Source organism: Coffea eugenioides, chromosome 3 (assembly GCF_003713205.1).
Source record: "Coffea eugenioides isolate CCC68of chromosome 3, Ceug_1.0, whole genome shotgun sequence".
In the NCBI taxonomy this organism is placed as follows: Eukaryota; Viridiplantae; Streptophyta; class Magnoliopsida; order Gentianales; family Rubiaceae; genus Coffea; species Coffea eugenioides.
The window spans coordinates 31,333,153-31,405,241 of record NC_040037.1 but is presented as its reverse complement, the minus strand read 5'-3'; the positions used below and the strand labels follow the sequence as shown (position 1 = coordinate 31,405,241).

Here is a 72,089-nt window from a genome sequence, read left to right as displayed (position 1 = left end):
ATCAAAGTTTAATCGAGTTAGGTCAAGTGCGATAAAGTACACACTTGCCTATGAGACAATAAAACAAGTACCTAGCAACTTCTAGCAACAATGAGCATGTAATACGCAGTTGGAACACTCACCAATCAATTGCAATCCTTCACTTTAACCCTAGTTTGTCCTCTTGAACTCTCTCGAATCCTGTGGTCACATACTATAGTAAATGACTAGCAATACAAAACCAAAATATATGAAGAAATTGAGGTTCCAATACTTAATTTAGAACATGCATCAATTTACAAGTTTTATACCCGTATAACCTATCAAAATATAATATTTGCTTGTTCCAATCGAGGAGTAAACCTCATGTACTTACTAATCAACGTTGCAAAAGTCATTTAGAGTACAAGAGTATCACTTATAGTCAAACGTTTGGAGAAATCAGAAAAGACATTCAAAATATAGAGTTAAAAATTGTCCGACCTAAAATGATTTGAAGAAACTCATTTCCTTTCATTTAACCCTCAATTCCACTCATAAAACCAAGCTCCAAATGGTGTAACAACTCTAACTTAAAGTTGGAAATGAAAGTAAGAACAGTTCTAGGAGAACAGAAATTTTCCAGTTTTGCACGATACTATTTGAAAAATCATATCTCAAGTTTCTTAAGTCCAAAATTTATAAACTTTATACCGTTGGAAAATAGACTCAAAGGGTTACAATTTCTCAGGAGATACCATTGTAAGATTCTGACTTTTCTACATCAAGATATAATAGAGTTTCCAAAACTACTCAAGGTTCCTGCAGAAAATTTTCAACAGCACTTCCCCTTGTTTTCTTTATTTTCCATCCTAAAATCAACACCCAATCTCATCTCAATTTAACCTCAATCACAACCACAAGTGATAGGCCATCTATACACTTATTTAAGGCCACAATACCATCCAAATATAGCACATGTCTCAAACACCAACCACCATAAAGCTGAAAATTGGAAACCCTAAGTTAAAAGTTATGATCACAAGCTATAAATTTCTAGTATGAGGCCAAAGAAGCATATAAAAGCTGGAAAATCACATGGCAAAGCTACCAAAACATGGACAAGCTCAAGCATCATATGAGGGCAGAAATTTCACCATAAAAGCTGGATTTTTCCATACCATCACTTCAAACCATAATATTTCTCATAAAACTACCAAAATTGAAACCCTAAACCACTAGTTGGCAAATATATGAAGTAGAGGAAAGTTTCTTGCCAAAGTTACCTTGTACCTCCAAGAAAGATGGAAGCTTAGGGTTTCTTCCTCCAAAATCACTCCACCAACACCTTTAATCTTCCTTAGTTAGCACTTTGTATGGAGTAGTTTGCAAAGTTGTTGGCTAAAACTCAAGATTCAAGCTAGAAATTGAAGTTGAAGATGGAGTTCTCTCTCTTGTTTTTCCTCTCAAAATTTTCTGCCAAGACAAGATGCTAATGGAAGGAATTTTGGTCAAATTTTGTGTTTAGTAAAGGTAAGAAAGGTGTGATCAAAGTCCAACTTCTAACGGTTTCGTGACAAATGGCGCCTTAGGGTTTTGTTCTCATCTTCTTGTCTTCCAAAGCTAATCTATCTAGTTAACCTCTAATTATTTCTTAGTACCTTATAAAATAATATCCCTTTATGCCAAACTCCACCTAGTCGTCAAAATTATCACACTTACCACACTAGCGGGTCCCACTTCCATAATGCACTTCAAACTCAACATGTACTAACTTACACCAAGAAAATGATTTGAAAACCTAGACTCACTTATAAAAATATTGAGGAAATTAAGGGAATAATTTAAAGTAAAGAAAATGCATTCAAAGAAATAAAATAAAATATAAGAAAATTTCCGGGTCCTCACACAATCACCATTTCAAACTCGACTCTCTAAGAATTAAAAACAACATTTTTGTGGATTAAAAATCACAAATTGCTCAACATAGTAAGCCAATCACAAATTATCTTCCAAGTCAATCCAAAGCCAGTATCAGTAGACATAGAACAATTTACAACTTCTAAAAGGTCCAATTAAGCATTAAATACTCAAATACTTCATCCAGGCATTTTTAAAAATACTTAATGCAATTTTGAAGTTACAACATTTTCAACTATATTGCAGATGTCAACACCCTTCACGACTCTCAAGTTTCCCAACTTTCTACAACAAAAACAAGAAAAGATATATTTGTAAACTGATTTGTAATACACAAAAACCAAATAAGAAAAGAAATCGGATTGACCTTACTCAAATACATCACCATAACTTGAGAACTTTAGAAAAATCACCCAAATCTTCTTCAAGTAACTCTAAATAAACATAGAGAAAGAAATCAAATTGGCCTTTCTCAACCAAACGGACTTCTAACATGGATTTAAAGAGAAAAAACAAAAAAGAAAAAAATCAGATTATACAAACTTAAACTTTATGAACTTATTTCTCTTCTTTGTAACAGTAATGAATCACCAATTGTTATTAAAATTTCGACTGCATCTTGAAGCAAAGAAGCATGAGTCTCATCAATTACCCTTCAATGCTAAATGACAATTCCAATGCCACAATAGTAGCTGGAATTGTAAGAATATCATGAGCCATCTTGCTAAGAACAGGCGTTTTAGGCTATTCGCCTTCCACCAACCTAGTTTGTCAAAATCTTCTTTTGTCCAAGTATGATTGCAATTTAGATTTTTGGTAGGCAAGAATAGTAGAAGAACAAGATTGCTCATACCATTTGTCAAAATCAGACAACTTATCATCATCATTTTCTACATCCACATTTTTATTACTGAAAGTCCGCTCTTATATTATCTCCAACATAACTCAAAGAAGGAACAATGTCACCTCCATATTCAACAAACAATCAACAATACCATTACGTACCCTATCCACATATGTTTGATCACTTTCTTTATAAAGATCGTTATAACAATACTCTACCAAAGCCAACTTAAATCTAGGGTAAAACACCATAGTAATAGTCAACACCAAACAACATTCATCCAAACATATCTCAATTTTAACTCTCACTGGAACAGCCATATCTAGAATAAAATCATGCTCACTATGATCCCATTGCCTCATCTTAAGATGAAGTTTACAAATATTAGGGAAAAAATTTTGGTATTGGAAAATTACTACCACTAAAATGACATGTGGATTCATAAAATTTTTCAAGCAACCATAAACAACACTAACAACTTTCCAATCATTTTCTAAAGGATTTAGCTTATAATTTCTATTCATTTGTTCTAAAGACAAAAAGTTTCATTCAAGGGCAAAACTGTCTCAAGCATCAAGAAAGTAAAATTCCATCTATTTGATACATCCACACCTACCCTTTTTTTTCATCTTAGATTGATTAATTGCATTCTCAAACTTATGATAAGAAAAAGTAGGGCTCCGTTTGGATTAGCTATTTTTGGGATATTTTTCAAAAACAGCACTGTAGCATTTCGTTTTTGAAATACAAGTCCGTTTGGATTAGTTGTTTTTTAGGTTGTTTTTCAAAAACTATATGAAAAACTTTTACTATAGATGTTTTTTGGATTATTTTTAGAGGTATTTTTAAAACATATTTTTGGGTATTTTTATAATTTTATTTTTACATACATTTATGCATTTATAATACATTTATAAATATTTATAAATAAATATATTTATATATTCGCTAAAAAATATATAAATGTATTATAAATGTATATATATATATAATACATAATATAAATATATTTATAAATGTATAAGTGTATATTATTATAAATGTATAAATTATAAATGAATATTATATAAATGTATAAATTATAAATTATAAATTATAAATTTTATATTTTTATATAAATATACATTTATGGATTTATAATACATTTATAAATATTTATAAATAAATATATTTATATAAAAATATAAAAATATATTATAAATTTATTATATTATATATAATACATAATATAAATATATTTATAAATGTATAAGTGTATATTATTGTAAATTTATAAATTATAAATGAATATTACATAAATGTATAAATGTATAAATTATAAATTATAAATTATATATTTTTATATAAATATACATTTATAAATAAATATATTTATGTATTTATATAAAAATATATAAATGTATTATATTACATATAATACATATTATAAATATATTTATAAATGTAAAAGTGTATATTATTATAAATGTATAAATTACAAATGAATATTATATAAATGTATAAATTATAATTTTATTAATATATATTAATATTATGTATAAATGTATTAATATAATTAATATAAATGTACAAATGTATTAATATTATGTATAAATGTAAAATTAATATTATGTATATTAATATAAATGTATTATATTATGTATAATACATAATATAAATGTATATTATAAATATACATTAATATATATATTATGTATAAATGTACATTTATATAAATGTAAAATATATATTATATTATATATAATTTATATAATATATAATATTCATATAAATATATTATAAATATGTAAAAATATTTTTTAAGTAAAATAAAATATTTATAATATGTAAAAATAAATATATAAATATTTAATATATATAATATACATTAATATTAATTATAAATATTATAATATTATAAATATGGTGTTTATATAATATTTCAATTTGTAATATTTATTGTATATTTCATTATATAAATATTCATATAATATATAATATATAAATATATAATATATAATTTTCAATTTGTATAATATACATAATATTGTATATATATAATATAATATATTATACATAATATACATTATTACATTATTACATATTATGTATATTATATATTATACCTAACATTATTAGACATTATTATACACAATAATGTACATAATAATATTATACATTAATAATGTATATATTATAATATAATGTACATAATATATTATGTATAAATATTTACACATTTATGTATACAATATTACATATTATGTATATTATATTATGTATATTATAATATATTATGTATAATATTAATGTATATAAATATTTATATAATATATAATATATATAATTTTCAATTTGTATATTTCAATTTATATTAATATAATATATATAATATACATAATTGAAATATACATATGTAGTTGTTTTTTATATAATATTTGGATATGGTGTTTTTGGAGTTGTTTTGGAAATACACATTTACTATAGCATTTGGAATGTGAAAAACAGTTTTTCAAAAACAGCCCCAAAAACAATGGATCCAAACATCCTACAAACAAATAGGACCATAACCAATAAAAATATTGAACGTATGGACAATCATGAAGAGTACTTAGAAGAATAAGTTGGGACAATCATGACAATCAGAATTCAATTTAGAAGAATACATTTGGACAACAGGAACCTATACATATATTAATGAAAAAATATTGGAGCTTTAATGACCAATACATGGATCTCTAACCTTGGAAAACTAGTGAGAACTGATAAGGTGGCAGATTAAACGCAAATTCTCTCTCTCTAGTTAGTTTTGATTGACCACTAATTGGTGCCTATGAAGAACTAATCACATTCATTCAATTGAAATCTAGCTTTCAGTTCTGCATCGACCTTCAATATTCTCAAAATTAAACAAGTCACAAGCAAAGTAATTAATTAAAAACTAGTATCTATTAAATGCTCAGCCTTATTTCAATGTCAAGCTTACGGTTCTGCACCTATATAAATGCATATGTACATAATGCTTGTGATAAGCTTACGGTCATCTTATTGCCCCATTTTATAAAACCTTTTGGTATGTGTGGGGACCCAAACCATCGCCTAGGCTTCCAATACATCCCGAGACTACCTACGACGTCAATAGGAACCCTGCATACTTGAGTTACATCTCTAGGCAAAATGTGGCTGACGTGATGTCCTGCTCTGTGATGTGAGGGCAGTTAGAAACCACTTGCAGAAGGGCAGACCTAAAGCTCCTTCTATGGCAATTAATGCTCCCTGATTTCCTGCAATTCGTACTAGTTTCTTGGGTCATAAATGGATCCATCTGAAATCTAGTACTGAGAGACATACTAGACATGTTGTATTCATCATTGTTCAATGTGGGAGTGACACCTCAACAACGGATACTTGTAATGATGGATGAATGTAAGTGTTCTGCCTTGGGTCATGACCGGTTGTTGTAGATGCATAACCGGCAACATGCTTATTAAAAAAATGAGAGAAGTGGGGCCTGACTCAAAGAATCAAAAGAGCATATTCTTGTATTTTTACTGTACACATCATGAAAATTTATGGTCTTCCCAACGAAATTGTATCAAACAAAATTCAATTTTTTTTTGACAAAATTCAATCTAGCTGTACCATAATTGGATTGTCCGAGGATTGGTTCCAAATTTTGTTGTGCAAGTTGCATTCAATGCTTTCACCAACAGCAGCTATAGCGTTTGGAAATAAGTTATAAAAAATTCAACGAATTGAAAAGATTGTTGGAAATAATAAATGGTATTACTTTAAATCTATAATACAAATTCTTCAAGAACGCCTGGAAAGGATCCACCACAATGCATATGGAAGAAAAGTAGCAGAAAATCAACGAAGAAAACCTCCCAAAGTTGAAAAGAAGGTAAGTAATATTTATTAAATTTTGATAAAGACCATGTTTATATTTTTTAAATAATTAGATAAATCACTAATGTTAGAGGAAAATTTTGTCTCCAGGTCTTGCATTATATGGCGGGATATGCACCTCTTTGTTCGATTAATTTTTACGAACTACAAAAAGGTCACTTTTTATGCAACTAATTTTCTGTTTAATTATTTTCACTAAGTTTTGGGTCACTATTTGACTATTTGTTCAGTTAAGGACGTGGATTTGACATCATAATAATAATTTAAAAATATTAATATAAGAATGTGACGGACAATAAAAACTTTATAAGGACATAATTTTCATTTATGTAAATTTGGAAGAAAGAATAGGAAGAAATTATAAGGGAGAAAGCATTGGAAGAAAGAATAGGAAGAAATTATAAGGGAGAAAGCATTGGAAGAAATTAACTAACCAAATTGTGTATGAGTTTGTGTCCAGAACTCCAGATGAAATAGTAAACTGTTTTGTCCACTTATCTCTTTTATTGCAAGCACGGTAGCCGGAGAAAATGATGGATAATTAACATAGAGGCCTTTTTTCAGACTTTTAAATCCTATTACTGATTCCGAAACCGGGCTCAATTCAATGTTTTTTCCTGCTACTCCATTCTTTTTCTTTGGTAGGACTAAGTTTAAAGATTTAATTTAATTGTATTATTTTTTAAAGGGAAAAAAAGGAATGACATGTATTACATTTTTGAATAATTAATTTAATTATGAATTTTGTGGAAGAAGCGAAGTTTAAAAGTGGCGTGTTTATATTATTGAATTCGTTTATCAAGTGAAGTCGAAGTACTAGTCTTACTACACGGAAATGAAATCTAATAAAAGGGATGTGAATATTGAATACAAATTTTGGCAGGACATGAATGGTATGTAATAATGTGAATCTTTTGTTTTGCATAACAAAAATGGAAGATAGTGGAGGCATGTATGGAAGACTATCAATGTTGAATTTAAATGAATATCCAAAAGACCCATATGTATATGTGGAAGAAAATGGCAATAGAAAGGTTGTGGGCGGAGAAAATGAGCCATCACCAAATTATGGCCTTATTTGATGGAGTATTATTTTAAATAATTATTGTAGCCTTTTTGTGATGTAATGTATGTAAAATAAAAAAATAATTAAAAATATAAAAATATGAATTAAAAAAATGTTTATGCTGTAAGCGAATTTTTTTTTAAAAAAAATTTACTATTCAAACATAGCCATGATTTTGCAACTGGCAACATAAATAACTCAAGCCAAAAGTTCTTTGGTTTCCGTTTTGACCCTCAAGATCAGCAAGCGAAAGTAGGCAAGCGAACGAATGATGGCAACAGTCTAACGCATGGACTTTGACTATAGGAATGGTGGCACTACCATTGGAAAGGAATAAACGCCGAGCACAAGCCTACAGGAGATTAATTGATGTTTCAAAATTTGGGATCCCACCGCACATTGGCATTTGGCGGGAAGTGAAAGTGCGTTAACTGTGAAATTTATTCCTAGTTTGAACTTTGAAGTAGAGAACAAGCCCATGCATTTGCAAAAAAATTTTCCCCTAGTAAATTGTACACGTTTCGATTCCGTCCATTTCATTAATTTGTACCCCTTATATTACTTTTGTTACAATCTACAAACTTTAATGCAATATCTTCTATATAATAATTTATTCAAACAACTATATAAACTATGTTAACTACATATTAATAAAATAATTGAATTTTGGCTTTATTTGCTATAACTAATAAAAAAATAAGTTTTGGACTAATCTAAGTTAGTCATATACCATGATTTTGGACTGATATCGTGATACAATTAACATTTTACCAGTGACTATAAATGACTTGTTATAACTACTCATTTATATTGTTAATGACTATTTTATTCTTATTTTAACAAATAAAATAATAACCACTTATTATTTTTCTCGAGCTCAACTGGGCTTGAATTCGAGATCGATGTTGAACTCAAATTTTAAAATGAAAGCTCGTGGAGTTCGGGATCGTGCTGGAAGTCAAGAAAATTGAGTTGATTCAACTCGTTTTGCAATCCTATAAATGATAACCTTTTCATTAAATCTATATGTTTATTGTAAATTTAATATTAATATATGTAATCGAAAAGTGATTGGAAAAAAAAATAAGTTTTTGACTAATCTAAGTTAATCATATACCTTGATTTTGGACCGATATGGTCATACAATTAGCAAAGCTAAATTTTTTATCTATTTACCCATGTTAAAGAAATAAATAACATTTTCTCTAAAACCCACTCCTGCGGATACAAAATTTATGTGTTGGAATACTTTGGCCATGGCCATTAAAATTTACTTTTTTGGACTAATTTACCCCTATTATTGATAGAATTAAAAGTAGATATGCATAAAACCAATTTTGGTCTATAAGTAAGTAAGTTCATCTCATCCTATTCGTAACGAAACACAAGGAACCTAGTTTTTTTTTGTTAAACTAAACATCTAACATAAAATCAACCAAACGTTTGACAACAGGATTACTCATCCAAAGATAAGTAACCACCTCTCATTTCATGAAGAGTTCATTTGGTCCATCGGATCATATGATAATTTGGAGTTATTTACTTCTATTACTATAATGACATTTTATTCTAACAAATGCATCAAGTCTACTATTTCCCTATCATAATCTAATTTGTGAACTAATTTCGCCATAACTATAAATGACTATCAAGCTAAAGTTGATGTTATTTTTTAAAACTTCCTAGATAACATAAAACATTCAATACTTGAAGTTATAAATGAATATATTTTAACAAATTGATGTTATAAATGACGATTTTATTCTTATTTTATAAATGACTATTCATTTATGTCGTAAATGACTATTTTATTCTGATTTTAACAAATAAAATAATAACTAATTGTTATTATTTCTCTCAAGCTCAACTACGCTCGAACTCGAGATCGATGTTGAACTCTAGTTTTACAATGAAAACTCGTGGAGCTCGGGATCGCGCTAGAAGTCGAGAAAATTGAGGCGATTCAACTCGTTTTGCAACCCTATAAATGATAACCTTTTCATTAAATCTATATGTTTTTTGTAAATTTAATATTAATATATGTAATCAAAAAATGAATGAAAAAAATTAAGTTTTGGATTAATCTATGTTAATCATATACCATGGTTTTGGACCGATGTGGTCATACAACTAACAAAACTAAACTTTTTATGCGTTTACCCATATTAAAGAAATAAATAATGTTTTCTCTGAAACCCACTCCTACGAATACAAAATTTATGTGTTGGAATACTTTGGCCATGACAATTAAACTTTACTTTTGTGGACCCCTATTATTGATAGAATTAATAGTAGATCTGCCAAAAAGCAATTTTGGTCAATAAGTAAGTAAATGCATCTCATCCTACTATTGACGAAACATAAGAAACTTGGCTTTTTTGTTAAACTAAACATCTAATGTAAAACTAACCAAACGCTTGACAACAAGATTACTCATCCGAAAATAAATAACCGCCACTAATTTTTGAAGAGTTCGTTTGGTCCATTAGATCATATGATAATTTGGGGTTCTTTACTTCTATTACTATAATGGCATTTTATTTTAACAACTACATCGACTCTCTATTATTTTTCTATAATATAATCTAATTTGCGAACTAATTTGACCATGACCATAAATGAATATCAAGTTAAAGTTTATGTTATTTTCTAAAACTTCCTAGGTTACATAAAACATTCGAAACTCGAAGTTATAAATGAATATATTTTAAAAATTGATGTTATAAATGACTATTTTATTCTTATTTTATAACTGACTATAATTGACTATTTTACCAATGACTTGTTATAAATGACTATTCATTTATGTTATGAATGACTATTTTATTATTATTTTAATAAATAAAATAATAATCATTTTTTTTTCTCGACCTCAATTAGGCTCGAGCTTGAAATTGATATTAAATTGGAGTTTTACAATAAAAGATCGTGAAGCTTAGGATCATGCTGGAAGTCAGAGAAAATTGAGTCAATTCATCTCGTTGCTCATTCTTAATAAGCCCACACGGAATTTACTCAGGTGAAGTCTCGGAATGTGTTAAGAAGAATCCCTCAATTGCATCTCAGGTGCTTTTGATGTCCCTGAGGTACATCGTATTATATTCAACAACTAGTACTCTTCTTTACTGACCAGCCGGTGGCCTATTACTGAGTTTTGGCTGTATTAGTTGACAAGTTTTGCTCTGACTTTGTCTTCTATATTTTATGAATTCCCACACCACTTGTACAATTTTGATACTAGACTATAGAGGCGTCCGTCATAAATATCAGCCCACTTTCACACCTAGAGCTAATTAACTACTCTCTCTCGTAAACTTCCAAACTTCGCCATTTCGGCCGCTATCTTAACATCGGAATCAACCCAAGGATTAAGCCCCGATCCTGTGCCTTTCTATCTCGTAGAGCTAGCAGGTAAGCAGTTTAGCTTTGATAGCTTGGCTTAGCCAACTAATTGCCCTCATAGCATCCTTAAGTCAAAGAGTTATAAGAGTTGTAGTTCTTACCAAGTAGTGCCCATTTCTTGTTAGAAAAAATGGTATCAATAAATTTTTTTTTGTCATCGCTACTTTATTTATATTGTCCTAATATGAGAGAAGATCCAATTGAATATATGGGGATCGATAGAAACTAAATCATCATCTAATAAAACGAGTGCACTAAACATTTGTATAAATTTTATAGAGAAACCACATACACACACGTACATAGGCTTATCATTTGTTGCACCTTTTTATCCTTGGTTTTTCTTCTCAAACTTAATGCTCAATCCCCTTTCTATAGCTCGAGAGATACAATAATTGTGTTTGGATACACAAATTATTTTAAATATATTTTTTTAATTATTTTTTTATCTTATATACATCATATTACAAAAATATTATAGTAATCATTCAAAATAATATTTTAAATAATACACTATTCGCTAGTACTACTTTTTATATGGCCCCAAGTTAATTTAAAATCGAATACTTTCGTTGCACCCAAGACATCATGCATTGGATTTAAACGATGACGTACTAGTAACTTTAAAGCAATCAAGTTGGGAAAGCGGCCTTCTGATGGTCGGTTGGTGGTCAATTCCAGCTATTCCCACGACCATTGCCAAATGCCAATTTACTGAATCGAGTTAAAGACAACCCAATTATCATATGCAATTGCCGGACCCGTTGCTACCAGGAATATTTTAGACCGACAATGTACACTTTATTTGCTCTTTCTTGCGTTAAAAGAGGGGGCAAAAAACCTTTAAGATTCAGTTTAGAGCAAGGTTTTTCTTATACTTTCAACATAATTTGCTTTTTATTTTATTTTTATTTTTTAGGGCTAAACATTTCAAGCAACAGAAAGCAGTCCCCAAAAATGAGCCAAAAAAGGTTTGCAAAAAGCTATAGGGTGGTTGTTTGGAGTACCACAAATAATTTGGGGGAATATGCCACATAGTGCGCACATAAGGATGACACACACAAACAGAAATGGCCCAAGATGATACACACAAACCAAGAAATGGTCCAAAGGTCAAAACCAGAGAGGTGGTGTTGCAAGTTGTGACCTAGAATGTCGCAATGGATCGGTGGAAGGCCTGGAGGTAGGTCTGCTGTCGAGTCGAACTCGAGTAGTGCAGGTAAAATAACTAAACTCGAGCTCGAGGTTTTAAAATTCGAGCTCGAGTTTAATTAAATGTAATAAATTCAAATCAAGCTCAATCGAGTTTATTCGAGTTCAATCAAGCCTAATCAAGTTCAAGTAATAACAATTAATATTTTATATATAATTTTAAATAAAGGATATTATTGACATTTTATAATAATAAAAATTAAAATATATATTATAAAAAACTCGATAGAGTTTGTCGAGCTCTCGAGTATCATATATCTAAGATCGAGTTCGACTCGATAGCTCTAACGAGCAGTTTGAGCTCGAGATCGAGCTTGGTCAACCGACCTCGATCTCGAGCAGCTCGCGAGCTCGAGTCGAGCTACTTGGTTCAGCTCCACCCCTACCTGGAGGTGATGATGAGGGGAGCACCTGCCTAGATCTAAGAATTTTAGGAGACGATTTCTGATTTATTAAAGCCTTGTAAATAGTTTAAATAGATACAAATTCAACAACTTTGAAAGAGTGTTGTTCGTCACTTCCTCAGCTCTTATGAGGGTCAATTTCTTCACATAGTGGCAACGTAAAAGTTCATGTGAAGGGCAGCCAGATTAACTTAATCACCAGAGGAAGGAGTAAAAGAACTAGGACCGTTAATAGGATTGGCCAGCTCAAACTCAATCCACAAAAAGTTCACTGAAACTTTATTTGGGTTGGATAGAAATTGGATTTAAATATTAAATTCAAATTAAATGTGAGTCGAGATTGAACCATACTGACTCAAAACCGATAAAAACCTGACACATATATGAGTGTAATTATATATGTAAAAAATATATAATAATATCTATAATTTATAATTATGTATACTATATATAAAGGGAAAGGAGGGGGTTTGGCTAAACAAAAATCTGTCACTTAATATACTTCGTAAACTATGAGGGAACTTTTAGTATAAGTTTATCTTTGATAACAATCCATTACTAATATGATTTTTTTACCAAGTATTAATATGTATTTCTTCATATTCTATTTTTCAACTTATTAAGTAAATCTTAATTTCAATTAGCAACTACCAATTATGGTTATGAATAACAATCAAATACCTACTTTTTATACCTTTTATTTTGATGAATTTTTTACATATGTATTTTCAAAAAATAAAACCAATTTTCTTGAAAATAATTTCAATAAATATACTCAAAGTATTTTACAAATATTTTTTCTATTAGTTACACATACATTAGTGTGTGCCTTGAATATTAATACATACTACGACATAAAAAGTTAATAATTTATATGTAAATTTGTATTAATTCATAATTATAAAATATATATTATATATAATTATGTATTTAATTATGAGTTTTGGCCAATCCCCATTTGAGTTCGAAACTCATATAATAGTGTGAGATGAAGTTGAATCTTTTTCATTTAAGTCCAAAGCTCGAAAGTCTGAAACCCAAAAATCTATATAACTTATGAGTTGAGTTTAAACATGTTAAAAACTGGTTCAAAAAGCTCGATTGACACCCCTAAAAAGAACAAAAAAGTAATAAACAGAAGCCCCGTACAGACTACATTATCAAGTATCAAGACACGGAAGAGAAATTACAATCGACAATCTTTTAGCTTTTGTAATTGGGCCCTTATTACCAACGTTCTATCTCAATAAGATGACGTGATAAGCTCCTCGTCTGCTACCAGTCTCATGGATCAGCAATAGAACATATACGTACTGTCCGCCAAATGGGAAGAAAAGACTTCAAACATGGATGAAGTGCTACATAGACAATCTTGAAAAGCTCCCTAAAAAATTTTAATTGCTGACTGGAGCCTGCTTGGACTGTGATTCTAATGTTACAACAATTATTGTACAGCTAGAGTTTGACACCTTCTTCAGCAACCACTCCATGCGTTTTCTGGCAAAGCCAAACTCAATGGCATCTCTGAGGAACCCCTTAAAGCTCATCCTGCGAGCAGCAAAGAGGAGAACGGTTCAAGTCAACAAAAACATGCAGTCAGGGAGATCAAGTTTTGACTGAGATTGCTCAAATGTTGAGTTAATTAAGTTTTGACAATGGTAATGTTAGACATAGCAATTCAATGAACAACAAAAGATGGATGGCTATTGAAGAAATAAAACCAAGCACAAGCTGATAAAGGCTGTAGCTCATGTCAGATCAATGAAAGCAGGCCTGGCAGTGCAATATGATGTTTATGTAATTCACATCCAGCGCAATCAAATTTAATCAGCAAAGCGGTGGCAACGATCTTTTCAATCTGAAACTTAATAAAGAGCCAGAAATCTTGGTAATTTGATTGCATTAGCTCACTAGCTGAAGAATTTGGTTTGGTCTCTAGTGTTATTGCTATTTAAAGTTGATTACGAGTAACTATTGAAAGATCTGTTGATTATAATTAACTACCTGGAGTATTTGTTTTCGAAGCTTGGAAAAGTCAATAGCTATTTTAAGAGCACGTATTGGTAGCTTATCAAAATCAAGTTCGTAAAGCCTGAATATGCTAAATACAAAAATCAGAGCAAAGGACAACACCTGAAAAGAGATTTAACTACCATATCCTAGATCCTATCTTTCTTTATTATATATAAAGTTATCCTCAGCCTGAGAACGAGGCCTAAGCCATGTTGTTCATGTATTAAAATTTTCTTTAAAGAAGAGTAGAGAGAGTTAACACAGATCATATTAAAAGCTGCTGCAATCACCTTTTTTTTTGTGGGGGGGGGGAGGGGTTGCAAAATTTTCAGTCAAGAGAGTATTTTAGAATTTTAGAGTGAGAGAGGGGGAGAGAGGATATTGGAAGCTTACATGGTAGTCGTAATCGAAGTATTCATCGGGATCATGCTGCAAAGATACATACCAGAAGTTAAAATTTATAAATATTACAAGCTTTAGAACAAATCCTACAGTAATAAAGCACAATTTAAAGCAAAACAAGAGATTTGCAACAAATAAGTGATCTTCACAAGCTATATTACCAAATGACTTCCTCCACCCCCTTTCTCAACATCAACCAAGAAAAAAGAAAAAGAACATAATGAAACAACAAAGAAGAAAACTAGATTTTAAAAACTGTATAAGAGATTCAAACAAAATAAACTATCCATTCAAGACTGAACCATTATGGTGACATGAAATGTAAGATGAGCTTCCAAATTTTTCTAAGATGGGAGTCAATATTCTCAGAAAGGACCCAAGACAACAGGCTAATAGATGCTGCGAATCAAGCTAATCAAGCTCTAGATTGAGGGCCATTTCATTTGTGATTCCGTCTTCGTACACACTAGCTAAATGCCTTGCAGATATCCATACTGTTCCTTTCTGTAGATGTTGGCATGAACATCTTGTAACTATTTAGCACCAATTATGAGGCCACCTTCTTCATAGATTTGCTAATTCGACCTATTAACAGCCATTATTGTGTAAAATTTGTAAAAGTTACCCATGTTTGATAATCCATGAACCCAGAAGGAAACCCATTTTGTTGAGAGATAAAGGGAGAAGCTCTCACAGCATGTCTCCCCATTTTTTTTTAAAATAGTCTTCAGGCCTGTTAATTTTGCTGGGTGAATATATGCTATCCCAATTGATTACTTAGCAGCATCTCAATGAATTATAAACGTTAGAATGCTTAAACACATGCTATAAACTGTATGTTACTCTTTCGACCAAAAAAAAAACTGTGTTACTCAAGTTGCTGCACACTAATTAACAATTCCTACATGTCCATATTCTCTTTCTCTTGAAGCCTTGACATCCTTATCAATTGAGGCTATTCACATCCAGGACTACCTAATACACACACACTACTAGATTTGCAGCCCAATATTAATGGCACTGAGGCATATTCTAATACAAACTATAGTAATCCAGGTGTCGCACCAAACAGAAATTACTTACTGGACGCTAAGTACTAACACAAAATACTTAAAGACTATTAATTTTCCTAGTTACTATGCACGAATCAACAGTTCCTACGTATTCAATATGAAATCCAACGAGCCAGGATTGAAGGTAGGCACACCCTCAAAGAAGACAGAAATTTTAGAGCCCTAGTAAACCCAAGATGTATTGAAACTTTCAAGGTACTTGTGTTAAAGATGGGCATCAGAAGTTTCTCTTTTATAGTTGCCTGGCACTCTCATAAGTTAAGACGAACCCACCAAGCTATAACAGCTGATTTATATTCCATTAGGCAGATTGTAACAGCATAAAATTAATGGGCTTCCAAACTCTGAGATCAAAACTTTTATAAAATTTTGTAATGCCAACAAAGCTACACTGAACTAAACTTCACCCCTACTAGGCTAGACAGAGACATGATTAAAAAAGACAATCAAGAAAACAATGATTGGAAAGACGACAAGTAAATGGATGTCCAAATTTCATCAGTGCTATTCCTGCCCTCAAATTGAACCTCCTAGTAAAGCATAATGTGTTAGGAAAGACATGCAAAACTTATAGTATAGACTCAGGGAAAATGTTAACTGAACTGGGGAAGATGCTGGTCATATGCGTTGGAGGGTAAATTAGAAGGTTGAATATGACCTTTTACATACTGTTTCTGAGTTTTAAAGCATTTCATTGTTGGACAGTCGTCACTGTAGGAATGAATTAAATTAATTTATTGGGCAACCAATTGAACAGAGGAGAGATTTTCCATTGATATTGCTTGTGTCTTCACTAATAATGCTCCTAGCCAGCTGTCAGTCATATGCCAGTACATGAAGACACGAACTTCTCTCTCTCTCTGACTCTCTCTAGATTGCAAGCTATAGCACTTTGAAAGTAAAGATACAGGACACATCGTTTGCAGCAGAAAACAAGTTAATTTCTGATGTGAAGTAATTATATGAAGTGACATAAAACCAAAAGCAAATAGGTAATTACCCTTCTGTGGTCCCTCCTGCCTCTGCTTTTCTTCTTTCCACCATCTTTGTCTGCTCTTTTAGCGTCCTACAGATATAATATACAAGGCACTAATATTATCCTGAGACAAGGAAAATCAGCATATTCACCCATAAGGTGCTTGAATGGTTAGGATTTACCTCCTCTTCTCGCGCTATTCGGATTTTCTCAGCCTCCTCAAACGCCTCCTTCTCAGCCTAATTGCAGAGAATTAGATGATGTGGAATACACATTTCAACTAAATCTATAGATTGTAGCAAGAATACTACTCACCACTCGATTTTTTCCCCATATTTCTTCCACAACTTCTTTTGCATATTGAGGATCATCACAGATTAAAATATTGTCATACACTGAGCCCGCTTTGACCTACAGATTTTTTTAAAAATGTTAAAAGAGTCAAATCTCTATAAAATTTGTTATAAAATATAACTCAAAAACTCAAAGATGAAATAAAAATGGCATATTTCGTGAAACACAAATACTTGGAAGGAACCTAAAATCTTCTCTGAAGTCCCAACATAAGAAATGTCTAATGATGTAGTAAAATAGATGAAGAAGAAAGGCTGTCAATAAATTAGCCATGTAACAGTGCTGATACTCTTAAAAGAGTATTACCCAAGAAGATGCAGTAAGAGATCTAAACAGGAATAAGCCTGAGGATGTGAACATTAAAAAGAACAAAAAGAAAGAAGGTGGCAAAGCAAGAAAATTATGCATTTGGAAGATTGCAGCTGAGATCCAGGAAACACAGTCAAGAGATACTGAAAATTTGAACAGAAAACAAACACCTTTACAATTATGTATCCACAATTTAGAAATTTATCTGTCTGGAGGTTGTTTTTGAAAAGCTCTGCTCTCAAAAAAACTTTTACCACATTTTCCACCCCTGTTTTATCTCACATACACTCTTTCCAATAAAGTGACTACAGTAACAATTTCCCAAAAGCACCCACAAAAAACCATCAACCTTAGTTAACGTAAAGAGAGGAAAAGAAATCTGAAAATAAAAAGAGGATGGGAAACATATGTCTGACCTGCCAAACTTCGATGCCTACATATTTAATTGGTTTCCAAACATAGAGGTCAGGATCGTCTTCAAACTCTGCAAAATAGAAGGAAAGGGAGTAACAGGAATATGAGTATGATTTTTAAATGCAAACATATATCAGAAAATGCCATTGGCAAAGGAGTGAATAAGGCACAGGACAGGTAGAAGCCTTATATCCTGCCTTCCGCTCAAACAAAGCAACAACGGAAATGAAGGAAACAAAAGAAAGCCAAAAGGATAAGCAGAATTGGAAGAAGAAGACAATTTTTGAAGATATGTTAAAATTTTGTTAAATATTTGAATGCAAATGGCATTGACCCATTAATAGTGTAATCTAACAAGAAGAAGAATGAAAACCAAAAAGAGCCTGTTGTCAAACATAGTCAATTGATATGCAGTAGAAGATTCTAGATCAACAGATGGTATATCTAAGGAGCTATGACTGCACTTCAGCTTGCTCATCAGTATTTAACAAACAGACAACAACATTCATAGCCAAATGTTGGTTCATATCGTATTCTTCTGTTCCCTTCTCAGTTGTTAATCTTTTTTGGGGTTACAGAGTATCAGCATAAGTATCCTAAGATAAACTTAAATAAACACACCCTTCAGAACCTCATAAGTTATGTGGATCCTGCATTCTACATCGCTCCTTTTTTTTCCTTCCTTCTCTAACTGCAGACTTGCAAAGAACAGTAGAAATGGCAAGAAGACGATTTATTTCAGTCATCCTTTTGACTCCTAAATATAATAGCACAAGGACCACTTTGAGAATCCTGATTTATAGCAGTGATGGTTGTTTCCAGTGCAAATTTACAACTTGGAATCCAATAAAATAACTTAGGATGCCAAATGTTCTCAAAGGTTAGGCGTCGTCTTATATCAAGTAAATGCTCTCAAATATTCGATTAAATACTTATGCTAACTATAGAGAAAATTCATTAGTCTGTTTTAAATGAGTTGATAGGCAAATTTGGGAATATCGGATATTAATCAATGAGAGGCAACACAGAAGAACTTGAATCCTTGGAACTTGAAGAAGAAACAAAAAGGTCAAGATAGGACTGCACCAATCAAGAAAATGGCCAATATCTTTAATATTCCATCATGAAACCTAAATGGCTACCTCTTGATATGATGATCATACAACAGCCACACTAGAGAAGCTACAGCACTTATAAATACGAACTGTATAAGGTCTGCAAGTTACTAATACACCAACTCTCGTCCCCACACAACCTTCCCCCCCCCCAAAAAAAAGGAGATATACAGATAACTGCTACTTTATTCCATCCAACAGGTGAAAAGAAAAAAGATAGAGGAAAGGGGAGAGCAACATGTTTGAAATGCTCCCTAGCAGACGAGCATAACATAGTGTTACTTTACAGTTCACTACTTTGACAGCGTTTTGTAGACAGCTACTTTCAAGTGTCAAGTGACAGTTCCACATTGACATCCTCAAGACTTTCAAGCTAATTAATGAAGATCTCGGGCCTTTCACACATTGCCAATTGGTTTTGAGCTAGATCACCAGATTCTTAGTCATGGTAATTCTTAGTCATGGTATTAGAGTCGGGTCTGGGGTTTTAATTCATAATCCCCCATACACAGTTTCAAATGTAATAAAGTCCTTACACTATCATGAGCTCTCATCATGCACGTAAGTCACATGTGAGGGGGGTTGCAAAGGGACAAAGTCCCACCTAGATTTCAAAAAACTTTTGAGCGAATTTACACAGATCTTTCCACCCGACTGCCATTTTTTATATTTAGCTGGATGCTTAGGTTCTTTATCATTAATGATTAAAATAAAGTATCCCGTAAATGCCTCTATATAACTTCTTATGACTAGGAAGCTTCAAATTAAATGACTAGTAGAAGTGAGTGATTGACTCATTCCTTTTTGAGGAAACCTACCTGGATTGTCAATCCATGGAATCTTCCACTTCCCCTTGTAATTGGGATTCTTGATTCTCTGCAACCCAAAAGCTTTAAAAGTCAACCACCACACAAAACTAATAACTTTTACGCTTCAATTGGTGTAGTGGTATATTAGCACCTTGGGTTTCCATGGACCTTTGTACGCTGGATTTGGTATCTTCTTGGCTCTCCATATCCCATCCTCTTCGTCATCCCAGTCAGCAGGCTATCGACCAAAAGAAAATGTTTTATGACATTAAAATACTATATTAATTGTTGATAAATCAACAGCTTGTTAAAGAACACTTGTATAGTATGGTTCTTTGGAAAAATTAGTCATGCTGGAAAGGTATATGTGAATTCTTTTATGATAACCCAAAGCTTGTTCAAATTAACTTAGACAGTTGTCGTTCTTTGGAAAATTCACAAGACGGTGGAAAGGTTTATAAGAGTTCTTTTCAGACGGTTTACATATTTAATTTTGCCCCGTGTTTATGGTAAACTGCCTTATTATAAAATTTTTTCAGGAAAGAGATAAAAATCCACTGTTGTAGAGAAACTTAAATAAGATTGGACCAAAGGGGCTCCAACATTATCCATCTTATGTCTTATATACGGTAAATCTATTGAAATTTATTCTTGAATAAATTAAAAATGCATTTTTTCCTTCAAACACTGAATCCTGCCTGTTCTCAAGTTTCATGGGTCCAAAAGAGAAACAATTCAGCTGCATGATACATCAGGAAAAAACAAAAAAGAATGGTTTGGCAATGGGGGTATGGCGGTGCTCCATGCCAGGGCAACAGAGCCTACAAAATCACAAAACTTTCTTCTTTATTTTTTCCCTCGTACCATTGTGAGAAAAATTTAGTGGCTATCATTTCAAGTTTTACCTTATATTTTAAGCTGACTTACTTAGACTTTAATCTATTCCAAATCTTATTCAACAAATTACTTCTAGCATTCCTACTCTTATGTGCCTGAGTTTTAAGTTTTTACTTTTAAATTAATATAAATTCAATGCATTGCAGAGCCAGAAAACATGGGTAAGCGGAAGTTATTTGTTACTTACAATAGCCATTGGGTAATTACTTAGGGGCATTAATTTTTTTAGGGTACTTCAAGGCATTAATGGAGAACTTAAAAGTGTTACATTAAGAAGGCTCACACTTTTATAGAAGTAGTAAATTGGTAATGTAACCATCATTCTGCCAGTCATACATCCACAAATAAGCAGATACTGAACCAATACACATGGTAAAATCTTCAAAAGGGTAACATAGAGGGTCAGAGGATCTGAGAAGTTTCAAGGCGTTCAATAGAAACGGTGTGATGGAAAAGTATTATTGACTTGTCTTTTCCTTTGTTATAGTTTTTCAGTTTCACATTTTTACATTCTACTAGGTGGTGTTGTGCAGCCATCCTCAATGTGTAATATCTGATTAAGTAGATGCAAGCAAGAAATGCAGTAAAATGAATGGTCTAATAACCTTTTTAGCCTTTGGATCTGGTATCTCTTTTGGAATCGAGTCATATCCCTGCATAACCAGGACACATTCATGAATGTAGAAATCCTGAAAGATAACACCATTGTTCATATAGAGCAAAGAGCTGATGATATGATACCTCTGGTTTAACATCATTGGGGTCATTAATGTATTCTCTATCATCCCAGTCTGCTGGCTGGAAAGACAAGTATGTATATTAGTCTTTGAGAGAAGAAGTATATCAAAAGGGGATAGACATATATTTGATAATAAACATGCACGAGGATTGCTTTGAGTATACATGGATTTGTCCTCATATTCAAAAATGTTTATGGTTCAGTACATGACTTGATTCACATCTAGAAAAGCAGCTATTGTTCTATGTATTCAGTAATGGGTTACAACATTATCAGACCAATAAAGATAATTGAAAACATCTTTCCCTAGAAAACCTTCCAAATGCTCATAATATATGATCAGAGAGCAGTACCTTTTTTGCATGCACATCTTTTATTTTTGGTGGAGGGAGGATATCCCAGTCTGAATACAGGCTTCCAGATTCTCTTTCTCGATTATCTATCAAGACACTATATGTTGCATCAGGTCTTAAAATGAAAGTGTAGAAGTGAGTTAATTTGTCGGTTTCGCACTCTATCTCTTTTTTAATTGGATAATTCTGGCCCTGATACGATACTATAACGTGGAGTTTTTTTGTCTGCGTGCCACATATATCTGGTCCAAACATAAAACTGCATCAAAACAGCCAAATGGGTCATGCTAACTTCCATAAAAATGGTATAGAATGAGTCAAAAATAAATGAAACAATAAATAAACTAAAAAAAGGAAAAATTATCGTCTAATTGTCTGTAGCAAAGGTTTCATTGGAAAATTTCAATTCCAGTACTAATGAAGTTCACTGGCAAGCTATCAATTCAATGACTTTCAGGATCAGTACCTTTGTTAGCAATTAAACTCATGAATGAAAATGACTAATTTTAACTGATTACATAATTACATTTATCTATTTGGGTTTGCACAACATTCCATTACGTGAAACACACATGGATTTTTTTTTCACACATGGATTTAAGAATAAATACAGCAGCAATTTGTGTTCACCATTCAGTTTCCTAAGAATCTAGTAAATCATATTAGTATAAAGCAGTGACACAATTGTCTTATCAAGTGGAAAACTAGGAATAAGAGTTATAACAGCTATAAGAATTTTAGTGCTTATAAAGAGTTGCAGAATACTATTTCTGCTATTCTGAAAGAAGGATAACAATAGACTATTTCTTTCCAAGTTACAACTTGGGCATAGCTCAAAAAGTTTCCATATCATTGGACTCCTAAATTGGCTCTTCCATCACTGGTTAGGATCATTCAATCATTGTGGGAAATCTAGATAACCCATTCAATCATTGTGGGAAAGCTAGTTAACCCATTGTTCACTCATCATGCCAGCAAATTTCTCTTCTTTCTCATTTCCTTTTTCCCCTTGATATTAAAGGAGTAGTGTGATCAGTCAATCATGTCACTCTAGATCCTTATACTAATCTCCAAAGTGGAAGCTAAAGGTAAAGGTATATGTTATTTGCTTCAGAAAATTTTCCTTTCTTCTGTTTCTGAAAAATTTCTCACCAAATACCATGTCTGTTTCTTTCTTTCCCTCAAAGGAAATGTTTAAACATTTCAGTTTTTCTTTAAACCAGAAGCCAAACAGATGATAAACTAAACTATCAAAGGACCTTATATATCTCTACAGTTTTGAGATACACAAAAGGTTGCACTAACAGGTAATAGACCTGTAAGGAGTATCGCCACCAAACTTCTTTTGGTTCACATAGCCAGAGAGAAGCTTAATGTATCCTCCACCACATTCGATGTCTTGTTCAATCTTTATGGAATATTGAACCACTAGAGTTCTGTTCTTGTTGCTAAACTCAGGTATCTTCGCAGATATAGCATAATGCCTGGCGTCATTATATGTTTGCAGGCCTGCATATGATACATAACAGATTAATAGCTAGCAGAGTGTCAGTAAACCACCAAGATAACACGTTGAAATGGCTATTAATGTCCTCCTCAAGGAATGGTAGGACAATTACACAAGGAAATAAAACAAGCATCTCTGTGATTCCATCTGCTGTAATTAAATTTCACATTTTGGGTAGCTATAAAAATTCTGACTTGTATCATCTGGCTGCTTAGAACGGGAAATCAATCAGACAGTTTGATCTATATCAGACGCTATTGAGGTCCTTTAAAATTGATCCTTTCAAGTGTTAAGTTTCAAAAATTGAAAAATTTTCATTCAAGGATTGCCAACCATATTTCATCCATATTTAACACTCTTATCAGGAAATTTCATCCATATTCAACACTCTATCAGGAAATTTCATCCATATTCTTACTTCTGCTGATCAAACTAATCATCCATCAGGCTGCAAGAACTGATATATCTATTCATACAAGAAAACAGAAAATAGAGGGAAAGCTTCACCTTTATCATCAGGATCAGAAGCCCATTTACCAGCTGTGTGCTTAAAAGTTCCTGCTTTTCCTTCACTCCTCTTCCAATCTGATAAAACCCACCTATCTCTCCACACATCTTTGTCATTTTATTGTTCAAAAAAAAATTTGCAATAGAATTTTGTTAGCCCAGAAGCACCCAAAAGAAAAGAGTTAGATTGCGGAATAGAAAGAATAATTGGCTGGAAAATTGTAAAATCTGTACCTTCAAAGCGCTCCTCGAAGATTATTTCTGAAGAAGTGAAGCAGAAAATTAGGAGGAATATAAGAAGTCTGAGAAGAAGAAGAAGAAAATTTTCCATGGTTATTCAGCTGAAGCTGAAGAAGAAGAAGAAGAAGAAGAGGAGTAAAATAATATGACAGAGGGAAATTACAAATTGGAGTGTATTTAAGAAGTGGTTTCTTATGAAAATGTTCAAAATGTGTTCCAAAACCACAGAAATGCCATTTAGCTCCGGCCAATTTTCTTTAGTTTCTTTAGTTTTTATTTAATCAGTTTATGGTTTCATCACTTTCAAGTGAGCTTTGGACTTTGGAGTTTGGAGTTCTTTTCCTGCTTTGGGTGTTGTTGAGGGGCAATTGGCAAAGATTTATGAGGCATTTAAAATAAAATGCACAAAAGATTAGTTTGTAAATTTTTATATGCATTTTATTAACTCAAAATTATTTTTCTCTTTTTGTTAGAAATTGTATTAATAAGAACTTTTTTCCTATTCATAATTTATTAATGAAAATTAATTATGACATCGTAGAAAGAAGAAGAAATTATCCAAAGATGGAAAAAGTTCAAATGCATTGCACAATGGATCACTACTGTTTTTTTCTCTTTTTCTATACAAGGTTTTTTCGTAAGTTCTATGCAAATGTACGATGGATGTAGGAGAGGAAAGTAAGGGTTAAAAAACGTGAAACCATTGTTTCAATTATTTGTTAACAATAAAAATGTATATAAGCTTTTGTAAAGTAAATAATTTTTCTTTCTAATATCAAGTCTTCAAAAAAAAAAAAAAAGTCTTCTCAAACAAATACATCAATTCTATTTGTGTGTTCTTTTGTGAGGTAATTTATTAGTTAGCAGTCAAGAGAAATAACATCATCTATCTCTATTTTGGACTTTTTTTTATAAAATCGTTGAAATTTTTAAAATTTTTGGTGTGATATAAGCAACCCTACTTCGCAATCAACTAACTAAAAAAAATAAGAAATTTTCAAAAGCAGTTCGTATCACCATAAATTAAGCAAATCTTGCTATTCAAATAACAAATAGTAAGAAGTATGAACTTCTTTGAGTATTAGATTTTGAATTCTATGAACCATACAACAGGCAACCAAGAAAAAAAAAAGAAAACAAAAATCTACTTCATGAATTGAGAGTCTTTATGTAATTATTCTAGCAAGTAGTGGCAATTGTGTTGATTCTCTGGCTTCAAAGAAGGTGCTCCAAGTCAAGTCCACTGTTGACTGCATTTACTTTGAATTTTCGTTTATTGTTTAATTGAAAGTGACTTGCAACAAATTGCTACGAAAACGCAGGACTTGACTCGATTCTGTCCCGTCCTTTTTCTTCCATTAACCAATCTAATTAATATTGCCCCCAAGACCCGTTTGGAAGAAAAAGTGGGCATTGGCCTCAAGCACTTTGAAACTGGATACAATCTAGACTTTTTTTTTTTTTTTTAATTTTCTAATATGGCAAATGTTCTAAAATCTTTAAGTTTTAAGATTTCAACTTTAGTCACTAAATCAAAATCTCCTCAACAGTCATAATTTAGTTTGTTATTTTTAAAAAAGAAAAAACTAGAGATTCTTCCATTTTTTGTGGTGTTATAGACTCATAATTAAGTAGTGTAATTTTATGCAGTGTTGAAGTGATGGCCTAAGGGGTTTAACATTATAGGAGTGCTAAAATTATTGGCCAAGGTAAATAAAGGAAAGAAAAACAAACTGAAGAAGATAAATTGCATTTTGTTGACACTATGGAGAAAAAGAAATTGACAGGATGAATTTTAGATGTACCTTATGATTCACGAGACCAGTATGATCTATCGCATATATATGTACTTTCTTAGGGTCCGAATCGTCGTCCGATATGGTGCAATATTACTCCTTTATGTTATACATTAGCCAGTAGTAGAAAACGTTTTCCCTAGTGAGAAAGTGTCACGCAGACATGCTTATTGTTGGATTCTTGTTTACTTTTGTTTCCAGCAGTTCAATTTATTCAGGTCAGCAAACCCGGAGATCCCAAAAAAGAGAAAAAAGGGAATGCAGCAAAACTTTACGATATTGGTATGTTCTATGTGAGTGACGTGCGGCTGTACTGGAGTTCCTCATTGCAAAATACAAAAGGCTTGCACGTATCCTGTTCTAGGTATGACTGTCAATAGGACAGCTCAGTTCGAGCTCGACTCGATTCAAAGTTCATCCATCTAACCTTTCATTGGGTTAAACTGAGATTGAGCCTAAATATTATGTTCAAATTAAATGTAAGTCAAGTTTATGATTTATTAGGCTCAAATTCAAAATAGATTCGGCCCATTAATGTTTACCTATATATATAATTATATATATATGTAATACATTAATACTTTGGTATATATTAATAATATCCAATAAATATATAATTACTAAATACTAATACTTATATGTCAAAATATATCAATATATATCAGAAATATTAAATAAGCAGTATTTACTCTACCAGTTCTTTCTCAACTCAAGAGTTAAAATTAACCATTCTGTTGCTTTCTTGAGGGCTAAAATTGGTAGGTCATAATTGAAACTCTAATTTTCTTTTTGGTTTAGAAAACTAGCATTCTGACTCGTGCTATGCACAGATTTATATTTCAATTCAAAACAATACTTATATATTATAGTATAAGATAAAGTATATAAAAAAGACAAAAAAATTTAAAGAAGTGTATGCTTAACATGTTAAAAAAAAGTTTATTTCATAAATACAAAATGGACATCCTTAATTTTAATATCTTAAATAAGTTGAAACCAAATTTTGTTAACCTTTTATTTGTCAATACATGATAACAATTTTAATAAAATAATTTAATTTATAACGATTTATATGATAGAGCAATTGTAAACTTATTTATCAATATATCATGTTATACCTATATATCAAAATTTTTAACATTAAAAATATAAAGTATAACTAATTCATTTTCCTCAATTTTAGAAAATTTTTCTCACATTTTGTAATCCTAAAATTGTTGAGTGCTTATAGAATAATGTTCTTCACATTTTCTATCATCTCTTACCTGCTAATTAGCTATCCACTACCTTGTATGACTTTTAGACCGCTTAACACGGTGTCATCTTTCCTGTCATATCCCTACAATTCCATTCTTTTTTCTCTCCTCTCTTCGCCCAATCTTGTAGTAATTTACCTTTATTTTTCGACTTTTCCCACCACTCTTTAACTTCTTGCTATTCTCTTTCTTTTGTTTATAGCTAACCTTTAACTTTCTATTTTTGCCACCCAATTTTCTATTCTTTTCCCCTCAGCATTCTCTCAAACCCTATAAATGCATAATTTGTTTTTTAGGCTAGTAGTACTTTGTTTTCTATTTAGTAATTTCATAATTTAGGATTCACAAATGGTACTAATATTGATATTTTAAATCCATGACCAGTGAATATTATTATTTTTTTGTTTCTATATAATTTGCCCTTTTAGTTAGGATTACTGAGTTGAAGAGTAAAATATTGTTATTTACTTTTTTACTTTTAGTAAGGTTGGTGGTTTTCCTCTTTATTTACCCTCACATTAATAGATTTCAAATCAAATTTTTATATAAGTGAGCCACTTCTTACTTTTTAAATTCAAAAGACATGAAAAAATATATAAAAATTAAAAAAAAATTAAAATTCTATAAAAAAAAATAATGAGAAGTTATAAGCATTCTGATTTAATCATCCAAAAAACCCTCTCTACAATACATATAGATATAGATTTTTATAGTATTATGTGTTTTAGCCTATTTCCCAGGTTAGGCAAATTGCATTCCCTATTCCTTGTTTTCTTTGTAAGGTTGTTATCTTAATTATTTATTTAAATCAGAGCCCAAGAAATGGAATACAAACCCAAATAGCAGTCTCACATTTGACTCATTCCCTTTCCATGTTCTTCATTCACTCTAGAAGGAAGTTGAAAGAGATGGTAAACTGCAGTTTTTGGTGAAATTATGTTGTTATCTCTTATTATTGTGTTGGAGTAGTTTTAATTGGAATGGAATTGTTAATTGGAAGAGTATTAATTGGAGTGAGAAAGTGTGTGAGGGGAGAAGTGTTAGTTGGAGTGGTATTCTTATTTGATGAAAACGTGGACACGATGTATTTTACGAAATAAATTAAATGTAAAATGCTAGAAAAATGGAATTGAGAGTGGGAAGGTGTGTGGAAACTTGTTACTAAAAATCCCTTCTCAAATTTATATAGATATAGATTTTTGTGCTGGTATGATATTGGTTGCTTTTTATGTGCCGCTGTTGGTGTAATGGCTGCTTGTATTTTGACTAAACACATATGTTAGTTTCAATCGCAAAGCATGCATTCTGTATACTCTACCAACTTAGTCTCTACTTGAATTGATCACCATCATTTCTTGGTCTATTTTCTTCTTTCATGTAGGTTCTTATATGACTCATGAGACAAATAAATTTGTTTACTTCTATTTGGATTCAAATGTTGTATTTTTGTTCAAAATTGGTCACTGTGAATAAAGGGGGTGGACAAATCTTAGTAGGAGCAAATTGAGAAGGCTATGGGGAAATTCCAACTTCTGAAAATATATTGACCGTTGATCATATTTTATTACTATTTTTCATTTAATTTGAATGAATTAGATATAATTATTGTTGAAAAATTATTGATTTATATAATTTGTAATTGACTGTTATTGGTTCATGTATAGTTTTAATGTTGTGGATGTTAAATTAGCTTTATGAATTAATAGTTATAGTAACTATATTAAAGAAATTAAGGAGTAATAAGTGATTTCGAATTAATCCCAAATTAAGCTCCAAGGTCGAATTTTTTATGAGCCAAATATAAGTTTCACATTTATTAACTCGAAACCTGAAAGTGTTACTAATTAGATGAGCCAAATTTGGACTTGTTAAAATCCGGCTCAGATGGATTGATTGACAGGCCTAGTTCCAAGCAATCAAATTATCATGTCACAATCTACAATGTGGAAAATTGAAAATCAACACTTGTCATTATGATTTTTCTTTTTTCTTTTTGGTTCGAAGGGGAGGGGGGGTGTTAGGAGAGAAGGCTATGCCCACACATTTCTTAACCTGCTCAATTCTCTTGGCTTTGTTTGAATAAAGGGAAAGTTACATGGGAAGTGATACGAATTCCCCTAAGATGAGAGAAATATGTAATTCCACAAGAAAACTCCAATTCGTAAGGGGACAGGTTTGGACGAAATTTGGATGGAATTCAAGTAGATTGCCCACAACTTGGGTGGATACCAAATTGATATGACACTTAATTCACTCGAGAGCACGCTCAAAATGAATCAAGATTTGAAAGACAAGAGTCTTCACTCTAACCTGTAGAAAGTTTCAAAGGTTCAATGTCATAAAATCACTCAATTGAATAACTACGTTTCATACAACATTATTTAAACGAGACAACTTTCTAAATTAAATTCTATAAATCGGATCCTAATAGCCAAACAAACTTGACTCAATAATTGGCCCGTTAAGTTCAAAGGCTTAATGCACATTGGACTTTTTTTATTAACTATAAAAATTAACTAAATAAACAACTTAGTTTAAAGCCAAGCAATAATTAATTAAAACGAATAAAATAGAAAAAAATGCTAAAAATCACAATACAAATCTGTGGACCGGCAAACAGCTATTCTGACGTGCCCATATCTTATCTAATACAAGTCTTTCGGTCAACATTTTTTTTACAAGAACAGGACATGCCCGCCGCTTACAATGTGAAGTCTTTTGCCCCTTCCTTGGACAAACTCTTCAACTAATTTTGCTCGTTTCGTATTCGTTTCATTCTCCTTACACCATTCACAATTTTTTTGTGTTCTCTCATAAATTTTCTCGAACCGTTCCAATGTTACTTGGATGCCTTGCTCTAGGGAATAAGGTCTTTGTCTTCAACTGAAATAGGATATAAGGTCCATTTGTCTCTCCCTTTGGCCTAAAAAGCCTAGAGTTCGGGTTTAGTAAGAAGTTCTTCTCTTTATCCTTATATCGACCAAAAAAAGAGATTTATTTCTTTGATTCAAACTCCGAGAATAGAGCATCATCAAAAAGATCTTCGAAGGTTGGGATCGCAACCTCAATTGAATAAAGATTAGGAGAAGGTTAACTATAGATGCAGAGCAAGCGAAATTAGTTGAAGAGATTGTTCAAAAAGGAGAGGTAGAAGACTTTGCACTGTAAGATGTGGACATGTCCTGTGACTGAACACAAAAAAATTGTGACTAGAGACTTTCCTCATATAAGACGTGGGTATGTCAGAGTAGCTGTTTGCTAGCCCGCAGATTTCCAAATTCATATAATGATTTTTAAAAAAATTTCTATTTTATCCGTTTTAATTAATTATTATTTAGCTTTAAACTAAATTGTTTATTTAGTTCTTTTGTTTATTCAATTAAAAAAGATCAATATGTGTTAAGCTTTTGAGATTGATGGGCCAATTATTGAGTCAAATTTGTTTGGTTATTAGAACCCAATCCATAGAGTTTAAATAACATTGTATGGAATATGGTTAGTCAGTCGAGTGATTTTAATTTTTATGACATTCAATCTTTGAGATTCTCTACAAGCGAGAGTGAAGACTTTGTCTTTCAAATCTTGATTTACTTTGAGAGTGCTCTTGAGTGGATTGAATGTCATATCAACTTTGTATTCACCCAAATTGCGACTGACCTACCCAAATCCTATCCAAATTTCATTCAAACCTATTTTCTTATAAACTGGAACGTTCTTGTGAGATTGCGGATTTCTCTCATCTTAGGGAAACTCGTATCCAAAAGTGAAGCGAGGAAAGAGAGAATTACTTTGCAATGTATGTTTGTTTGATAAAAAAAATCTTGAGAAAAAATGGATAGTCAGAGACATTTACTAACAATATTGTGAGTAATTGACCAAATTTTCCCAAAATCCCATGGATAGTGTTTGCTTGTTGAGAAAAAATGTGACTATCCATTTTTTCCTGCATTACGTGTCCTGCACAATTTGGAAGACTTTGAATGAAAATAGTTGATTGCTCACGAAAGTTTCAATAACTTCTATTAACTGCCATTAACTTTCATATTCTCAATATTTTTCTTTTAGAAACCAAACATGTGTAGGAAACTCATTGTTATTTTTCTTTACCACACTTTCTTTCACTTCACTTTCCCATACAACTTTTTTTCCTTTGGTAAGTGGAAAGTCCAAGAGTCAGAATCTCTCATTTACACCTCCACTCCGGTACCATCCAATCCATTCCCTCCCTTCCATCCCCCCCTCCTCCCCCAACCCCCACAAACAAAAAAAAGTACAATTTTCCTTCTATTCAAACGAAGATTTTGTAGGACACAAAAGCAAGAAAGTAACAGGAACTTTTGGAGTTGGCCTAGTACCAAGAAGACAGCTCTTAGAGTTCTTCCTACTGCTTGATTTAAAGTTCAAATCCCGAGTCTGGCAATTAAGGGTAGGAAGGGGTGGAGGTTTTAAAACAAAAAACAAAAAAACAAAAGAACAAAAAAAAGGAGGAAAAGTGCAGGAAAATTTGCTGACTTTCCTGTCAAACAAACACATAGAAAGGGGGAAAAACAACTTTCTCACACATTTCATTGCAAACGAACACTACCTTAGGTGAACCACACTTGCGCATGCCACACGGCAGTAAAGCTGATACGGTTGAACTACTAAAACATGGGGTTCCCTGAACTAAATAAGTGATCTTTTTTCTTCGCTTCTACTTCTTCACCATAATGTATATGACGACACGTTGGCTACGATAATCTGGATGCCACTGTTCTTGATTAATACAACCAACGATGAAATCCTTCAATGCGGCTTCCAAGAAATACTCAAGGATGGCATCTGCTAAAGAATACATGAATTTATGCCAATTCCACATGTAAAAGTTCACTGAAAATGTAAACTAAATGTACCGTTTCGAAGTTCTCCAGCTAAAATAACAGTTGTATGGGTTCCACAAAGATCCAATAGAGTCGCCAACAAATCCATCACAGCTTCCTCGCTATAGATCACATCTGAGCCAAGCACTGAGATGCAATCACAAAAGAAATGAAGGGTCAAGAAATGATAATGAACAGCATCTTTGAAGTATGACCAAAGTATGTGTGTAGCTAAGATCAGGATTATGCAAAGCAATAAACTGGTATTGTCTTGATCCTGGGAAATGAGGACTTCAGCTTAGAACAAACCAAGAATACGCATAGAAATGAGCTCTACTCAGCTTAACCCATACTTAAACGTTAATGCACTGAGGTCCAGGGCCAGATTCTACGTCCCATTTCATGAAGGCCATTAATTTTAGCATTCTCACTGTTGGATATGATGTACATAGATTCCATATGTAGAACTTCAGCTTGGGTAAATGGTGTCATCTACAAATACTAGCAGCATAGGCATTCACTAACAACTTATTGAGTTCTCAGCCCCTCAAAAGAAAGTGAAAAACCCCCTTATAGAGATAACCAGCAAGTCATAACTGCAACAGCAAGGATATGATTGACCAAGGGTGCAAGGACTTTAGGTTCTTGGACTCTTCGAATGTAGCTCATTCAATATCGATGCTTCTTTAGTTATGAACATCTAAGTCTGCCATTAGAAGACTATGCTTGGTATAAAGCATCAGAACGAAAAAAGCTTCTTGACCTGTCCAAGCATTGTTGAGTTATTTAGGCTTCGGCTACCAATACTTTGTCTCTTTAATATCTCTTTAGTAACTATGGTACAATAAGCAATAAGATTCAGGCTTACCGTGGCATAAAAGATTATATCGTACTAATTCCAGAAAGAGAGCACTTGACGTTAGAGGTACAAATGGTATACATTTAACTACTTTAACCCAAAAAAAAAAGAAAAAGAAAACTACTACTTGAAGTTCCATATTTGATTCCTCTTTGCTTTAACCAATTCTAATTAGCACTCTTGGGCCAGGTTGCAGTGGTACAAACTTATAGATTTCTGCTTTCCGTGGGATATGTTCTCTAATTTGCTCAGTTTCCTAGAAGTCTTTGACAGAAGAAGCTTTGCATTGTGAACTTTCTTACCATCATCTTAGAGAACAATGCCCAAACTCGCCAGAAAGTTGAGAGATAGTGTCCAGAATATAAACATGAAAAGAGTTCAGAAAAAAAAAGCCATAGAAAACTAGTTAGAAGCTCCTCTTTCAAAATCTATAACAGCCATTGAAAACTTTTCTACTTTCCTGCCCACTGATCCATAAGATAGAAATATATGCCATATGGCTACACATAAAAACCTAAGAAACAAATAGTTGTACTATGGACCAGCAAGGAGTAGAACCATATCTTTTGCTCCATACATCCACCTAATGATTCTCAACAAATACATAGTTTTCCTATTGACCTACAAGGATTAGTTTATGCTGAATGCAATCACCTGTGTGTTTGACTAGGAAATAGTATTACAGTAATACTATTGCTAGCGTAGTATTACTCTTCCGAACCCTGGCATCCTCCATAGAAGGGAGAAAAAAGCAGATGTTGAAATAATGGCGTATTGATGAATGCAAAAGATAACAATATGAAAGTATACCAATCATTTTACCAAAAAATAAAACAACAATATGGACTACGAAAGGCACATGCAGAGGTAATTTGTGTGCAATTTAAGTTTGAGTAGATGAGTAACCTAAGGTAAAGCAAAGCATCTTAAGAGGCAAGTACCATAATCAGGAAGGGGATAATGCAAATCTTGGTCCAGATCATCTCCCCATGTGAGCTCTTTTACTATGGCAGACCCTCGTACATCACCATATAGATTGGCTACAACATTCTTCTTTAACAGCCTAAGTCTATCTGGCAGGTCGGTGAGAACAACATCAGCACCCAAAAGAGCTGTAATGCAACTGAAGAAGACATGAGAAAAAGGAAGTTCAAGAAAAATAGCATCATATGCGTGTCAAATGAAAGAAAACCTTTTAACCTTTCTAACAACTCATATTTATTCAATTATATTCACACAGATAAATCCTAGATAAAATCAACTCATATCCAACAATGTTTACTGCTAATTCTCTTTCTCTCTTATAAAATAAACAAATAATCAGCCACAAGGCTAGAGATGATAAGTAATATTACCCAACCAATCCACAGCCAGAACCCAACTCAACAACTTTTTTTTCCTGAAGAAGAACTTTTCTGCATTCCACAGCATGCTCTAAGAACTTTCCAAGAACAACTCCACTGTCCCACATCACTGCCCCAGTTACACCAGGAGTACCCTATTGCATACTCTTGTTATTGGTTTGAAAAAGGGTATAACAATTTTAAAGAATTATAATCATACAAGAAGATATTAGATGGAAATAACAAAGTAAACATTGTCGAAGCTTGTCTATCAATGTTGAAGCCTCAAATGGAAGCACAAGCATTTCCAAGTCCAGAAGAAAAGGAGCTATTACAAGCTAAAAAGCTTTCCAAACTATATCTGTTTCACTATATCCTGATCATCTCAGAGATGGCTGCATACAGAATCCGAAATACTTGAAATTCTCATCGAAGGACAAGCTTGAAGCTTACATATCTAGACTCACAGAAGAAACAAGTGTATCAAATTTTACTTGTAAAATAGAAATAGCAGTAGTTTGTCTTTCATCAATCTCACAAAAATTATCCACTTTCCCCTTTAAAGTCACCATATCTTGTAAACAAGGAGGTAACACTCCTAGATTACTACAGAAAATTGGTTACCTACTCATGGTCCAAAATGCTGTTAACACTTACTCTTGGTGCCAACTAAGTAAGAATTCATCCATGAAATAAACTTCAAGCAGAATTAATAAAAGCCACATCTAAGACTATTATCGACTCAAGTGGATCATCCATCAACTGTCAACTGAAGCACAAGTAAACTGAATCAGACATTCAACGCCTTTTCTTTCACAAGTAACAGTAAAATATCCTCTCTCTTTTTCTCCCCCAATTTGAAAAAAAAAAAGGTCTACCAATGGATGCATTGAAATAATTTCTTTCCAAGCCTAGTCAACTGGGCATTGACTATTTTCCGCCAAATCTACATCTACAAACTCGCCTACAGTTTTCAGCATGTTAGATCAAATCAAAAACTAAAAATCACTCAACAATACTGTCAATATAAAGCCTATTCAAATTGGAAGAGAGGACAGATAGAGAGAGAGAAGCTACCAAGGAAGAAGGGGATTGGAGAATGGAGAGAGAGCGACCGCAAGCATCTATGTGGAGTTGGGGAGAAGATTGATGAACCAAGACATTGTGCTTTGAGAGAATGGGCTGTTGGATTCCCCACAAAAGCATGATTTCTTCGGCCGCCTCTTCACTACGCACAATTCTCACTTTCCCCTTATACAATCCCAGCCCTTCCACTTCCAGCATTTCTGATTCCTCAAGCTCCTCTTCTCCTTTTTCACCTCCATCTCTTGAGTATTCACTGAGCATGGTAGCCTTCGATTCTTTTAAGGATTTTTTTTAAAACAATTCTTTTGGCCCCTCAAATTCTAGTCTCTCTGTTTAGCTTCATGAATGAAAGGAAGAAGATGAATTGATGAATTACTTGGCAATTCTACCCGGTCCGATGGTGCTCCACGTTAAAATATTTGTGCCCACTCACGACTCATCTCTTTAAGGAAGGGCAAACTTCATTTTGCCCCTCCGAATTTGTACCGCTTTCACACGTTGCATTCTAAATTTTAATTTTGAACACTCTTAGGTTTGTCATACTAAAATCCAGTCAATAATGATTTTTACAAAATTAATGGTATAAAGGATCCAATAAATTAATGAAATATGCCCAGAGTAATCAAAAGGTGCCAAGGTATCACAGTAAAAATAAAACAATACATTATTTTTAGTTTGCACCATCTTTTATCTCATCAGATTTGCTAACAAATTAATAATTAAGACTCTAGAAATGAAAGATAATGTGCTACAAATAGTAAAAAAAGCTAATGAATCGTAGTTGGAACAAAGCAGTATATTGTCATTAATTTTCACTATCTTTTATCTCATTGATTTTGCCACCATAATTATTGATTGGACTTAAATGGGACAAATCAATGTTGTCAAAATCGCGATCCGGATCGAGGATCGTACAGAAAGTTACAATAAAAAATTTGAAAAAGAAAGAAAGAAAAAGAAAAGGAGAAGGAAAAAGAAAAAGAAAAGAAAAAAGGTTTTACATCTTAAAACTTTTTTCTACAATTTTTATAGCAAGTTACAATAAAATTTTAAATAAACACCCGAAAAACTCATTTGCCAAACTGGCCATTGTTTCTTCGCTCAACAGTACTCTAGAGTATTACTTATAGACATTAATCTCCTCTATCCTCAACTTCAATTTGAATACTGAATATAGTACTATTCTTTTGCTACTTGTTTTGGATAATATTCCAATAAAAGTTAATTTTAATATTATTAAAACAGAAGCCTTAAAAATTCAAAAATTTGACAAAATTTTCGCTGAAATATCATGGATATCGTACAAAAAAAATCACACAAATTGCATTATTCACGATTAATTTGCTTGTCATCCTAGTTGAATGAAATTATAGTTATGCCCATGAATGGATTTAAAACACGAAATAATCTCACATCAAAGCAACGTTGTGTATGCATATGTACTATTTAACAAAATAACATGAATGTTCCTGATCAATTATACTCTTGTTGAGACACAAAATGAGAAAATTTACAAAATTTTGAATAAATAACATCAAAACAGGTGCCAAAACAAGCGACGAAAATTATTAAAAAAAATTGAAATTCAAAATCAAGCTAAACCAACCCTTACATGTAATGGCTAGAGCTTCTTTTTGTGTGATAGAGAGATTGATGAGAGGAACTGTAATAGATTTTGTCGAACAGCAAAGTGAAAACAAGTAAGGAGTCTAAAGAGGGATTTTTGCAGTAGATTTCATGGAAAAAAAGATGGATCAAGAGCTGACACAGTGGGGCAATTGAGAGCAAGATGGGAAAGGGAAAACGTTTAGGAAGAGACGGCAATGGGAGAGGTTGTTTAATTAATGATGGATTAATAATTACCTCTTTAGTGGAGGCGGTTGTACAATGAGAGCAAGAGCTAAAATGAGTAGGGAAACAAGTGAATACTAAACACGAAGGAGCATGAAAAAATACGTTCACCAACCTTTTTAGAACACTACGGAATCCATCCTGAGGGCATTGGAATTGGTCTTCAAGTAAAAGGAAATTTGAGCCTCTTTCTCATGAGAGTTTTTTCTCTCTCTAGGTAGAGAAACTTACGCCTAGTGGGTGCCTGAAAATAATTCAAGTTTTCAAAACTTTCTGTGGCTTCATCTTTCCCAAAAACTTTCAGAGCCATCTGAGCTGAGGATCTACTTTGGTTTCTGCAAATAATTAGTAAACGCAGTAGCAGGTAACTGTTATTAACAATTACACGGTCGAAAAAAGATGGAAAGTTGAAGTTTACAAAGGCAAATTTGGACAGGGATGGACACGATTCACAATAGAGAATCTAATGACAACATTTGATGTAATACTAGTTTGGCATAATGGAAACTTAAACTTTGATATTGTCCATTTTTCTAAGGTTAAAATGTACACCTACTTTTTTCTTTTTTTTTGACAACACTAGTCTCAGTGTTTAGTAGCAACACATTCTAAGAAGTAATGGCAAATGACCTTCTACACTTTCTATTGAATTTTAGATATCTATATGAGCAAATTATCCGGATAATTACCAAACTTTTAGAATCGTTGAGTTTTGGTCATTGAACTATTACAAGTCTGGCTTTAACTACTGAACTATTTAAAGTCTAGATATCAAGCTATTCTGTTAGATTTAATCGTTAAATATGACAGATTTGAGTGTTCGCACGATTCACGAGACAAAAGAAAGAGGCATAATGTGAGAACTCGAGAAAAATTATATGCATGCTATGAATTTCTTTTATTTTAGTTACTTTGATATTAGAAATATTATATATAACGAATAAATGGTTAAATTAAACGCCTAATTGAATTTATATAAAAATTGAGAATATAGAAATATCCTAGAATGGTTAAAAAAAATTATATGAATCAAATAAACATATGATATACATATTGTAATTTGAGCCATTTGAATATATCATATAGTTGAATAAGTTACATGACTAATTAATTTTCCTTAAAGTCATATGTGTGAAAATTTACTAGATCAAAATAAGGAAAAATTTTCAAGGTACATACAAATTAGAACAAACGAAATTTTGAGCCAATGTGTGAGACAATAAAATTTCGGACTCATGGCAAATAAATGAACTAAAATTAAAAGACCAAACCAATCTTGGAACCTAAGTAAGTAACCATGCAGTCAAACAAAATAAACTATCAGCAATTTTTACAATAGGAGCCGAGGGAGGAAAAAACAGTTGGAGAATTTGGAACCGAATGGAAGTAAAATAATCTTCAAGAAATTTGAGCGGTAGCCTGAGTGAGCTGCTTAGTTGGTAGCACCGACTGGAACATTGACCACCGAATGAATTGTTTTCCTTTTGATCCTTAAGTCTTCTAAGCAGAGAGCTAAGTGAATATAAGAGGAGAAAGTAGCTGCCAATGGTTAGCCAAATCCAAGCGGTGACCGACTGAAGGAAAAAGAGAAACCAACTACAAAACTTGGGCGGTGGCAGAGAGCAAGACAAAATCTGTAGCACCTCTCCTTGCCAAGCTAGCATCGAGAGAAAACAGAGAGAGTGAGAAAAGAGAGCGAAACTGAGGAAGAGAGTGGGAGCTTGGTTGGTTTCTTCACGAATTAACCCAGGGACAAGAAGAAATATGGTAAGGAAAGTAAGGGAGGCTGGAGCTAACACTCGAGGGCACAAAAGTTGGGAAGAGAAACTGATTACGTTTGCAATTCCTAACACTTAAGGCCAGAGGTAAACTATAGCCTTTCTTTCCATTTCTTTTGCGTTTTGCTAGTAGTCTCTTAGGCTGAGTTAGAACCAAGTAAAGAAAGAAACTTTCTAGAAAGCAAAGATCAACAAAGCTGGAAATGTTCGTTTGAAATTGTTATCCGATATTTGATAAGCTAAGCTGTAATTTTCTGGTTGTTTCTTATGTTGCGTATCTTATATACACTCTCTAGCCATATATCTTGACATACATACAGATTATATCTTCAAATAAAACCTGTTAAGATGAAATTATGATGAACTGCTGGCTGGAATTCTTGATACAATGAAGGATGATTGCCGATGGGGTAAAGTTGGAAAGAATTTCGGTTCTGGCCAAAAGTTTTGTTGAAACTGGTTAGGACTTGTTTGGTGCACCATCGGTGACCTTAATCTGATTATGCATGTAATGTTTGAAGTGCTAAAAGCAAGAAAAAAATGAACTTTGAAAGCAACACTAAAGCTGGAATTTCAAGACAGCAGATTGGGATGGAAAAGCTGCAATTTTGGTTATTTCTCTAAAAGTTTTGCTAGATTGTGACTAGAACTCATGCATTATGCTCTGCATAATGTTTCTGGGGTGATGCATGTGAATTTCTATAGTAAAAATTTGAGTTTTATGGCAGGTTTCTTGCTGGAATTCCCAGCTTTGGCCGAGAGAGGAAATGAACTTCAGATCAGATTTTCTTTGGAATTTTAGCTGTAAATTTTTATGTTTGCTGTTCAAGATTACTTTGTAGCCTGATAATTATATTTTTGCATGTTGAGTTGGAGTTAAAACTGAAGAAATTATGGAGGAAGTGCTGCATTCTAAACTGCTACATGGTTGAATGATTTAGCTAGCTGATGACAAGATATGTGGTGTAGCATGTGTTACGCGAGTTAGTATTCGCATCGAATTCAATGGATCTGCCTGAGTACAGTTGCCAGCTAGCCTTACCATTGTTCATTAGATAATATCGTGGAAGCATATTGTTTCTTAATTGCCAGCATGGCACAGACTGTTCATGCTTGCCCTACCAAGAGCAATCACATTTTTATACCACCACTAGCTGCTGATCTAACTAATTCTCTTAATGGATTTCTCGGGGTCATTCAATGTTTGCCAATATGCTACTCTTATCATGCATCAAACATCACTCTGGTCTAGGGGTTATTAGACCTTGCACAGGATTTGTGGTCTTGTGGCTTGGAGTTTATCAGTAAGGCATTTTCAGCAAGTGCCCCACACTTCCCATCCTTGCTGGAGAGAGAGTGCTATACGTGAAATGTACCCTTTACTTTTCATATTTCCGTGCATCTGTTATATCTCTTTTTATTTATTGTAGAACAGAGCATTGAGCATGTTTGCTTCATGTACGTCTTATTGATTTTAACACTTGAAAAGCTGGTGAATTAGAGCAAATTTAAACAACAAGCAAACTAGAATCTGGTTTAGCTTAAAAAGGAAAGGAATGAAAAGTTCACTAGCCTTAATCTTTAAATTTGGGTTGAAAATAGTTTAACCTTAGTTTAAACACCTCACCGACCTTAAATTTGGAGTATATGTATATCTCCCTTGTTCGAGTTGATAAATTTGATAAATCTCGAAGAGAAATGTAAGAAAGAATTGCTGGAATTTCACATCTTGTTTGATAAGCTAAGGAGCTTGGTTTCTAGTGATTTAAACATTAAATCGGTGAGATTTTAACGCTTAAAACTTCTCTCCTTACACTTTAGAACTTTATGACTTATGTTTGGGGCTGCACATAAAATTCCTAACCTTAAAAGTGTGAATCAAATGGAAGTGTTAAGAGTACTAGACTGCTTGGATTAGTTGAACTTTGTTTAGAGAATCCTAAAACTCTAAATAAACTTATTAGAATTCACATTAAGAATACCTGAATGATTGTAGTTGTATTTTACCTCAGGAATTGAGAGTGATCAAGGGTTTAACCCAGAAAGCGAAGCTTAATCGACATTTAACGGTGAGTATTTCCGGATTTGTGTGTTTAACTGTTTATGTTTACTTAAGTGAAATTATGTGATAAATGTGCTTATTATGGAATATTGCTAGTGATTCATCGTAAAGTGTATCTCAATTGTCCCTCACCTTCTAAGTCGGGAGTGTATTTTATCGCACTTGACTTAGTTTGAGCTTGAAGGTTGATAATTGATCAAGTGTTATTGTAAGTGTGCATGACTGTAAGCTGTGTGTGTACTTTACCATACCGGTTGAACTGGGCCCCAAAACCCTTTGTTCAATGGACTATTCGAGCGAGCAAAAGGGTTTGGTCGGATAGGATGGTAGCTTTGGGTAAGTGTATTGGTATGCTCGAGTATTACCATAGAGTAGCAGATTACTGATATTGATATGGCCATCAAAGTGAGGGAAGTGTTTATTGTTTTAGAGGTTATAAGGAGGAGTTCGGTGGAGTGTGTAGTGCATTGAAGTGGCTCTAATGCGAGCACCGTATCCTTTTAAAAGTTATTGTTCAGTGAAGTGTTCTCGAATTCATTCAGTGAAGTGTTTCCTTAATTGTTTAATTTTGCTACTTGTTTAAGTGTTTAATTGAATGTTACTTGTTCGGCAAACCTCACTGAGTTTTAGCTCAACCTTTTAACTTTGTTTTCCTTACAGGAGCTGGAGATTGAAGAGTGATTAGATTGAATTAGAAAGTTATTTTGGGAAGATCCATTACCGTGTATATATTGTAGTCATAGTTTCTTTTATATTTTGAGATGGTTGAATCTTTTGTTTTGAAGTTGGTGTGATATTAAGAATGGATGTTTAGAACATGTATTTTGTTTTTTTTATTGGACAAATTTATATTTCAAGCTGAATTGAGTTGTACCTAAGAGTGAATGTTCAGTTGTTCAATGGTAATGTTATTTTTGAAATTAATGTAAGTGAGTGACCCCTGGCGAGAGTCAGGCAGGCGGTCCGCTAACTTCTAGGGTATGTCCTAGGAGAAGGTGGGGTCGTCACACATAGTTAACGATTAAATTTGATGGAATGACCTGAAATTTAAATTTTAGATAGTTCAATGATCAAAACCAAACTTTTAATAGTTCAATAGTTAAAATTCAATGATTCCAAAAGTTTAGTGGTCAACTGAATAATTTGCGCTATCTATATATACTATAACATGTGATGTTCATTAATAGCAAATAAGAAAGCTTAATATATCATATGTCATGTTTGCTCATCAATAAAGCTAAGCATGGTTCAGAACGTCGCTGAAAGTGAATCTATCGCCTTCTATCAAGTCTATCGCCACAAAATCAAGGACAAATTTGTAAGGCTAGATTGTTTATTCTTTCGTCCTTTTCTATATCAAACTTTCCTACAGCATTATACACACTATGACTATATTTTTTTTTTGTCTTTTTACCATTCCCACTAGAAAAACCAAAGATTTGTGAAACTTTTCTTGAATGGAGAAAAAACTCTATTTGTCACTTTGAGGACTGGATACAGACCCTTTCAACTAGGAATGAACGGAAGGCAATTTACTACCAGAATCTATAAGCAGTCTCACTATTATACCACTTGTCACAGGTTGCTTAAAACAGAGCTGAAAAGCTCTTTTATTGGTATCATAAATACTATATGTATTCTCATTTTTTAATTCCTCCTAATTAGAATTCTAATTGTCAATGGAGACTCGAGCTTCAGTTTCAATTATATGCCATTGAAACTCAAGAAAAAGTATCAAATCATACCATGAACAACTTACTGGTTCACTAAAATATTTTGCTTTTACATCAAACTTACAACCAAATACTACTATAAACAGTTCTTGGAATAAAAACTTATGAAACAGTTCTTGGTCAAGTCTCCTTGACCAAGACCTTCCTGGCTTGATTCGACCAACTAACCAAAAGGGTTAGGATCCCAAATAATATTCAAGTTATATACATATATATCAAACCATTCATAACCAGTGTACAGTAATTAGTCAAATTAGGGCAAGTGCGATAAAGTACACCATTGTCCAACCAAACAAGTCAAGTACTATCCAATCATATTAAGAAAGCGTTGCATTCAAATATTAAGTTCCATCATGCAATTGGAGACACTTATCAGTGATTCACTACTTGTCAAAATCAAGTTCAAGTCCAGCCCCCTGATTAGAGTCAAAATCGGCGATAATATGTCATATAGCAACATGTAATCAAATAGGGTTTCGAGATATATGACCTTCATTTATTAATTTCAAAGAAAATCAAGTAAATAGAATTCATTTAAATGGTACTTGATAAACCCTAGAAAATACATGCCGGTTCTTTTGGTTTTGGTAAAGAAACAATTGAAACTTTTAAGTTTATAACTTGATATGCAACTGAAAAATCTTGGTTAACGTGGCCATTACTTTCTCCTTGTAAAATATATAGTTTTTTGGTAAAATTTCAGCTTACATATCCCTACAAATGAAAACTCAAATGTCCTAAACAAACTAAGTTCGAATCAACCAAAAATCACAAGTCCAATATCAATTTCACTCACTTAAGTCACAAGAAAACAAACGGACAACAGCATTTCCCCTATTTTGCCCTAACTTTTCCTCCAATTTTCCAAACTAAGTTTCATGGCAAAACAGCCCAAATCGAAACCACAAGTAATAGGAGACAATTGGTACCTGTTCTAGGTTACAAAGGCTAACCAAATTCAACATATATTTAATATATAAACAACTATACCCAAGCTGGAATTTTGAATCCCTAAACTGGAAATTTGCCATTAAAACTGAAACATTCTATTTTGAAGCTAAAAATTAATACTAAAGTTAGAAATCTTCATATAAACACTCTCAAGTCCATACCAAAGCTAGATACTATCATTTCATGGCTAAAAAATACAAACCAAAGTTGAAAAATTCCACCAATTTCACAAATCCATGATATCTTCCATAAAACTTCCATATTCAAGTCATTTATCCAATAAAATGCAAGATAAGAAAGTGAAAGTGAGTTTCTTAGTTTAATACCTTCAAACCTCAAGGAAAAACACAAAACCAAGACTGCCTATGTAAAATCACTCCACCTCAAGTTTCCTTGTCACCTTGTTGCAAGTTTGTTCCGATTAGATTTGTGGTTCTTATTGATTCCTCACCAAATCAAGGCAAAATCAAGATGAAAATTGAAGTTTTCTTCTCTCTTTTTCTCTCTTTTTTAGTCGGCCAAGATGATAGAAAAATGAAAGAAATTTTAGTGAAATGGAAGATAAGAATGGAAGAAAGGTTTTTGGTCAAAGTTGGCCTTGATTGCCAACACTTGTCACCTTCCATTTTTTTCATTTTCTTTCTTTTCTGTTCCTCTCTTTTTTGGTCAAAATTTTCTGCCAACACCCCAAAAAATTTTAGGGAAGAAAAATAAAAGGGAAATAAGAAGATTAAGAAAAGAAAATCTTGGTCAAGTAGTATCTCTAATCGATAACAAGTGGAGCAAGTTGGTTCAAGCCTATTTCTTTGTCTCACTTGTGTTCTTTGTCAGTTCGAGTAGTGTCTCTAACCGGTAGCAAGCAGCGCAAGTCTGTTCAAACCTATTTCTTTGTCTCACTTGTATTTTTAACTTATGACTCACTAATTTACTCTTAGCACTTTTAATCACATACTTTCTCTTACTTAATACCCATCTCATCCACCAAATTTATTGCATACACCTTTCCAATTAATCACACTACCATTATATACCTTAAACCCTAGCATGCACCAACTATAAAAGTAAAAGTAAAACTCTCAACTCTATTATTTGTTACACCTACTAAGGCAAGTAAATTAGTATTGAGGAAATTATAAATTAACTTATTCAAAAATAACCGGAATTATAAGAAAATATAAACAAATTTACAAGTCCTCTCAAGCCTATTTCTTTGTCGCACTTGTGTTCTTTGTCAGTTCGAGTAGTGTCTCTAACCGGTAGCAAGCAGCGCAAGTCTGTTCAAACCTATTTCTTTGTCTCATTTGTATTTTTAACTTATGACTCACTAATTTACTCTTAGCACTTTTAATCACATACTTTATCTTACTTAATACCCACTCTCATCCACCAAATTTATTGCATACACCTTTCCAATTAATCACACTACCATTATATACCTTAAACCCTAGCATGCACCAACTATAAAAGTAAAAGTAAAACTCTCAACTCTATTATTTGTTACACCTACTAAGGCAAGTAAATTAGTATTGAGGAAATTATAAATTAACTTATTCAACAATAAAGGGAATTATAAGAAAATATAAACAAATTTACAAGTCCTCACATGGATGTCTAGGAATACAAAGCTGTACCTAGGGGTGCAAACGAGTTGAATCGAGCCGAACTTTGGCCTAATCGAGTCGAGTCTTTAGTTAATTTTGTGAAGTTCGAACTCGAGCTTAAAAAATAAAAAAAAATAATAATAAATTTATTTTTAAAAAATAATAATAAATTTATTTTTAAAAAATAAAAATAATTATTTATTTTTTAAAATTAATAAAATAATAATTTTTTAACAAATAATAAAATATTAGGATATATGTGTAATTTTACTATTAAAATAAAAAAAATAAAAATAATTATTTATTTTTTAAAATTAATAAAATAATAATTTTTTAACAAATAATAAAATATTAGAGATATATGTGTAATTTTACTATTAAAATAAAAATAAAAATAAATATATAATTGAGCTCGCGAGCCAACGAATTTAATGTTTTTTAGTTCGATCTCGAGTTCGACTTAATTAGCTCGAGATCGACTCGAACTCGATATTGACCGAGCTCGTACCCGATCGTGAGCAGTTCGATTCGTGAACACCCCTAGCTGTACCTTTTATTGTACCACTTATTGGTTAATGGGCAAATACGTTACATTGCGCAGAATTACTTAGAAGGCTCATAGAACGGTTGGACACCGTCAAATGTCTTAGTTTGGGCCACTAAGTGCAGCAACGCCAGTTCACTGACATATTTCTACTTCAAGTCGCACTTAATGCCTTGTGCTAAGTTCTTGAGCCCCTCCCCACTTTAATCAAATTTCCTTTCTGATCTTCTTCCAGATTGGATAATCAATTTATAAAAAGAAAAGAAAAGAAATAATTTGATTTTAAGTTTCAGCAAGGTGCAATGTAACCAAAAAAAACCGTTTCATAGGTCATCCCACGAAATTGGAATCAGAAGAAATAATTTTTTTTTTAAAAAAAGAGAGAACTTCCATTCATGAAAGGAAGCTCTCCCATTACAACTTTCATTTGGGAAAGGAAGCTTCCCCATTACAATTATTCTCGCACAGTCCAAACAACAACAAAAAAGAAAAAAAAATGAAAAAACGATGACCACTCGGGCCATCATTCATGGGCTCATTGAAAGATGCACCTTTTCACTTTGAAGAAGCATCAGCAGCAGCAGCGGCCCTAGCTTGCATTTTCATAAAGCTAACGAGTTCCTCAGGCTCGGGTATAACACCATCAACAGCTTTATTAGAAGTAAACCTCTCAGCCCATCCCACCAGGGCTGCTGTCTTGGTTTCGTCCAGTATTTTCAAACCTGTAATTATTTCTCCAGCCCTTACCCATCCCAAGTAGCAACCCAGAACAACATCAAGGAAGCCTAATTTTTCTCCACCAAAGAAGCCCTTCCCTTTGCTTGAATTCACAAATGCATCCTCCAACAATTTTAAGCCTTCAAATACTTTCTCCGCTGCAGCTGCTTTTGACTGCTCGTCCGTTGCATTTATAAGATTCCGCACCAATGGAGACCACTGCCACATTTATTAAACCCATTGACTCTTTTTTTCTTATAATGTAGTAGTACTACATGATAACTGAAGAATATGCAGAACAAGTATCATATATATATATATGATGTTGAAAAGAGGGGAGTGAGTGATGAAGCAGAGAGCTTTTAGTGGTACCTTTTCATCAATGTAAGCGGCCGAAAAGCGAGCAGTGGCGCGGTCATAGGGATCAGCAGGAAGGAGAGAGGGAGGACCAGACCAGACCTCATCAACGTACTGCACAATCACAAGTGACTCGGAGATGGGCTGATCACTATGGATGAGTACTGGGACCTTCTTGTGAACAGGATTAGATTTAAGAAGGAGCTCGCTTTTCTCTGCCAAGTTTTGTGGGATGAATTCATAGTCTATTGACTTGAGGTTGAGGGCAACCTGAACCCGGTTCACGAATGGGCTCGGACGTGCACCAAGAAGCTTTACATCACTTGCTGCCATGGCCTTGATTGCCAACACTTGTCACCTTCCATTTTTTTCCTTTTCTTTCTTTTCTGTTCCTCTCTTTTTTGGTCAAAATTTTCTGCCAACACCCCAAAAAATTTTAGGGAAGAAAAATAAAAGGAAAATAAGAAGATTAAGAAAAGAAAATCTTGGTCAAGTAGTATCTCTAATCGATAACAAGTGGAGCAAGTTGGTTCAAGCCTATTTCTTTGTCTCACTTGTGTTCTTTGTCAGTTCGAGTAGTGTCTCTAACCGGTAGCAAGCAGCGCAAGTCTGTTCAAACCTATTTCTTTGTCTCACTTGTATTTTTAACTTATGACTCACTAATTTACTCTTAGCACTTTTAATCACATACTTTCTCTTACTTAATACCCATTCTCACCCACCAAATTTATTGCATACACCTTTCCAATTAATCACACTACCATTATATACCTTAAACCCTAGCATGCACCAACTATAAAAGTAAAAGTAAAACTCTCAGCTCTATTATTTGTTACACCTACTAAGGCAAGTAAATTAGTATTGAGGAAATTATAAATTAACTTATTTAAAAATAAAGGAAATTATAAGAAAATATAAACAAATTTACAAGTCCTCACATGGATGTCCAGGAATACAAAGCTGTACCTAGGGGTGCAAACGAGTTGAATCGAGCCGAACTTTGGCCTAATCGAGTCGAGTCTTTAGTTAATTTTGTGAAGTTCGAACTCGAGCTTAAAAAATAAAAAAAAATAATAATAAATTTATTTTTAAAAAATAATAATAAATTTATTTTTAAAAAATAACAAATAATTATTTATTTTTTAAAATTAATAAAATAATAATTTTTTAACAAATAATAAAATATTAGAGATATATGTGTAATTTTACTATTAAAATAAAAATAAAAATAAATATATAATTGAGCTCGCGAGCCAACGAATTTAATGTTTTTTAGTTCGATCTCGAGTTCGACTTAATTAGCTCGAGATCGACTCGAACTCGATATTGACCGAGCTCGTACCCGATCGTGAGCAGTTCGATTCGTGAACACCCCTAGCTGTACCTTTTATTGTACCACTTATTGGTTAATGGGCAAATACGTTACATTGCGCAGAATTACTTAGAAGGCTCATAGAACGGTTGGACACCGTCAAATGTCTTAGTTTGGGCCACTAAGTGCAGCAACGCCAGTTCACTGACATATTTCTACTTCAAGTCGCACTTAATGCCTTGTGCTAAGTTCTTGAGCCCCTCCCCACTTTAATCAAATTTCCTTTCTGATCTTCTTCCAGATTGGATAATCAATTTATAAAAAGAAAAGAAAAGAAATAATTTGATTTTAAGTTTCAGCAAGGTGCAATGTAACCAAAAAAAACCGTTTCATAGGTCATCCCACGAAATTGGAATCAGAAGAAATAATTTTTTTTTTAAAAAAAGAGAGAACTTCCATTCATGAAAGGAAGCTCTCCCATTACAACTTTCATTTGGGAAAGGAAGCTTCCCCATTACAATTATTCTCGCACAGTCCAAACAACAACAAAAAAGAAAAAAAAATGAAAAAACGATGACCACTCGGGCCATCATTCATGGGCTCATTGAAAGATGCACCTTTTCACTTTGAAGAAGCATCAGCAGCAGCAGCGGCCCTAGCTTGCATTTTCATAAAGCTAACGAGTTCCTCAGGCTCGGGTATAACACCATCAACAGCTTTATTAGAAGTAAACCTCTCAGCCCATCCCACCAGGGCTGCTGTCTTGGTTTCGTCCAGTATTTTCAAACCTGTAATTATTTCTCCAGCCCTTACCCATCCCAAGTAGCAACCCAGAACAACATCAAGGAAGCCTAATTTTTCTCCACCAAAGAAGCCCTTCCCTTTGCTTGAATTCACAAATGCATCCTCCAACAATTTTAAGCCTTCAAATACTTTCTCCGCTGCAGCTGCTTTTGACTGCTCGTCCGTTGCATTTATAAGATTCCGCACCAATGGAGACCACTGCCACATTTATTAAACCCATTGACTCTTTTTTTCTTATAATGTAGTAGTACTACATGATAACTGAAGAATATGCAGAACAAGTATCATATATATATATATGATGTTGAAAAGAGGGGAGTGAGTGATGAAGCAGAGAGCTTTTAGTGGTACCTTTTCATCAATGTAAGCGGCCGAAAAGCGAGCAGTGGCGCGGTCATAGGGATCAGCAGGAAGGAGAGAGGGAGGACCAGACCAGACCTCATCAACGTACTGCACAATCACAAGTGACTCGGAGATGGGCTGATCACTATGGATGAGTACTGGGACCTTCTTGTGAACAGGATTAGATTTAAGAAGGAGCTCGCTTTTCTCTGCCAAGTTTTGTGGGATGAATTCATAGTCTATTGACTTGAGGTTGAGGGCAACCTGAACCCGGTTCACGAATGGGCTCGGACGTGCACCAAGAAGCTTTACATCACTTGCTGCCATGGCCTTGATTGCCAACACTTGTCACCTTCCATTTTTTTCCTTTTCTTTCTTTTCTGTTCCTCTCTTTTTTGGTCAAAATTTTCTGCCAACACCCCAAAAAATTTTAGGGAAGAAAAATAAAAGGAAAATAAGAAGATTAAGAAAAGAAAATCTTGGTCAAGTAGTATCTCTAATCGATAACAAGTGGAGCAAGTTGGTTCAAGCCTATTTCTTTGTCTCACTTGTGTTCTTTGTCAGTTCGAGTAGTGTCTCTAACCGGTAGCAAGCAGCGCAAGTCTGTTCAAACCTATTTCTTTGTCTCACTTGTATTTTTAACTTATGACTCACTAATTTACTCTTAGCACTTTTAATCACATACTTTCTCTTACTTAATACCCATTCTCACCCACCAAATTTATTGCATACACCTTTCCAATTAATCACACTACCATTATATACCTTAAACCCTAGCATGCACCAACTATAAAAGTAAAAGTAAAACTCTCAGCTCTATTATTTGTTACACCTACTAAGGCAAGTAAATTAGTATTGAGGAAATTATAAATTAACTTATTTAAAAATAAAGGAAATTATAAGAAAATATAAACAAATTTACAAGTCCTCACATGGATGTCCAGGAATACAAAGCTGTACCTAGGGGTGCAAACGAGTTGAATCGAGCCGAACTTTGGCCTAATCGAGTCGAGTCTTTAGTTAATTTTGTGAAGTTCGAACTCGAGCTTAAAAAATAAAAAAAAATAATAATAAATTTATTTTTAAAAAATAATAATAAATTTATTTTTAAAAAATAACAAATAATTATTTATTTTTTAAAATTAATAAAATAATAATTTTTTAACAAATAATAAAATATTAGAGATATATGTGTAATTTTACTATTAAAATAAAAATAAAAATAAATATATAATTGAGCTCGCGAGCCAACGAATTTAATGTTTTTTAGTTCGATCTCGAGTTCGACTTAATTAGCTCGAGATCGACTCGAACTCGATATTGACCGAGCTCGTACCCGATCGTGAGCAGTTCGATTCGTGAACACCCCTAGCTGTACCTTTTATTGTACCACTTATTGGTTAATGGGCAAATACGTTACATTGCGCAGAATTACTTAGAAGGCTCATAGAACGGTTGGACACCGTCAAATGTCTTAGTTTGGGCCACTAAGTGCAGCAACGCCAGTTCACTGACATATTTCTACTTCAAGTCGCACTTAATGCCTTGTGCTAAGTTCTTGAGCCCCTCCCCACTTTAATCAAATTTCCTTTCTGATCTTCTTCCAGATTGGATAATCAATTTATAAAAAGAAAAGAAAAGAAATAATTTGATTTTAAGTTTCAGCAAGGTGCAATGTAACCAAAAAAAACCGTTTCATAGGTCATCCCACGAAATTGGAATCAGAAGAAATAATTTTTTTTTTAAAAAAAGAGAGAACTTCCATTCATGAAAGGAAGCTCTCCCATTACAACTTTCATTTGGGAAAGGAAGCTTCCCCATTACAATTATTCTCGCACAGTCCAAACAACAACAAAAAAGAAAAAAAAATTAAAAAACGATGACCACTCGGGCCATCATTCATGGGCTCATTGAAAGATGCGCCTTTTCACTTTGAAGAAGCATCAGCAGCAGCAGCGGCCCTAGCTTGCATTTTCATAAAGCTAACGAGTTCCTCAGGCTCGGGTATAACACCATCAACAGCTTTATTAGAAGTAAACCTCTCAGCCCATCCCACCAGGGCTGCTGTCTTGGTTTCGTCCAGTATTTTCAAACCTGTAATTATTTCTCCAGCCCTTACCCATCCCAAGTAGCAACCCAGAACAACATCAAGGAAGCCTAATTTTTCTCCACCAAAGAAGCCCTTCCCTTTGCTTGAATTCACAAATGCATCCTCCAACAATTTTAAGCCTTCAAATACTTTCTCCGCTGCAGCTGCTTTTGACTGCTCGTCCGTTGCATTTATAAGATTCCGCACCAATGGAGACCACTGCCACATTTATTAAACCCATTGACTCTTTTTCTTATAATGTAGTAGTACTACATGATAACTGAAGAATATGCAGAAAAAGTATTATATATATATATATATAAGATAAAAAATTTCAGTGACCACTAAATTATTGATCGGATCATATTTTGGCCATCAAATTATTTTTCGCCAGTAATTGACCACTAAACAATATAATCAATAAATCCATGACCATTTGGTTGATAATTGTTCTTAATTTGTGAAATTAACAATTAATCTATGAAATAAGATCGTGTAGTTGTTGGATAAAATTATCCCCACGCCTTGCCACATGTACTACTAATTTCACAGATTAAGATTAATTATTAACTAAATGGTCATGAGTTTATTGATTAAGTTGTTTAATGACCAATTATTAATGAAAAATAGTTTGATCGTTAAAATATGATCCGATCAATAATTTAGTGGCCACTGAGATTTTTTGTCATATATATATATGATGTTGAAAAGAGGGGAGTGAGTGATGAAGCAGAGAACTTTTAGTGGTACCTTTTCATCAATGTAAGCGGCCCAAAAGCGAGCTGTGGCGCGATCATAGGGATCAGCAGGAAGGAGAGAGGGAGGACCAGACCAGACCTCATCAACGTAGTGCACAATCACAAGTGACTCGGAGATGGGCTGATCACCATGGATGAGTACTGGGACCTTCTTGTGAACAGGATTAGATTTAAGAAGGAGCTCGCTTTTCTCTGCCAAGTTTTGTGGGATGAATTCATAGTCTATTGACTTGAGGTTGAGGGCAACCTGAACCCGGTTCACGAATGGGCTCGGACGTGCACCAAGAAGCTTTACATCACTTGCTGCCATGGCTAGTTTTCTCTCGAACCCTTTTTCTTTTTTCAAATCTTTTTAGCACAAAAATAAGCTAAAAATTTCACTTTGCAGAATAGTTAGGGGGTGAAGTTCTTGAAGTATATTTAGTACTATTTATAGGAGCTACGAAGCTTGCAAGAGACGTCGGATTGGTGGTGAGTACCTGTTCTTTAAAGTTTCAGGAAAATTTTGACTTTGCTGCTGGACGACAACTAATGATGGAATATTGGTAATATTTGAGTCAAGATTTGGTCAGTCAAAATTTTTTTTTTCTGGGGATATTATTCTGTCAGCAATGACGATCGGTATCAGGAATTGGCGGATGCGAATGCAATTACGTTTATTTCACGGTTGACAAAACGATCAGTAGGACACAGAAAACGGTGATGCTTCTTCCCCAGCTTAGGTTCATTTTTGTTTTTATTTTTATTTTTATTCATTATATCAAAAGGCAAAGAAGTATTCTGGGCTTTTTTTTTGGGCTAGCTAGAGCCCGAAGGTTGACGTTGATGCCGTAGCTTGGAATACTGCATAAAACTTTTATCCCTTTTTACTCCCTGACAATTGACTGAGCCCAAAACAAGAAAAGCCACTAAATTAAATTGTCATGGAAATTAAAAAGAAAAAAAATATATATATACGATTTTAGAAAGTGAATCATCAAAATATTACTATTGTACTGTACAATTAAAACTTGAGTTTTGAGAGTATCAGTAGCGGGTTCATTAAACAACGGAAATCTCTCGTATCAATCCGATGTACTGTAATGGAAGAAGATCCCTTCTTTTTTGTGTCCAGCGTTTTTTTTTTTTTTGTGGTTTGATCACCAGTACGGCACCGTGCGCAAATGACAAAAGATTGGAATCTAGTTATATCTATGTTTGGAAGAAAGAAATTTTAAAGTGAGAGGAGAAGGGATGACAATTGAGTAGTTTGTAGTCCGCTTAATGTGTGTCAAAAAACCTATCAATAAATTGTAACATGTTTAAAATAAGTATTGGTATTTTATATAAGGAAAAATTGTCAAATTAGTCCCTCAAATGTTTGGAAAAAAAATACCTTTTTGTCCATCACATTCAAAATCAGTCCAAGTAGTCCCTTATAGATAAATTTTTGCCAATTTTTTCTCAAAGCTCATTTTTGCTCAATTTTTTTGACCAAAAAACCTCACAGTCCATAATTTCAAGGGCAAAATGAAAGCAAAATTTGTTTCCTTCTTTCTCAGACAGACTCGCAATAGTCAAATGGATTCAAGCCTTTACTTTTCTTCTTTATGTGTGGTGATTCGCAATATTATGTGTGGTGATTCACCAATGTTATGTGTTAGATAGACTATTATTATGTGTCACCAATATTATTTGTCCATCACATTCAAAATCAGTCAAAGTAGTCCCTTATAGATAAAATTTTGCCAATTTTTTCTCAGGGCTCATTTTTGCTCAATTTTTTTGACCAAAAAATCTCACCGTCCATAATTTCAAGGGCAAAATGGAAGCAAAATTCGTTTCCTTCTTTCTCAGACAGACTCGCAATAGTCAAATGGATTCAAGCCTTTACTTTCCTTCTTTATGTGTGGTGATTCGCAATGTTATGTGTGGTGATTCACCAATGTTATGTGTCAGACAGACTATTATTATGTGTCACCAATATTATTTGTCCATCACATTCAAAATCAGTCAAAGTAGTCCCTTATATATAAATTTTTGCCAATTTTGTCTCAGAGCTCATTTTTGCTCAATTTTTTTGACCAGAAAAACCTCACAGTCCATAATTTCTAGGGCAAAATGGAAGCAAAATTCGTTTCCTTCTTTCTCAGACAGACTCGCAATAGTCAAATGGATTCAAGCCTTTACTTTCCTTCTTTATGTGTGGTGATTCGCAATGTTATGTGTGGTGATTCACCAATGTTATGTGTCAGACAGACTATTATTATGTGTCACCAATATTATTTGTCCATCACATTCAAAATCAGTCAAAGTAGTCCCTTATAGATAAATTTTTGCCAATTTTGTCTCAGAGCTCATTTTTGCTCAATTTTTTTGACCAGAAAAACCTCACAGTCCATAATTTCAAGGGCAAAATGGAAGCAAAATTCGTTTCCTTCTTTCTCAGACAGACTCGCAATAGTCAAATGTATTCAAGCCTTTACTTTCCTTCTTTATGTGTGGTGATTCGCAATATTATGTGTGGTGATTCACCAATGTTATGTGTTAGATAGACTATTATTATGTGTCACCAATATTATTTGTCCATCACATTCAAAATCAGTCAAAGTAGTCCCTTATAGATAAAATTTTGCCAATTTTTTCTCAGGGCTCATTTTTGCTCAATTTTTTTGACCAGAAAATCTCACCGTCCATAATTTCAAGGGCAAAATGGAAGCAAAATTCGTTTCCTTCTTTCTCAGACAGACTCGCAATAGTCAAATGGATTCAAGCCTTTACTTTCCTTCTTTATGTGTGGTGATTCGCAATGTTATGTGTGGTGATTCACCAATGTTATGTGTCAGACAGACTATTATTATGTGTCACCAATATTATTTGTCCATCACATTCAAAATCAGTCAAAGTAGTCCCTTATAGATAAAATTTTGCCAATTTTGTCTCAGAGCTCATTTTTGCTCAATTTTTTTTACCAGAAAAAGCTCACAGTCCATAATTTCAAGGGCAAAATGGAAGCAAAATTTGTTTCCTTCTTTATCAAACAGACCCGCAATAGTCAAATGGATTCAAGCCTTTACTTTCCTTCTTTATGTGTGGTGATTCGCAATATTATGTGCGGTGATTCACCAATGTTATGTGTCAAACAGACTATTATTATGTGTCACCAATATTATGTGCCACAATATTATGTGTTGTGATTTGCAATACTTTCCTTCTTTGTTAGACAGACTCGCAATATTATGTGTAGTGATACACCAATGCTTTTTTATTTATTTATCATTTTTACCCTTTTCCAATCTAAATTCTATGCCATTTTCTTCACCTTTTGTGAAGTTGCACTCGCTAAAGATTCATAATTGGGAATTGGGCTTTGGTTGCTTAAGAATTAGAAATAGGTTTTAATGGCTAAAAGTGGGGAGGGCGGTCAAGTGTGTGTGTGTGTGTTTCTTTTTTTTTTTTTCTGTGATAGGAAACAAATTTTGTTTCCATTATGCCCTTGCAATTGTAGGCACATGAGGTAGGCATGTATTTTTGGTCAGAAAACTGGGTAAAAAAAGTTTTAGGGCCAAATGCACAAAATTTTTTGTATCTGAGGGATCATTTTGGCTGATTTTGAATGTGAGGACTGAAAAGTTTTTTGTTTTGAAAATATATGGGACCAAATTGGCAATTTTTCCTTTTATATAATAGTATTGTGACATGAGTTTGATTTTAATTATGTTCGTATAAGACATAGACTGTGATGATAAAAGTATCATACATTGTATAAACCGTAGGTTTGATCATTCAATGACACTACAAGATTTGTAGATTAAGATTCAGGAAGCCTATCCGTTAAATTTCATGGAAAAGAGGAAGATTTTTTTTGCCGTTTAATTTGAGTATATAGAAAATTGATCTACCGCAGAATAGTTTGATTCAATTTGTATTTTTTATGTGATTATAGTGCTTTATAAATTTCTGCAGCTGTTAATAAGGTCTTCAATATGAATGGTGTTTGTTTCCACATAACACCATATTTGAAGAATGCCATACTTATTGGTAAGACATTTTGATGAATCCATTATTTTGGTTGATTGTCAGATGGATATCAATGTCAATTGAAAAGCAGTAAAATTGTTAGAAGGTGGAGTAAATCATTTGGATATTGGAAAACACTACTTATATTAAAATAGTTTGGCTGAAAATATATAGATATGGTTCTTAAAGACCAAGATGAAGCTTTTGTATGTAACCTTTTGTTGGACATACTGGAGATGGAGCTAAGAGGGAAAAGAGCGTGGTTTAAAAATCTGAAAAGCAGATTGTAGGCTGGTTTATCAAAGGAATCTAATTGTATGAGCTCCCAGTAATCATATTGCTCATGTTATTTATGAGTTATTATCTTGTAAAGAAAAATAAAGAGTTCATTTGTAAATTCTATTTCATAAGTTTTTATTCCAAGAACTGTTTATAGTAGTATTTGGTTGTAAGTTTGATGTAAAAGCAAAATATTTTAGTGAACCAGTAAGTTGTTCATTGTATGATTTGATACTTTTTCTTGAGTTTCAATGGCATATAATTGAAACTGAAGCTCGAGTCTCCATTGACAATTAGAATTCTAACTAGGAGGAATTCAAAAATGAGAATACATATAGTATTTATGATACCAATAAAAGAGCATTTCGGCTCTGGTTTAAGCAGCCTGTGACAAGTGGTATAATAGTGAGGCTGCTTATAGATTCTGGTAGTAAATTGCCTTCCGTTCATTCCTAGTTGAAAGGGTCTGTATCCAGTCCTCAAAGTGACAAATAGAGTTTTTTCTCCATTCAAGAAAAGTTTCACAAACCTTTGGATTTTCTAGTGGGAATGGTAAAAAGACAAAAAAAATATAGTCATAGTGTGTATAATGCTGTAGGAAAGTTTGATATAGAAAAGGACGAAAGAATAAACAATCTAGCCTCACAAATTTGTCCTTGATTTTGTGGCGATAGACTTGATAGAAGCCGATAGATTCAGTTTCAGTGACGTTCTGAACCATACTTAGCTTTATTGATGAGCAAACATGACATATGATTTATTAAGCTTTCTTATTTGCTATTAATGAACATGACATGTTATAATATATATAGATAGAGCAAATTATTCAGATGACCACTAAACTTTTGGAATCATTGAATTTTAACTACGTAACTATTAAAAGTCTGGTTTGATCATTGAACTATCTAAAGTTTAAATTTCAGGTCATTCCATCAAATTTAATCGTTAACTATGTGTGACATTCTTCAAATATGGTGTTATGTGGAAACAAACACCATTTATATTGAAGACCTTATTAACAGCTGCAGAAATTTATAAAGCACTATAATCACATAAAAAATACAAATTGAATCAAACTATTCTGCGCTAGATCAATTTTCTATATACTCAAATTAAACGGCAAAAAAAATCTTCCTCTTTTCCATGAAATTTCACGGATAGGCTTCCTGAATCTTAATCTACAAATCTTGTAGTGTCATTGAATGATCAAACCTACGGTTTATACAATGTATGATACTTTTATCATCACAGTCTATGTCTTATACGAACATAATTAAAATCAAACTCATGTCACAATACTATTATATAAAAGGAAAAATTGCCAATTTGGTCCCATATATTTTCAAAACAAAAAACTTTTCAGTCCTCACATTCAAAATCAGCCAAAATGATCCCTCAGATACAAAAAATTTTGTGCATTTGGCCCTACAACTTTTTTTACCCAGTTTTCTGACCAAAAATAAATGCCTACCTCATGTGCCTACAATTGCAAGGGCATAATGGAAACAAAATTTGTTTCCTATCACAGAAAAAAAAAAAAAGAAACACACACACACACACACACTTGACCGCCCACCCCACTTTTAGCCATTAAAACCTATTTCTAATTCTTAAGCAACCAAAGCCCAATTCCCAATTATGAATCTTTAGCGAGTGCAACTTCACAAAAGGTGAAGAAAATGGCATAGAATTTAGATTGGAAAAGGGTAAAAATGATAAATAAATAAAAAAGCATTGGTGTATCACTACACATAATATTGCGAGTCTGTCTAACAAAGAAGGAAAGTATTGCAAATCACAACACATAATATTGTGGCACATAATATTGGTGACACATAATAATAGTCTGTTTGACACATAACATTGGTGAATCACCGCACATAATATTGCGAATCACCACACATAAAGAAGGAAAGTAAAGGCTTGAATCCATTTGACTATTGCGGGTCTGTTTGATAAAGAAGGAAACAAATTTTGCTTCCATTTTGCCCTTGAAATTATGGACTGTGAGCTTTTTCTGGTAAAAAAAATTGAGCAAAAATGAGCTCTGAGACAAAATTGGCAAAATTTTATCTATAAGGGACTACTTTGACTGATTTTGAATGTGATGGACAAATAATATTGGTGACACATAATAATAGTCTGTCTGACACATAACATTGGTGAATCACCACACATAACATTGCGAATCACCACACATAAAGAAGGAAAGTAAAGGCTTGAATCCATTTGACTATTGCGAGTCTGTCTGAGAAAGAAGGAAACGAATTTTGCTTCCATTTTGCCCTTGAAATTATGGACGGTGAGATTTTCTGGTCAAAAAAATTGAGCAAAAATGAGCCCTGAGAAAAAATTGGCAAAATTTTATCTATAAGGGACTACTTTGACTGATTTTGAATGTGATGGACAAATAATATTGGTGACACATAATAATAGTCTATCTAACACATAACATTGGTGAATCACCACACATAATATTGCGAATCACCACACATAAAGAAGGAAAGTAAAGGCTTGAATACATTTGACTATTGCGAGTCTGTCTGAGAAAGAAGGAAACGAATTTTGCTTCCATTTTGCCCTTGAAATTATGGACTGTGAGGTTTTTCTGGTCAAAAAAATTGAGCAAAAATGAGCTCTGAGACAAAATTGGCAAAAATTTATCTATAAGGGACTACTTTGACTGATTTTGAATGTGATGGACAAATAATATTGGTGACACATAATAATAGTCTGTCTGACACATAACATTGGTGAATCACCACACATAACATTGCGAATCACCACACATAAAGAAGGAAAGTAAAGGCTTGAATCCATTTGACTATTGCGAGTCTGTCTGAGAAAGAAGGAAACGAATTTTGCTTCCATTTTGCCCTAGAAATTATGGACTGTGACGTTTTTCTGGTCAAAAAAATTGAGCAAAAATGAGCTCTGAGACAAAATTGGCAAAAATTTATCTATAAGGGACTACTTTGACTGATTTTGAATGTGATGGACAAATAATATTGGTGACACATAATAATAGTCTGTCTGACACATAACATTGGTGAATCACCACACATAACATTGCGAATCACCACACATAAAGAAGGAAAGTAAAGGCTTGAATCCATTTGACTATTGCGAGTCTGTCTGAGAAAGAAGGAAACGAATTTTGCTTCCATTTTGCCCTTGAAATTATGGACGGTGAGATTTTCTGGTCAAAAAAATTGAGCAAAAATGAGCCCTGAGAAAAAATTGGCAAAATTTTATCTATAAGGGACTACTTTGACTGATTTTGAATGTGATGGACAAATAATATTGGTGACACATAATAATAGTCTATCTAACACATAACATTGGTGAATCACCACACATAATATTGCGAATCACCACACATAAAGAAGGAAAGTAAAGGCTTGAATACATTTGACTATTGCGAGTCTGTCTGAGAAAGAAGGAAACGAATTTTGCTTCCATTTTGCCCTTGAAATTATGGACTGTGAGGTTTTTCTGGTCAAAAAAATTGAGCAAAAATGAGCTCTGAGACAAAATTGGCAAAAATTTATCTATAAGGGACTACTTTGACTGATTTTGAATGTGATGGACAAATAATATTGGTGACACATAATAATAGTCTGTCTGACACATAACATTGGTGAATCACCACACATAACATTGCGAATCACCACACATAAAGAAGGAAAGTAAAGGCTTGAATCCATTTGACTATTGCGAGTCTGTCTGAGAAAGAAGGAAACGAATTTTGCTTCCATTTTGCCCTAGAAATTATGGACTGTGAGGTTTTTCTGGTCAAAAAAATTGAGCAAAAATGAGCTCTGAGACAAAATTGGCAAAAATTTATATATAAGGGACTACTTTGACTGATTTTGAATGTGATGGACAAATAATATTGGTGACACATAATAATAGTCTGTCTGACACATAACATTGGTGAATCACCACACATAACATTGCGAATCACCACACATAAAGAAGGAAAGTAAAGGCTTGAATCCATTTGACTATTGCGAGTCTGTCTGAGAAAGAAGGAAACGAATTTTGCTTCCATTTTGCCCTTGAAATTATGGACGGTGAGATTTTTTGGTCAAAAAAATTGAGCAAAAATGAGCCCTGAGAAAAAATTGGCAAAATTTTATCTATAAGGGACTACTTTGACTGATTTTGAATGTGATGGACAAATAATATTGGTGACACATAATAATAGTCTATCTAACACATAACATTGGTGAATCACCACACATAATATTGCGAATCACCACACATAAAGAAGAAAAGTAAAGGCTTGAATCCATTTGACTATTGCGAGTCTGTCTGAGAAAGAAGGAAACAAATTTTGCTTTCATTTTGCCCTTGAAATTATGGACTGTGAGGTTTTTTGGTCAAAAAAATTGAGCAAAAATGAGCTTTGAGAAAAAATTGGCAAAAATTTATCTATAAGGGACTACTTGGACTGATTTTGAATGTGATGGACAAAAAGGTATTTTTTTTCCAAACATTTGAGGGACTAATTTGACAATTTTTCCTTATATAAAATACCAATACTTATTTTAAACATGTTACAATTTATTGATAGGTTTTTTGACACACATTAAGCGGACTACAAACTACTCAATTGTCATCCCTTCTCCTCTCACTTTAAAATTTCTTTCTTCCAAACATAGATATAACTAGATTCCAATCTTTTGTCTTTTGCGCACGGTGCCGTACTGGTGATCAAACCACAAAAAAAAAAAAAAAAAAAACGCTGGACACAAAAAAGAAGGGATCTTCTTCCATTACAGTACATCAGATTGATACGAGAGATTTCCGTTGTTTAATGAACCCGCTACTGATACTCTCAAAACTCAAGTTTTAATTGTACAGTACAATAGTAATATTTTGATGATTCACTTTCTAAAATCGTATATATATATTTTTTCTTTTTAATTTCCATGACAATTTAATTTAGTGGCTTTTCTTGTTTTGGGCTCAGTCAATTGTCCGGGAGTAAAAAGGGATAAAAGTTTTATGCAGTATTCCAAGCTTCGGCATCAACGTCAACCTTCGGGCTCTAGCTAGCCCAAAAAAAAAAAGCCCAGAATACTTCTTTGCCTTTTGATATAATGAATAAAATAAAAATAAAAACAAAAATGAACCTAAGCTGGGGAAGAAGCATCACCGTTTTCTGTGTCCTACTGATCGTTTTGTCAACCGTGAAATAAACGTAATTGCATTCGCATCCGCCAATTCCTGATACAGATCGTCATTGCTGACAGAATAATATCCCCAGAAAAAAAAAATTTTTGACTGACCAAATCTTGACTCAAATATTACCAATATTCCATCATTAGTTGTCGTCCAGCAGCAAAGTCAAAATTTTCTTGAAACTTTAAAGAACAGGTACTCACCACCAATCCGACGTCTCTTGCAAGCTTCGTAGCTCCTATAAATAGTACTAAATATACTTCAAGAACTTCATCCCCTAACTATTCTGCAAAGTGAAATTTTTAGCTTATTTTTGTGCTAAAAAGATTTGAAAAAAGAAAAAGGGTTCGAGAGAAAACTAGCCATGGCAGCAAGTGATGTAAAGCTTCTTGGTGCACGTCCGAGCCCATTCGTGAACTGGGTTCAGGTTGCCCTCAACCTCAAGTCAATAGACTATGAATTCATCCCACAAAACTTGGCAGAGAAAAGCGAGCTCCTTCTTAAATCTAATCCTGTTCACAAGAAGGTCCCAGTACTCATCCATGGTGATCAGCCCATCTCCGAGTCACTTGTGATTGTGCACTACGTTGATGAGGTCTGGTCTGGTCCTCCCTCTCTCCTTCCTGCTGATCCCTATGATCGCGCCACAGCTCGCTTTTGGGCCGCTTACATTGATGAAAAGGTACCACTAAAAGTTCTCTGCTTCATCACTCACTCCTCTCTTTTCAACATCATATATATATATGACAAAAAATCTCAGTGGCCACTAAATTATTGATCGGATCATATTTTAACGATCAAACTATTTTTTATTAATAATTGGTCATTAAACAACTTAATCAATAAACTCATGACCATTTAGTTAATAATTACTCTTAATCTGTGAAATTAGTAGTACATGTGGCAAGGCATGGGGATAATTTTATCTAACAACTACACGATCTTATTTCATAGATTAATTGTTAATTTCACAAATTAAGAACAATTATCAACCAAATGGTCATGGATTTATTGATTATATTGTTTAGTGGTCAATTACTGGCGAAAAATAATTTGATGGCCAAAATATGACCCGATCAATAATTTAGTGGTCACTGAAATTTTTTATCTTATATATATATATATATATATATAATACTTTTTCTGTATATTCTTCAGTTATCATGTAGTACTACTACATTATAAGAAAAAGAGTCAATGGGTTTAATAAATGTGGCAGTGGTCTCCATTGGTGCGGAATCTTATAAATGCAACGGACGAGCAGTCAAAAGCAGCTGCAGCGGAGAAAGTATTTGAAGGCATAAAATTGTTGGAGGATGCATTTGTGAATTCAAGCAAAGGGAAGGGCTTCTTTGGTGGAGAAAAATTAGGTTTCCTTGATATTGTTCTGGGTTGCTACTTGGGATGGGAAAGGGCTGGAGAAATAATAACAGGTTTGAAAATACTGGACGAAACCAAGATAGCAGGCCTGGTGGGATGGGCTGAGAGGTTTACTTCTAATAAAGCGGTTGATGGTGTTATACCCGAGCCTGAGGAACTCGTTAACTTTATGAAAATGCAAGCTAGGGCCGCTGCTGCTGCTGATGCTTCTTCAAAGTGAAAAAGGCGCATCTTTTAATGAGCCCATGAATGATTGTGACAGCCCCACTTTCCTCTAAGGCGAACCAAAGAGGTTAGCGGACTGCCTGCCCAGCTCTCGCCAGGACTACGGATCAGATTAGAGCGATCTTTCACGTTCCGGAACTTCTAACACGCGCAAATAAGGCAAAAGGGCAAAATAACCCAAAATAAAAGAAAATGAAACCCGGAGTCGGCCATGAATAGTAACCGACTCGTCCGAACCCAACCAAACATCGAATTACATATACCCCATAACATTTAGCCTTTACAAACCAAAAATGACATTTAAAAGTGATACAAAAGTCGCTACATATATGGTTTGCCAAGACAAAAGTGAAAACGGCCCTAATGATACATTTAGGGTCCCATTTTATATACAATACAAAAGAGTCATTCATCTAGTTCATTTGGCAACCATTTATCAAAATTCATTCCAAAAGTGTCATATTCCTTTAAGGAAAACAAAAGGAACGGGGTGAGCTAAAGCTCAGTGAGCAACTATCACAATAGCAATTAAGATCACATAAGCAAAACCATTCAATTCAAGTATGCAATTTCGAAGTAAAGTAAATCAGTGAAAGGATACGGTCGGCTCTCAAGAGCCCATTTCCACGCTTATGTCTTGATCCAACCTCATTGACTCTCCGTCAATGTTGAAGAGTGACCAACCGTAGACTCCTCTTCTCTCCCATTCCTTCCACCAAACATCCCCCTACCGGGCCCGCACTCCAAACACTTGCACTGTGGTATTACTCGAGTATACCGGAATCAAGAGTCTCTCATACTACAAGATTCCTTATAACTTTACCCAAGGCTCATTAATTGTCACGACCAAACCCTTGTCGGCTCGATTCAATCAACTACCAAAGGGGTTGAGCTCAATGATAACATTTGTAGTCGTTGGATACTTGTCCAATCGATATCAAGTCATGTATTTCATTTCATATATCAGTTCATATAACTTTCCAATAACTTTCCAATAACTTTTCAATAACATGTGAAACAATAAGTGAGAGTGATAAAGTACACTCTCACATCAATCCATTAACATACAACATCTCAAGTTCAAATATCAAAGCCATATAATAGCACACAAGTGAGTAGTACACTCACCAATCAATTAAGTGCTATTTCATGCACTTCCGTCAGGAGAATGTCGTGAGCTATCGTCACGCCCTAGAACATGTAAACAAATACCATAAGACTCGATAACGAGTCATAAAGTCAAACCAATTATCGCCCAATAGGGTTTCATGCATGAAAATTCAAGGGTTAAATACTTAACCTTTACTCAAGTCGAGAATATAGTTTTCTAAATCTCGAGTAAAAATTCGGGCAGCATGCCCTTTGTGTTTACCAAATTTTCCAGCCATAAGGCTTCATTATTTTTCTTCAATCACAATCCAACAACACACATATAAGCATTTCATGTCAAGAGCCGTTCCATAGCTCACAATATCAGAAAACAAGAAACCATACCAAGCCATAAACAACACCAATTCACAACCCCAATAGGGTTTTATAAACATATACAAGCATGAAAGCAAACCAGAAATTAAGAAAGGCTTTAATGTTGGCCTTGATAAGAAAACCGGTTTTGACGTCATAATGCGGTAATGGCACAACTCTCACTACAATTATCGGTTAGGGGTGTAAGACCCACCGTTTCGAAGCTATGAAACAGGGCTACAACAATGTAGAAGGTCACTCAATCCAGTTCCTAACACAACTAGGTCAAATATACGAAATACTATTCCAGAATTCCCAAAACAGGTTTGCAAAACGCAGAAAACTGTAATCGGTATATCTCAGTCCATACAAGTCCAAATGCCGAAATTCCAAAGGAATATGTTAGCTAAGACATTCAGCTACATTTCATCAGAAGACACCAACTTCAAAATCCAAACCAATTCCAGTCAAAACAGGCAATTACTATCGCAGTTCAGACATTCTGTGCACCAAAAACAGCAACAGTAAAAACGGCATAACTCACTCTACACTTGTCCAATTTCCCTGAAATTTTGCAGGCACACTAAACTCATCAATACCTACAACTTTCATGTTTTGAGCAAAGTCCAATTCGGCCTCTAGCTATGACCTAAAATTTCGGACAGAATAGGGGTTCAAGAACCCTAACTTTTCACATTTCATTCCAAATCCAAAATTGATTGCATTTAACAACAATTCACACCTACTAGAGCCAAAGCCCCTTATTACCAACCATCATACTAGTCCAAAACATCAAAATCATATGAAACCAGAAAATTCATCATAAAATGGAAAACTTCACCAAATCAAGCCAAACCAAGAAATAAATCATATAATCCAACACTCAAGCCACTTCTAAGCATAATATAACCATCATTAGGTGTAGTAGGGTGTTCAAGCATCACTTACCAAGAAATTAAGAGAGATAGAGAGGTTGGCCACCTTAGAGCTTCAAAACAACCTCACTAATACACTTACAAGCACTAGAAGAAAGGTTTTTATGGAATAGAATCTAGTGTAGGCTTTTGTTCTTGCAAGATTGAGTGAAATGGAAGCTTGAGAGTTGAAGAAATTCCTTTCTTCTTTGCAAGGAGAGGGCCGGCCATAAGAGGTAAGAAAATGGTGATTTTTGTGCATTTTTTTGATATTTAAACCTTTGGTCAAAAAAAGTCAAGAAAGTGAATAGTGTTTCTTAAAGTCCAACAAATGGGAAGGTGACACTTGTCACCTCCATAAATGCATCCTTATCATTCTTTTCTCTCTCTCACATCAATCACTTCACACACACTACTTATCTTTTAACACCCGATAAAATTTTCACTGTATCCGAAACTTAACCTTATTGGCCGAATTTTTCCAAACTTTTCGCACTAGTGGGTCCCACGTCCAAAATATATTCTTAATTTTCTAAAAACTCACCAATACTAGAAAAATCATCTAAAAACTATAATTACTCATAAAATCTACCAGAAAAATATTCCTAGGCCCGAAAATGCAGAAAACATGCAATTAAGGGGAAATAAACCCTAGGAAAATAATTAGGGTTTTACGGGTTCTCACAAGAGCCACTTCACTAGATTATCTAAGTTCGCTCCCGAACTTATTGTGACTGAGCAGAGGCGAATAAGGCGATTTGTTCAGGGGCTGAATGTAGAGATTCAAAAGGATCTAGCGGTAGCCAGATTAACACATTTAGTGATGCTGTGGAAAAAGCCCTGCGAGTAGAAAATGCGAGATTACAAGTTAGAAATTTTCAAGCAAAGAAAAGGGCTATTCCTGAAAATAGTTTAGGGCAAGGGGATAAGAATACCTCCTAAGTTTGCAAGGGGAACTGGAGGAGTACGACTACCAGGGATGTCAAGAGGTGTCCCACAGGGAGGCTCGGCCTCTGTTTCCCGTGGTCCCTGCGGGTACTGTGGGAAGCCGAATCACACGGAGGATATTTGCTAGAAGAAAGCGAGGAAATGCCTAAGTTGTGGGAGTGCAGATCATCAGATCGCTAATTGCTCAGTCCTACCTCGAGAAGGGAGTAGGAACCAACAGTCAATGAAGACCAACCCTGGACAGTCGAAGGGGGGAAGGGACTGGAATGAAGGTGTCGGCTCGGGTGTATTCCCTAGAGCAACATCAGATCCCTGACTTGTCTGACGACGTAGAAGGTATGATCTGCCGTTTAACTCAGATTTTGATAGATCCAGTTGGCAGGAAAATTTCGAGAATGAAATTTCTTTAAGAGGGAGAGAGTATGAGGACCAGCAAAAATTCCCTTATTTTATTTCTTCGCATGCATTTTCTTTACTTTACTTTATTATATTAATTTTTTAGAGATTTTTATAAGTGAGTATAGTTTTAAAATCATTTTCTTGGTTTGAGTTAGTTTATGTTAAGTTTGAAGTGTATTATGGACGTGGGACCCGCTAGTGCGGTTAGTGCGATAAATTTTTGACAACTAGTTGAAATTTTGTATTAAGGGATATTATTTTACAAGGTGTTGGGAGATAATTAGAGGTTAACTAAATAGATGAACCATTGGGAGACAAGAGGATGAGATTAAACATTTAAGGCACCAAGTGTCGCGACCCGATTAGAAGTTGAACTTTGACCAAAGGTTTCTCAACTTTCCTAAACTCCAATTTTGACCAAATTTCTTCTCATTTGATGCTTGCTTTGGCCGAACCTTGTGGAGGAAAAACTTCAACTTCAACTTCAATTTCTTGCTCAAATCTTGAGTTTCAACCGTTAAAATTTTAAATTATTCCGTAAAAATTGCTTACTAAGGGAGATTAAAGGTATTAGTGGAGGGATTTTGGAGGAAAATGCATTAAGCTACCATCCTTCGTGTTGTTTTAAGGTAACTTGCTAAGAAATCCCTTTTTGCTCATAATAGTTTAGAGTTATTAAATATGTAGTTTTGTGAGAAAATTTCATGGTTTGAGGTAGAGTTATGTAAAATTTCAGTTTTATGGTGAAATTTCTGCTCATATGTGATGCTTGAGGGTTGTCCATGTTTTGATAACTTTGCTATGTGAAATATTGAAATTTTATAGGCTAGTTTAACTTGCCAAAGGAAATTTTCAGTTTGTGTACCTAAATTTCAGATTAGGGTTTCTACTTTTGGTGTGATTGTGGTTGATTTTGGAGCCACCAATTGGCTATATATGAAGGGTATTGTGACCCTAATTAGGTGTGTTTAATAGCTTGTGATTTATATGCGAAATTGTGGCTGAATTGAGAGGAAATGGGGTGCTGGTTTTTGGTTGGAAAAGTAAAGAAAACAAGGGGAAGTACTGTCGAAATTTTTCGCAGGAACTCCTGTGTAATCTCGGAAAATCTGTTATAACTTGATATAGAAAAATTGGAATTGAGTTCCGTTTATTGTGTTGGAAACTAGAGTTAGAGTACTATCAACCGTGAAAATTTCAGCCTGTTTCTCAATTTTCATGAATATCTGTGATTTTTCAAAGTTGACTGAAATTGCAAACCTGTTCTGTCTTTTTCTGGATGAAGCAGCAACTTGAGGCTCGAATTTGATTAATTTGTGGATTGAATCTTACAAATATGTCTTCTGGGAAATTGTAACTCTTTATATCTATTTTTCGATGGTATAAATTTTATCAATTTTAGACTTAAGAATCTTGAGATATGATTTTTCAAATAGCGTTGCGCAAAACTGGAAAATTCTGTTTTCTTAGAACAATTCTTACTTTCATTTCCCACTTTAAGTTTGGAGTTGGTAAATCATTGTAGGTATGGTTTTTGCATAGAAGTGAAGGGTTTTGGGGTCGTTCATGTCTTTAGGACCAATTGTTACTTGTTCACTCCGAAGCCACATTTTTATCTCTTTGCACTAGTACGACTCGTAGTCAACCCTCATTTGTGTATTCCATTTATTAGGTTTGTGGATGTGGGAATCATAATTGTTTTACCTTGGTTGTTCTTAGGAAGTGTCTGTAATTAAAGGCATACTTTGGGAGGAAACTTTTGAAGTTATCCTTGCTTGAACTGGTGAGTATACCACTCCCCTGATTCGTTGCTTAACTGGTTTATTTGTACTTGAAATCTGTGATTTGAATGACTGTGAACTCTGTTTATTCTGAATGAGACGAGGGTGTACTTTATCACACTCGTTCTCTTGCCGGTGTGACTGTTTACTGTATAAACTGGAATCTATTATTGTGCCTGATCTGATGTCATTTGGAGGTGTATCCAACGACCTTCCTGTTAAACCTGAGTTCAACCTCAAGGGGAGTCAATTGAATCGAGCCAGCAAGGGGCTTGGTCGAGGAAAATTGACAAGTCATGGGGGCCTGTTTCTTAGGGATCTTTGAGTATTAGAGACTCTGGATTCCTGATATACTCGAGTATTACCATCTCTATTCCTGTTGAGGCGTTTGGGCCCGGTAAGGGGTATGTTTGGTGGATGAAATTTGGTGTAAAGTGGTGCTCTACTGGACTGGTTACTTTACGTGAAAGTTTATGGAGTGTCAACTACTACTTGATTAAGCTCTGGTGAAGAAAAGGGAATTTGGCTCCTGAGAGCCACCTGTATCCTTTCTATTTGAATCACTGTGTTTAACTGTTTCATTTTATATCTGGTGTGTGTAGTTGACTGATTAAAAGTGAAGTACCATGATTCTTGACTGCGTGTACTTTTGGTACCTCATTGAGCGCAAACTCACCCCCTTCCCATTATCTTTGTTTTCCTTACAGGGTTCAAAATTTTGGAAACCATGATTTTTGAAGAAAGAGTCGTAGTTGACATTATTTTGTTACGCTCCTTGAATAGTAACCTAGGTGTTTTTGAACTTGTGACCATTCTGATTATACTTCAAGTTAACTTGAGAACTCCATGTATATATTTATGCAAGTGTATGGTTATTTAATCGAATGCATGTTGCTTTTTCTATGGTGTACTTTTCTGTATCCGTGAAAAGATCGAATCTGTGTGCGTTCGCGTAGGTTTACGTGTTTTGCTTGTAGTCCTAGCGAGAGTTGGTAGGGTCTGCCAAAACCCTTTGGTTTCGCCTTAGAGTGAGGTCTACAATAGCAGTCGAAATTTGGGACTAAAGAAAAGAGAGAAAGAAAAAATTTGACCTTAAATCATAGTGTAACACTTGTTGGAAATTTAGTAAACTTTGACCAAGCAAATTTCCTTCCTTCTTATCTTTCTTCTTGGCTCATTTTCTTCCTTATTTCTTCATGGTTTGGCCGAGCTTCAGGAGAGAAAAAACAAGAGAGAAAACTTGCAACTTCAATCTTGAATCAAGCCTTGTTTGAGTGAAATCAACAAAACCAAACCAATTAAACTTACCTCTTGGTGCTTGGAAAGCTTGGTGTGCTAAAATTTTTGAAAGTTAGTGGTTGGTTCTTCACTTGCAAGAAGCTTTTGGAAGGTATAAGGCTTGAACTTCCTTTTCTCTTGCTTAATCTTGTTAAATTTGGTATAGAAGCTTTTACTCTTGGCTTGTTATGGTTGATTGTTTAGTTTTTGATGGTGTAGTAGAATGTTTAGCTAGGGTTTGCATTTTTCAGTCTTTATTATTGTTGTTTACCTAGTAAGTGATGTTATTGAGCTAGGATATGGATTTGGTGAAGTGATTAATGGCTTGGTTGTGACATGTTAGAGTAAAAGTTGAATTTCCAGCATTTAGTAGTGATTCTACCCTGTTTTTGGACCCAATTGGAACTGCATATTCGTCCATGATAAAGGCCAAATCAGTTCTTACTCAAAACATGAAAGTTGTAGGGATTTGAGTTAGATTTCTACCCAAAAAATTTCAGCTCAATCTAAGTACTGTATCTTGTGAAATGACTAAAATACCCTTGACTGCCCAAATGCCCTGTTTAACCGACAGCTTTCTATTCTCTCTGAGATTTCAATTTTTGACCATAAAAATGCATGATTCGGCTTTGGAGGTCTTCATAATAAATGTAGGTCTATGTCTTAGCTTTGAAATTCCATAAAATTTACCCCGATCTGATATACCTAGCTACAGTTATGACCAAAACACCAAAGGATGACAAACCCGCCACTTATAGTTTCTTCTTTAAACTGGTTTCCAGCTTTGATTTTGATGGTTTCATTACTAGAATTGAGTTGTCTTTGGATGTTAATTAGCCTAGTTGAAGAGCTATATTGTTAAGCTTGCCTATGTGTTGAATTTGGGCTGATTTGCAGGAAGAAATAAAGCTCTAAGTGGCTGGAAAATAGCTAAATACAAAGGGCATGCTGCCCAAATTTTCACTCGAGGGTTAGGCATATGTACTCGCGACTTGAGCGACGATTTGAGGTCGAATCGGACTTGGATCGTCTATGGTATTCGAGTTTTCTTTAGTAGAGATATATAAGCTGAAGTGTTGCCGAAACTCGTACCCTTGAAAAAGTGAAAATGGTGACCCTTTAAAAATACGATTTTCTCAATCTTTTATACCAAGTGCGATTTCAAAAGCATAAACCATTTCCTTATCAAAACTAAATGAGCGAGCATGAATTTTCTAGAGTTTGATAAGTAACTTGAATACTATTCAAACGAGTTTCATTTTCTTGATCTTCTTGAAGCAAAACTCCTATGTTTTGAACTCTAGTTGATTTTAAACTCTTGAGTAATATTTTATCGCAGATTTGCATTCCATCCAAGGAGTTTCACCTGAGCGTGACCTTGAAAAGCACTAGACCTTTGGTGAGTGCTTCCAAGTGCATGTTTGTATTTGATACTTGTTTTTACATGTTTTATTAATGTTCTTGGATAATATTTGACTTGTTTGGACGGACAAGGGTGTACTTTATCGCACTTGTCCTAAACGTGACTTGTTGTTATGCCTTGATGGCACTTGACTTGATATTCTTGTCTGATGTACTTGTCTATGCGTGAGCACTCTCTGGAATTCTAGAAACCCTGTGGCGAGTTATTCGAGTCGAGCCGGTAAGGGTCTGGTCGATTAGATAACGAACCCTGGGTCTTTTGTTTTGTCAAGTGGAGTGATACCTCTTTGACTAATCGGTATATTCTAGT

General features: G+C 33.7%; 6 protein-coding genes and 1 long non-coding RNA gene across 7 annotated transcripts; 2 read left to right on the top strand and 5 right to left on the bottom strand.

Moving 5' to 3' along the window:
• Positions 1 to 13,807: 13,807 nt before the first annotated feature.
• LOC113764772 (calreticulin-3-like) lies at positions 13,808 to 24,523 on the bottom strand. The gene is made up of 14 exons (XM_027308758.1): positions 24,397 to 24,523; positions 24,163 to 24,270; positions 23,465 to 23,657; positions 22,149 to 22,407; positions 21,798 to 21,854; positions 21,662 to 21,709; positions 20,311 to 20,397; positions 20,169 to 20,226; positions 18,238 to 18,305; positions 17,474 to 17,569; positions 17,341 to 17,397; positions 17,183 to 17,248; positions 15,101 to 15,136; positions 13,808 to 14,242 (listed from the first exon to the last, which is right to left on the bottom strand). The coding sequence occupies exons 1-14, from the start codon at positions 24,491 to 24,493 to the stop codon at positions 14,231 to 14,233; spliced, it is 1,242 nt and encodes a 413-aa protein (XP_027164559.1). The 5' UTR covers positions 24,494 to 24,523; the 3' UTR covers positions 13,808 to 14,230.
• Positions 24,524 to 31,773: 7,250 nt separating this feature from the next.
• LOC113764582 (protein N-lysine methyltransferase METTL21A-like) lies at positions 31,774 to 35,998 on the bottom strand. Its single transcript, XM_027308516.1, has 5 exons — positions 35,593 to 35,998; positions 34,528 to 34,670; positions 34,114 to 34,295; positions 32,347 to 32,460; positions 31,774 to 32,275 (listed from the first exon to the last, which is right to left on the bottom strand). The coding sequence occupies exons 1-5, from the start codon at positions 35,860 to 35,862 to the stop codon at positions 32,148 to 32,150; spliced, it is 837 nt and encodes a 278-aa protein (XP_027164317.1). The 5' UTR covers positions 35,863 to 35,998; the 3' UTR covers positions 31,774 to 32,147.
• Positions 35,999 to 39,044: 3,046 nt separating this feature from the next.
• Positions 39,045 to 42,113, top strand: LOC113764502. The gene is made up of 3 exons (XR_003467628.1): positions 39,045 to 39,317; positions 41,243 to 41,299; positions 41,953 to 42,113. It is a non-coding gene; the product is annotated as an uncharacterized LOC113764502 (long non-coding RNA).
• Positions 42,114 to 46,676: 4,563 nt separating this feature from the next.
• On the bottom strand, positions 46,677 to 47,528 carry LOC113766412 (glutathione S-transferase U17-like). The gene is made up of 2 exons (XM_027310606.1): positions 47,211 to 47,528; positions 46,677 to 47,057 (listed from the first exon to the last, which is right to left on the bottom strand). Exons 1-2 carry the CDS (start codon positions 47,526 to 47,528, stop codon positions 46,677 to 46,679), a joined length of 699 nt encoding a protein of 232 aa, XP_027166407.1.
• A 1,600-nt stretch (positions 47,529 to 49,128) lies between these two features.
• LOC113766411 (glutathione S-transferase U17-like) lies at positions 49,129 to 49,980 on the bottom strand. The gene is made up of 2 exons (XM_027310605.1): positions 49,663 to 49,980; positions 49,129 to 49,509 (listed from the first exon to the last, which is right to left on the bottom strand). The coding sequence occupies exons 1-2, from the start codon at positions 49,978 to 49,980 to the stop codon at positions 49,129 to 49,131; spliced, it is 699 nt and encodes a 232-aa protein (XP_027166406.1).
• Positions 49,981 to 51,580: 1,600 nt separating this feature from the next.
• LOC113766410 (glutathione S-transferase U17-like) lies at positions 51,581 to 52,813 on the bottom strand. The gene is made up of 2 exons (XM_027310604.1): positions 52,493 to 52,813; positions 51,581 to 51,961 (listed from the first exon to the last, which is right to left on the bottom strand). The coding sequence occupies exons 1-2, from the start codon at positions 52,808 to 52,810 to the stop codon at positions 51,581 to 51,583; spliced, it is 699 nt and encodes a 232-aa protein (XP_027166405.1). The 5' UTR covers positions 52,811 to 52,813.
• Positions 52,814 to 62,332: 9,519 nt separating this feature from the next.
• LOC113766409 (glutathione S-transferase U17-like) lies at positions 62,333 to 63,568 on the top strand. Its single transcript, XM_027310603.1, has 2 exons — positions 62,333 to 62,650; positions 63,188 to 63,568. The coding sequence occupies exons 1-2, from the start codon at positions 62,333 to 62,335 to the stop codon at positions 63,566 to 63,568; spliced, it is 699 nt and encodes a 232-aa protein (XP_027166404.1).
• Positions 63,569 to 72,089: the final 8,521 nt, after the last annotated feature.

Bases quoted from the DNA above. Each gene is read 5' to 3' on its own strand.
- LOC113764772 (XM_027308758.1), bottom strand. From the start codon at position 24,493: ATGGAAAATTTTCTTCTTCTTCTTCTCAGACTTCTTATATTCCTCCTA. The intron at 23,658-24,162 runs GTGAAGCTTTCC...TATCATATGCAG, and splicing joins TTCTGATCCTGATGATAAAG to GCCTGCAAACATATAATGAC. The intron at 22,408-23,464 runs GTCTATTACCTG...GTTTTGATGCAG, and splicing joins GGTGGCGATACTCCTTACAG to TTTTATGTTTGGACCAGATA.
- LOC113764582 (XM_027308516.1), bottom strand. From the start codon at position 35,862: ATGCTCAGTGAATACTCAAGAGATGGAGGTGAAAAAGGAGAAGAGGAG. The intron at 34,671-35,592 runs GTAGCTTCTCTC...AGTATGCAATAG, and splicing joins TCCAATCCCCTTCTTCCTTG to GGTACTCCTGGTGTAACTGG. The intron at 32,461-34,113 runs GTACTTGCCTCT...ATTGCATCTCAG, and splicing joins TTATCCCCTTCCTGATTATG to TGCTTGGCTCAGATGTGATC.
- LOC113766412 (XM_027310606.1), bottom strand. From the start codon at position 47,528: ATGGCAGCAAGTGATGTAAAGCTTCTTGGTGCACGTCCGAGCCCATTC. The intron at 47,058-47,210 runs GTACCACTAAAA...TAAATGTGGCAG, and splicing joins CCGCTTACATTGATGAAAAG to TGGTCTCCATTGGTGCGGAA.
- LOC113766411 (XM_027310605.1), bottom strand. From the start codon at position 49,980: ATGGCAGCAAGTGATGTAAAGCTTCTTGGTGCACGTCCGAGCCCATTC. The intron at 49,510-49,662 runs GTACCACTAAAA...TAAATGTGGCAG, and splicing joins CCGCTTACATTGATGAAAAG to TGGTCTCCATTGGTGCGGAA.
- LOC113766410 (XM_027310604.1), bottom strand. From the start codon at position 52,810: ATGGCAGCAAGTGATGTAAAGCTTCTTGGTGCACGTCCGAGCCCATTC. The intron at 51,962-52,492 runs GTACCACTAAAA...TAAATGTGGCAG, and splicing joins CCGCTTACATTGATGAAAAG to TGGTCTCCATTGGTGCGGAA.
- LOC113766409 (XM_027310603.1), top strand. From the start codon at position 62,333: ATGGCAGCAAGTGATGTAAAGCTTCTTGGTGCACGTCCGAGCCCATTC. The intron at 62,651-63,187 runs GTACCACTAAAA...TAAATGTGGCAG, and splicing joins CCGCTTACATTGATGAAAAG to TGGTCTCCATTGGTGCGGAA.